The following is a 72,089-nucleotide window of genomic DNA, read 5'->3' as shown; positions in this document are numbered from 1 at the left end:
CAGGATTGTTCCCTTTGATGCATAATTTGCTTTGTTTCTTTGGTTAGCCAAGGGGCAGTTATAGTTTTTATTCTTTTTTTCCTTGGTGGAGCTAAGGAATTTAGAGTGTCTAGGAAAGTAGAATTAAAGCGGTCTATGGCTTTATCGAGTGGAAGAGTTTTTAGAATGTTCCAATTCATTTTTTTGAGATAGTTAGAGAAGGTTTTGGGGTCAAATTTACTAAGGTTGAGGGTCTGAATATACTGATGTTGGTGTGGATGGGAGGTGGTTGCACGGTAAATGAAAGCTGGGAGGTGGTCACTAATGGAGTCAGGGATGGTGCCAGACTTGGTAATTTTATTTGGATTGATGACTAAGATCCAGTCAAGGGTGGATCCTGGGGGATTTGTTTTATTGGGTTTGGTGATGGAGTGGGTTACTTGAGTAAAGTTAACGAGGTTAATGGACAGGCAGAGTATGGGCCTGTTGATTTTATTACAGTCGATGTTTACATCGCCTAGTATGTAAGTTTCAAGGTTAATTTCAGCTGAGGCCCATTGTAGTATCTCTTCAAGGGTTGAGACGTTATTTCCGGGTGGGCTAAAAAGGGCAATGATACAGAGGCTTTTATGATTATTTATTTTTAATAGACCGACTGTTAGTTCTGCATTGCCGAATTTAGGAATGGGTTTGGTAGGGGAATTAAGGTAAGTAGACTGGAACAGATTAATGCAACGCCTCTGCCTTTTTTCTTTGGGTGGTCACATTTACGAGTGTGAAATCCAGAGAGTAGAATTTCAGAGTCAGAGATGTGGGGTTTGAGCCAAGTTTCAGAGATGGCTGCAATGTCAGGTTGGTTATGACGAAGCCATGCTTGAAACTAATGTGCTTTTTTTATACACCCAACTACAGAAAGAAAATATTCTGTTAATTTTTGTGCAGATTGTAAAAACAAGGACTTTGTATATACAGTGTTTTGTAACAACTGTCCCTGTTTTTACATACGCAAAACTAATCAGAGCCTAAATGAGAGAATTCATGAGCACTTAGGTGATACAAGGAAAATGTTGATAATAATGCCTCGAATAAGCATATTAGAGTACATAACAATTGTGCCTTCGAATTTACTACTGCAATTAACTAGTAAAAATTTGAGAGGTGGATATCTAAAAGATAGAACAGAAATGGATGAATTAAAGTGGATTATTACTTTGCAAGCAGACAGAGGCTATGGCCTTAATAATAGTGTTCCTCTTAAACCTGCATTAAAACTACAATGATTATGTCATTATTAGTTGTTACGGTATCTTATTAATTGATTTGTTTAACTGACTTTGTAATTCTGTAATTATTTAAGTGATTTTACTGATTTAATTTAATAAGATCTGAAGAAGTGCTACAAGCACGAAAGTGCTTATTTTTTGTTATTTTAATAAAGACAACATAGTTTTTTTTAGCCTTGGTGGTCAAGCTTCATCTATTTTTTGATTGCCTTCTTTATGTGGCCCTTTGCTCACTACACATTTACCTTCTGAAGACTTTAACAATTCCCTGTAGACTTCTCTATCATAAATACTAGGTGAGCAAATTGGTATACCTAAGGAAATTATTTTTTTGAGCTATGATACAGAATCAGAATTGCCTAGACATATTAAGGCCTTGCTGAGTCTAATTATGGTGGCTGCCAAAAAAAACAATTACTAGAAAATGGAAATCAAAGTCTAAACCAACTGTACTAGAAGTACTGAATACAATAACAGAGATAAAACAGCTGGAAATGGAATCATTAGAAAAGGGCAGGAACAAATTCTATATCAAATGAGAATTATGGAAACAATACATGCAGAATAATGATTTGGAGGAATGAGGTTTAAAAGATGGCAGGATTTGAATGAGCTATTTAATGTTTGATTAACAATGACTGGATATATTATAAGTGATGTATAACGTTTACAAGTAAAAAATTGCCAATATGGTTTGTATTCATTTATATAAATGTATGATAGCTTTTGTCATAAGTGATAATTTAATAAAAATGATTATTGTTAAAAAAATACATTCATTGATTAGGATTTATCTAGATAAGAATTATGGAATACATAATGGCACCAGTCTTCACCACCCAGGAATTATCAGGCCTCTGCATTCCTTAGTTTGGGGATATTTTTATATATATATATATATATATATATATATATATATATATATATATAGGGGGTCTGGTTTCTCATCAGTGTATTTTCTAATATGTGGTTTGGTCAATTATAAAAGCTAATTAAAAATATTCTGTGAAAGTGCGCAAATCATAAGTTGATTTCACATTTAAAAGTTGCTGCACCTACATAGCTCCCTTACACGGTATGCAACTGCTTTCTTGATTGTACAGTAACCTGTAAACTAGTAGGCACAAATTATTGATATCATTGATTGTAATTATTTATATTTATGTAGTCTCCTACTGAAAGCTTGTATGGAAAGTAAAAAATGCATCTACAATTCAAGGGCAGCATAGCTGCAAAAAAAAAAAATAAAAAGCCCAGCTAGCAAAATTTGTTATAATTATATGACCAGGTAACAGCAAAAATGCAGATAAAACAAATTGACTAGGTGTGGTAAAGATGAACCTTTTACAGATCACAGATGCAATGTTAATAACAGCCATTACATAGAAGGTGTAGGGGCTAACTCTTATATGGTTGGTGGAGCTGAAAAACAGGAAGTAGAGAGGTTCTTGTCAGTGAGAAAGCACCAACATTTAGGGCTTCCAAACAGGACTTAAAGGGAAAATCCACCTTAGAACTCAAAAAAACATATATTATTTAATTGTGTCTTTGTTTTTGAACTATTTTAATGCCTCAAAATCACTCCAAGTGCTTCATTTACAATTTTAATGTGTTTCTCTCAAAATGGTGGATGATGGGGCCTGCCTTGGTAATGTGATCTTGTTTTCTTGCTTTCATTCCTTCCTCCCAGAATACATTTCAAGTCCTCTTTATATGACTCATGCCAGACATAAGGAAGTGGTGCTGTTTTATCATGCCATTAAGACTGAATGCCAGGACTGTGAAGCACTGCCATCTAAACACACCTTCTGTAATAGAACTGATTCTATGTTTACCTGACTGAGCCTCATTTATGTGTCTGTCAGAGCTTGTTCTATGCTATAAATAGCTGTTCGCTACTTGCAGCAAAAGAAAGTAAACAAAAACAGGTTTTTGTAAGAGGAGTGTTTTGTAGTCCCAATAGATTTGACAAACCCTCCCCCACAGTCTCATGCTGAGGTGTGAAAACTCTCACTGCAGTAAATGATCCTTGCTGTACGTTTACAAGTGACAAGTAGTAGGACTCTAAACTAAGTTTGTCTGCTACTTCCTAATGCCTTCAGTGGGAGGATTTTTCTCTCTCAAGAATGACGCAGACTTAAAATGTGCTTTACTAGTTCCTCAATTATTTCTGTCATGTTTACCCTCCTTTTTTCTATTTCATATTTATTCATACTTTGATAACCAGGAAAGTGAACTGGTCCCAGGACCCTTTTCAGCCACAACTTAGGCTACATTGGCAAAGATAATAACAATTATTAAATGCACTTAGCAATACAAAGAAAAAAATACTGACATAAAAACAGTGACCAAGACTACATGTGCAACACATACCCAATGTGTCAGTGACCAAGTAAATCATTGAGCAACATTTACTAGAATGTATACATTAATAACTATACTATGTTGTTTATTATAAATAATACATTGCATGCACACATGTTGCACATACACACCCACACACACATATATATATATATATATATATATATATATATATAGATATAGATATAGATATATATATATATATATATATATATATATATATATATATATATATATATATATATATATATGTGTGTATGTATGCATATATGTATATATAGTATGTGTGTGTAACATACATGTGTACAAAAGCATAAGTGTGTGTGTGTGTGGGGGGGGGAACGGGTGTATTTAAACCCAGTTAAGTACTACTGATTTCCTTTTCTTAGTGTTTTTAATGCAAGGGCACATAGTAAATCTATATTAAACTAAATTCAGCAGTATATTATGGTTGAACTCTAACAATGTAAGGACTAACTCAAAGTCAGTGGGAATCTCTTAAAATGGATATGCATGTACCAGTTATGGACTCCTTCCATCTGAAATTATGTCACAAAAAAAGCATAAAAGACCTTTTTATAAACATTATCAGTTCACCTAGTTGATAGGGTTGCCACCTGACTCTTTATGCAGTTCTGTCCTGTGTGTGTGTGTGTGTGTGTGTGTGTGTGTGTGTGTGTGTGTGTGTGTGTGTGTGTGTGTGTGTGTGTGTGGGCGGGGCTTGAAAATGGTAAATGCATTGATGTTCTACAAGAAAAAAATATTTTATGACTTTTCTCTAAATGTCGCAGAAATCTTTGATACTACATTTAAGTTATCTTAACATATAAACTATTATAAACAACATTTCAAGCTTAGCATTTCAATACTGTATTGCTACTTATGTAAATTTGTCAGAAGAGTTAATTGTGTTTAAACCCCTAACTGATCTAATTGCTTTGTTTTGCTACGAAAGGGGAGTGTTAAGTTCTCCTCCCCTCTGCAATAAAAATAGTGGAAAACAGTTCCACAGCTTTCTGTCTTTTTTATATCAGTTGCTGTGTTCCTGCCATTAGCAGGATGAATTGCCATCTAAGACTGACAGCAGTATCGGACAGGGTAAACTACTGATTTAACTGTGTCTATGATATGTCATGCAGGTGGAAACAAATTCCTCTGCAAAATATGTGAGAAGTTGTGTTAAAAAAAGTAGGTGCGCTTTCCCTTCCTTTGACTCCAATGCAAGGAAATAAACGTTTTAAAAAGTACAAGCAGGTTTCTGGTAACTACACAGTGCTGGAACCATATTGTAGGGAGAAAAGAAACCTAACGATTGAGTTAAATTGTATGAGAGTCAAGAAAGCCTGGGATAGGTGGAAACATTAAATGGAGGTGGTAAGAAGAGTAAAAAGCAGATAGCTGCAACTATTCTGCATGCCGAAAGTGCTGAGGTCCTTCTTCATTGGCTTGTTTATAAATGTTACACTAAGCAGCTACCACTACAAAACAAAATAATAGTCTATAATGGCAAATGACATAAAAAGATTGCACTTTCATTTGAACATTATTTATTATAGCTAGTCTACAAGAAACTACATGCTATATAAGATGTACCTGTAGGAGACTAAATGGTCATAGAACATGCTAGTGGTGTGATTTAAAAATCCATAAGGACTCAAATTACAGCTCATTACTTACCTGATATTATGCCTGGAGATTATCAGTTCAGTCTGTAAACTTAACTGACAGTTATATGTCAAAACCTATTGTTTGATGACAACTGTATACCCACATCTCGTGTGCTTTGTTCAGACCACCCCGCAATACCAGTCTTAGATGAGAATGCAGCTGCAAGTTTAATGTACCGTATTGTGAATAACAACTTGTACTAGTAATACACTTGTCAAAAGAAAGTCAAGTCTGCTTCAGGCATTATGTTAATAGAAAATAATTCCGGGCTCTGCACACTTTCTACTAAGCAAATACATAATGTTGATCCGTAACCACCCTGCTAAAAAAACAGGCAACATTTACCTTGTGTGCCTTGCCTGAATAACACCAGGTACAGACAGAAAACAATGCCACAATCTTTCTTGTATCTCACTGCAACTTACCCTAGAAAGACCTATATTCATTACTGCTCCGATGCTATCTTATAATATCATTGTTAGTCAGATGTAAATTTATCTAATAATGTAAAAAGGACCCTAAATGATACTAGTCAAATGCAAAAATTCCTGATCTTTGCATACACCTTCTATTCAAAACCTCATGAAGCCAAATTAAATGTTTGAAAGCCATGCCATTATTTTATACTGTTTAGATCCCTGGCTTCTCAGTCAGTGTAATTTATATGCTAAATAAGAACTAGGAATCCAGAGGGTACTGTATCTTTGCAGTAAATGGCATTTGCAATGGTTAATATTTTCCTTGAAAGCAAATTCCATTATTTCTCATTGGGTAAAGCTAACTGCTGTTCTAAACTGCCAGTATTGCAACTTCCTCAAAACAGGATTACACTCTTTTGAAAAAATAAAATTTCCATCTGCAGCCAGTAACTCCCATCCCAATCATTGGCTCGGTCACTATTTTTCCATACTTAGTGGATGCATCAGGCCCAATTCTGTTTTCCCCAAAATAAGACCGGCAAATTCCCATAGGTTTCTCACTTCTTGAAAAGGACTTGTATGGTCCAATGCCTTCCTAAATATTTCACAGAGATCCCATCTCTTCTTTTTTAATAGAATGCAAACATATCTTGAAAATCTCTTTGTTCAGGTGTTTTGTCTATAATGTCCGCACAAGTTCCCAGTTTACCCAGATAATAACACTCAGGTCTTCATTTTCACTTCTGTTTCTATTAAATACATTTCTGAATGTTGAAAGTCTAAACCTCAAGATGCACACACTCGAAACACTCCTTAGCATGGAGAACATCGATATCTGTACAGTAATAGAAACCTGGTTCAGGGCTCCCGAGAGCACCCCAGCACTACCAGGTTATACCTCATACCATGCTTTTCGGCCCCAAAACTTGGACCGAACTACAAAAGGAGGGGGAGTATCCATATTCATCAAAGATACCCACACCTCCAGGTTGGTGGCACAGCACGAAGCATCAGAGACTATCCATGTGCAACTAACAGTGGGTAAAATTGCCTTCCAGTTTATAGCCTGCTACAGACCACCCTCCCAAACCCAGTAACCCCACTCGGCCTTCCTGAGAACACTGGAAAATATGAAGGTCTCTCCAAATACCATTATATTGGGCAACTTCAACTACCCAAACATAGACTGGGAGCATTACTCTAGCTCCAACACCCTAGCCCAAAGGTTCCTAGAATTCATAAACTCAAATGATGTGGAACAACTTGTTACCACTCCCACAAGAGGGGAAAACATACTGGACCTGATCATCACCAACATGGGGACTCTATGCTCCAGACCAGAAGTGTATCCCTCACTGGTAAGATCAGACCATAAACTAATCTCACTGGATATTCACATCCTGACCCCACCCCCTGCCCAGAAAACCACAGTGAAAAACTTCTCTAAAGCAAATTTCACACTCCACAAAACCGAGGTGGAATCCTTCAAAGCCCCCGGGCCTGTGGAAAATACAGCCCAGACTGCAGAATCCTTTATAAATGCATTCTATGAACACCTTCAGGAATGCATGGATCATGCAATCCCAAATAAAACCAAGACCTAATCCTCCAAAGGCAGACGTCCTGTCTGGTGGACCCCAGCCATAAACAAACTATACAATAGAAAGAGGAAGCTACTACATGATAGAGCAAAATACCAAAAAGGAAAGGCATCACTGATCAGTATTAGCAAAAAACTACAGGCACTCATAAAATCGTCTAAGGCCAGCTTCGAGACAAAAATTGCACAGGACATTACGGATAATCACAAGGCTTTCTTTAGTTATGTTAGGAACCTGGGTGGGAATTCCCAGATATGCTCAGAATTAGTCCAAAATGACAAAAAATACACCGAACCCACAGACATTGCCAGCATCCTAGCTGACAGGTTCAGTGCAAACTCCCCCCCCCCAAAAGGGCAAATATCTATCCTAGCAGAGTGCTGCCCTCCTGACATCTCAGATGCTCAGGTAAGAGCCGCCCTCTCCAAAGCAAACAACACAGCATCAATGGGACCAGACGGTGTCCCAGGCTGCGTCCTACATGAACTCCAAGAAGAGCTAAACCCAAACATAAAACTACTGTTCAATCTCAGCCTTACTACAGGATATGTACCCAAAGAGTGGCGTACAGCAACAGTGGTCCCTCTCCACATAGGTGGTGCCTCAACGGATCCTGGAAACTATCGCCCCATAAGCCTGACTAGCTTGGTCTGCAAAGCTATGGAAAGGATCATCAAGGACCTCATAAATAACGATATTGGGGACCTACAGACACTGGATCCTACCCAGTTCGGCTTTGTTAAGGGCAGATCCTGCCTCTTAAACCTGGTCGACCTCTTTGAAACAGTCACCAAGGCCATTGACGAAGGGAAGGTGGTCCACACAGCCTACCTGGACCTCGCAAAAGCCTTCGATACAATACCCCACTCTGGCATTATAGATAAGCTCACCAGCTTAAATATAAACCCCTATGTCACTAGATGGGTTGCAAACTGGCTGAAGGACAGAACCCACATGGTTAGAATTGCTGGAGCCATGTCAGACTCCAAACCAGTTACAAGTGGCGTCCCACAAAGCTCAGTCCTGGGACCTCTCTTGTTCGGTATATATTTCTCGGAGGTACAGGCCAACACGGAAGGACTGTGGCTGACCAAGTTCGCAGATGACTGCAAACTGGGCACCATAATCGACTCTCCAGCCGACACAAGCATCCTCCAAAAGGTCCTCATAGAAACAGACAACTGGTGTCAGAGCCATGGCCTCAAGCTAAACGCCAAAAAGTATATAGTCATCCCCTTTGGCAAAAACAAAGTGTCCACAAATTACCACATAGGTGGTAATCCATTAAGTACAGAAGAAGTAATTAGGGACCTGGGGACCCAAGTTGATAGCAATCTCTCATTTCACAACCACGTGGCCAAAGTGGTTAGAAAAACATTTTATATAGCCCACCTAATCATGAAGGGATTCACATCTAGATCAGGGGAGGTCATCGTGCCTCTTTACTCATCCCTCATCAGGCCCATAATCAAGTACAATGCCCCTTTTGGGATGTACCTTACCAAACACCTGCAGCAACTGGAAAGACTCCAAAAGTACCTCACCAAGAGGATCAAAGGGCTCAAACAGATGCCATATGCTGCCCGGTTAAAGAAACTCCAGCTCTACTCAGTAGTATACTGCCTGCTCAGAGGCGATCTGTGCCTGACGTAGAAAGCCATGTCCAACCCGGAATTAAGGGACATGCTGCACCTCAAAAAATCCAAATCCCATCGAGCTACGTGCTCGAGAGACTTGAACCTCAGCACTGAAATAAATAGGAAATGCTGGAGGGACAGATTCATAACCCAGAGGCTCCCTTCACTCTGGAATAAAATCCCAGTCCAGGTTAGGCAGAGTCCCTCATTGACTCTCTTCAAGAGGAATCTTGATGAGTGGATGGGAGATCGTAGGTTTACCCCGGGTATCACTTCTGTGTCACTGTTAGAAAGAGGCACAGTATACTAACCTCGAAAAAGGGCATAGCAAAATTAATTTAAAATGGGTGGTGAAAGCCAAGCATACTCTGGCTAGGCTTATAAATGCCCTAGGGCAGATAGCCTAGTATGAACCTATGAACCTATGATAACTCCTGAACTAATCATTCTTCAGTGCAATTACGCAGATTTGGGATGCTTGTCATCCCTACATTCTGAATGATGAAATGGCGTTTTCTGATTATTCAAAACTATTGCAAGCCACCCCATTTTGTCCTTTATCAATCTCATTTCTTGTGGCATGTTTGATATATAGGATTATTGTCTTTGCTAGGCTCCCTTTTTTCCTGTGCCACTATCTGTACTTCACCAATGTCAGCCCATGCAATAACAGAAGCACCTCGATTTTGATAAAATATTTCCATATGACCCATATTATTGCTGCTTCTCCTTGTATTCATATAGTCTTAAGTGCGCCATGAAAGAAAGCAATGAATTTTCCTATACATCAAGTTTTCTTCTTTAAGGGTATGACAGTAATGTCATACCCATGAAAACTGCTGTCGTGCATGTAGATCACACAGAAGCTTTTTTTTCTCTTCAAGGTACAGCTGACAAGGTCAGAGATGCTATAAAGGCATTAGAACTGCTCATCATCCCATTAGTAATTCTATTACCAAGCATATCAGTATTTTATTTGTGAAGCTTTGTTATAATGGCATGCATTTCATTTTCAGAATTAGGGAATCTTTGACAACATACGGATGTGGAAGAATGCTCCCTGGCAATATCAAAAACAATTGACAAGTCCTGCCTATGACAATTTTCAGAGAAGACTCTTCCCCAATGGCATGGTAATGTCTTATCTGATGCTTCGGCAATGATAAGGTTTGATTTCTAGATCAATGTGACTACTGCACCTGCGTTTGTTGTAATGCAGCATGGGTGAGATACTTTAGTCTATCAAAGGCCTGCTGTCTGTGACATCTTGGTAAATCTTTGGCATGTTTAAAACTGAACAGATCTGACCTACATTCACAGTTTACTATATCAAGACCTAATTTCACAGCGCATCCAAGTTACTGTTTCAAACTACACTTGATGACTCTAATGTACTACTAACTTGATGCAATTTTGTTTCATCAACTAGGTGCACATATCTTCAACTGTCATCCCAGCCAACAGATGTTTCACTGCCAGAAGGAATTTTAACAAATCACATTCAGTTTTATTAACAGACTCTCAGCATACCAGGGACTCAGTTTAGTTGATGGAGTTTACTCAAAGGCAAAATGGAAGACTCACTGCTCAAAGATGTCTGCCATCTTTTTTCAAAACTGAATGATTTTCAATATATCATTTCTTACAGACATCACCACATTTTTAAATAATGCAATGCAGGTGACATTCAAGAACAACCAACAGATATGATGAGGCTATCACTAAAAAGGAAATCATTAATTTTCTGATATGATCATAAGTTTATGCCTCCTATTTTCCCATTATAAAAGGCCTAACACTGCTTTGAGTGTGCATTGGATGGTACATTAATTTGTGTTATAATGCATTTTCTTCCAGCCAACACATTTTAACCACTGTTAGGGTTCAACAGGCCCATGACCCCTATCATTTTCTCTCAAAATGTTTTCAAAGAAATGGTTTCTGAAGAAAAATAGCATAAGTTCAAAGGTTTGACAGCTAAGCATATGACTTACTTGCTTCAAGAAACTTGACTCATGTTGAAATTTTCTACTTTATTTACACACATAATGACAAATTATCATTTATTTGCTGAAAAAATGCAAAACAATATTAGTAAAAGAAAAATGTCTACTAAACTGGTAGAACAAAGAGGATGGAGTTACTTCACTTTCATATAAATCAAAATAACACAACCTTTTTGCAGTTGTACACCAGTATGTTTTCTGGCTTGAAATATGTTCACAGTTAGTTCATAAGCAACCATACAAAACCTGTATGGCAGAGGTTAAAGATCTCAAACAAGCTGCTAAGTGCAAGAATGCAAATAGTCTTTGAACTTGCTGTCTGAGGCAACTTTCACAATGTATGATTCATATTTACACCTGGGGTTTTCACTGCAGCACAAAACTCAACAATCCAAACAGACATTCAGCACATTTAATTCCCGTCTTAGGTTAGTGAGGCTTTCTTCCTTCTCCAATGCTTTCTGATAAAAACGCAGAAACTCTTAGATTTCCAGTGAAATTTCTAGATCTTGAACTCTCTCAAAAAATTACAACAGAAAGTCCATTCTTGTGCTTAGATTATTCTTTCTGAATTGAGCTTATACTCCTTGCAAATGTCCATGTGTGTGGGCATCTCACCAAAATTCCAACTAGCTTCTTAGCTTTTCAGAGGCAGATCAACATTCAGCTATCATTAACTCATGATCACAAACAGACTGATAGCTGAAATACCTGTCATTAGCCTTCAGCTCCCTTTTGGTTTATCATGGGTATCCTCCACGTCTGACTAGGAGTTTGAGTGATTATGTGAGACAAAGAATGAATCCCATACCTGGTCAGTGCACCACTGTGGTCTCTGCTGTCATATACTATACCTTGTCCATGTACCCCACTCCTGCCTTGGACCAGTTGTCTATTTTTGCCTCTACAGGGGCTGAATCCCTTCCATTGTATATAGCACCCCCATTTTAAAGAAACACCCTTTATGGGCTCATTGGCTTTTAAGACCTCCAGTCATAATCTATGTCCTGCCTGTGGTAATAGACCATAAAAGTAACCAGCATTGTTACATTCTCTCCATCTCTATAGCACTCTGATTTTATAAGGATGGGACAATGTATGCTTCAGGTATCACTGTGATGTCATAACAAACCTTATTCTGATGGCAGCTATGTGAATGGTATGACCTTGATGTAAAATGGCTCCTTTCCTTTCTTTTCCTTTCCTTCCTTTCCCTTTTTCATCTTTCCACACATTGTATTTCTGAATTTTTCAAGACTGCAATAATTTGCAAACAAATTATACAACAGTAGTAAGCATCTTTGTAAATGGAGATATGCACACTACCTTGTATAGGCTCAAACAACAAAGGACAGTTTTTAGCTAAATGTTTGGGATGACTGGTTATAAAATTAGTTCATTTCATTTGCAAAGATTCTTCCATAGAGACTTTAAATAATTATTCTCCCACAGTTTTGCCTCAAAACAAAGACTTACAATTCTTCCAGGTAGTGGTCAGACAAAACTCGAACTATGGCCCAGCCAACCCAAGTTTGATCAGTGACTTGAGTGCATGAGATTGCAGGCTCACAGGATTAGAGTTCTTATCCTGGGGAGAAGGGCTGTTGGCCCATGGTCAGTTTTGACCACTATTCTATATATTTCTCAGCCTCAGAGATAGTGGTGGAGGTGAATCATGAGTTAAGGGGGCTAGCTGTATAGAGACGCAGGCATAGCTACCAAAGCCAGCAAATACAACCATTGTCAGTGCATGTGGGGAGAACACACATATTCCATGTACAGGCAGTGGTGGCCATTGTAGTAATGCAAGGGGCAACATTACCACCAGGAGTGGTGGGGTTAGGATATAGATGTGGTCCTGGCCAGCTTGCTTTACCAACTATGCCAGTTTTTCTACATAAACCTTTATCCTAGTCCTTAACTCAGCATACAGATGGGCTTGTATATCCTTATAGATCTTGCTCTGAGACTGTGTTCAGGCTCCCGGTTTTGAAACCTAGTTCAACCACCCTGTAGAAAACTCCTCTTTTCTTGCAGCAGATTAACATTGCTTCTACATCTTTAACATATTTTTTCTTCAAAATCATGTATTCATTATTGCCTTTAGTTCAGTTTCTCATATTCCTCTTAATTCTTCATATTCACACTGCAATAGAGCAGGTTCCTTTTCCTGATCAGCCTTCTCATGTGCTTCAGAGAAATGCAAATTACATGCTTATCTTCCCAATTTTAGCTTCCTCTTGTTGTATAATCTGGGACAAAGTATCTTGCTTCTGTTTTACAGAACTGCCTTCTTTAACTACTTCACTGTGATAAGCGATAGGCTTTTTGTAATCCTTAGGTTTGCTCTTTGTCACTGAGTCATACTTCTAAGCACTCATCATCTTCCAAATGGATTCTATTTTTGTGACTCACTTTTAGCTTGCAGGTTATGGTATATAGTTGTCAGTTGAAGAACAGTGTTGCCACTAGTCAGCATGTCCTGCAGCATCTCATCTTTATCAGGCATAAAATGTCAACCTGAGTATCAGTCTGACTTCTCTTCTGTCAGTCAAGTTCAAGGTCCACCTTCTTTGCAATCAAGTTCAAGGTCACCTTCTTTGCTCTTCTAAGTCTTTTCTGTTTTTTTTGGAATAAGCAATTCTCCAGTTTATTTTAGCTTGACTTGGTTTCTTCCCTGTGGCCTCTTCAGAAATGCTCTACTCACTGCTGTAGTTCTTTGGCTTTCGTAAATGCAATTTCTGCCACATTCTCAGTTCCAATTTCTTATTGAAAAAGATAAAAACTACCACAGCCGAACAAGCCCAAACAAATTTCACAAGTGCCTGTTAGTGTAACCTTTGCCACACAAAGTTTACAAGTGCGTGTAAGTTGGCAATCCTTAATTTTCCTCTGGGTATGGGGCACCTCAGCAACAGGTAACAACTGCACATATCATCCACTGTATGTAACAAAATGCCATTTATTTGTCAAAAAGGCCAACTAGAAACTTTCCAGAACAAAGGTAGGACAGAGTTACTTTACTCTTATATCATACAAAATAACATGGCCTCTTTGCAGTCACATAAACACAGAAGTTCAACACCAGTCATTATTCTTGCATGAAATATGCACTATATAAAATGCAGATGTCAGTGTTTAAAGTTCTCAAACATGTTGCTAAAATGTAAGAATATTAGCAGTCTTTGAACATACTGATTGACGCAATTTCAACAAAGGAAAAGCCCTTATCAGTGCATATGGGGAGAACACACATAAGCGGTAGCGTTGTCGCCTCACAGTCAGACGTTGCCCATTCGATTCTGTTAGAGTGTCTTCTGTGTAGCGACATGCGTGAATGGGCGTTCCTTCGTTGAAGGTTGTGCGTTAGGCCCGGCAAGCCAGTACTTAAAAATCTACTGCCAATCATTAGCGGACCGGAGTTCCGCTGTGGCGACCTCTAACCGGGAAAGCCGAAAGACACAAACAAACAAACTAAATTGAAACTGAGGGTTTTCATTGCAGCACAGAACTCAGCAGTCTGAACACACACCCTTTCTTGGGCTGGTAAGAGCTTGCCTCTTTGAAGTTCTCTGGCAAACATACAGAAACTCTCCTATAAACACTAGCTACGCTGGTAAAGCAAGCTGACCAAGAAGCACATTTTCCTAGTTTCAGAGCTGTTGGGGCGGAAACACATTTTCCTTAGGCAGGGCCTTGTTATGCTTATAGTTCAATTCAGTAAACTTTCTAGAACCAGAACTTTCAAACAAATTACAACAGAGAGTCAAACTTCCATCTGCTGCTCAGTTTGTTCTTGCTCTTTTTCTGTCTCCGGAACTGAACTCATATTGTTTGTAAACCTGCATATGTAGGTGAACACATTCTACTCAGCTTCCAACTAGCATCTCAACCTTTCAAAGTCATATCCCTAGGTAACCTTTTAAAGGTAAGGACCAAACTGATAGCTGAAATGCTTGTCCTCTTCCATGCAACCCATTAGTTTATCAAGGTATAGCTCCCCCGATGGTGCATCCTTGGTATAGAATAAACTTTCAAACAGAACCAGATCAGACAATGCTCAAGAGACCAGACATGGATCCCTGCAAAAGAATTAATAGCAGTTTAGTGACAAAAGTCTTTCTTAACAGCTCTAGTTTTCAAACCCTTTCTTTATTAAACAAACACTGCCCATTTTAATGCTGCTTCAGATGGTTTGCCTGAAGGCTACAAAATACAGGACAATATTCAATTATAGGTTTAAATTAGTGAACTATAAAGGCATACAAAGAAATCCCTGTGATCTTCCTTCAGAATTAGATGGAATACAGAATATGGCTTTCTGACTTTGGTAGATACACACTGGTCAAAATGTAATATATTGTATACCACGATTTCATTGCTGTTCCTTTACCTTTAGTGCACCGGGCAGCACCGGTTAGCTAGGGTTAAATTATTCCCGGCTCCACTAAGTCTCCTCTTCAGTTTTTCACTTGAAATTAGTCTTAACTCTCAACCTAAGCACTCAAAAAGCATCCTACAGTCCAGCACTTGCTCAGACCTAACAGCAAGCACTAATATACCCCAACACTTGACTGCCCAGCAGGGCAAGGCTCTTTATCCACCCCTCACCAACCAAGCAACTAAGCAGCGCACCTTACTATTTAGGTATGAACAAAGGGCAACTTCAGGTGTATTCTCCAGTCCAGCTGGTGAATCTGGGTATCATGAGGCAATGTTACAACTGCCTCATGTACACAGACAGCCCTCTCTTCCTACCACAAAACACTAACATATACGAGAGATGCAATTATACAGCCCAACTGGAGGCTAAGGTCTCTCCATCCAAGACTGGAACAGGCAGTCATGAGGAGAAGGTTAACACTTGCACCACACCTCCAGCCTCACATAGACCTACTAAACCAGCACTGGCAAAAAATACACATAAATACATGAAATCATACTCGGAGGCTCTAAATGAAAACCTGCAAAAGCATCAGAGAGCTCCAAAGCAGACACCAACAAAACCTGCACCTCCTGTCACAAACCAGACAACATATAAAACACAAAATCAATGTGCCGCACAATCACAGCCTTTAAGGTGAAATACCATACCTAACACACTAGTAATAGGTCACTCAATAGTCAGGCACACTGATGCTCCACTCACTAAGCTGGACAAGGAGAAGGTTACTGTTAGCTGCTTATCGGGAGCCAGAATCCGCCACATAGCACAAGCACTCAGGTCACTCCAGAACAAGTACAAATATGACTCTGTCATTGTTCATGTTGGTGTGAATGACCTGAGCTGTACCTCCCTGGACTACATGAAAAGAGACATGGAAGAGCTCTCTGATCATATAGCCCAGGCGGGTATGACCTTGACCCTGAGTGGCATCCTGCCCTCACCAAGAATGATACCTCAGTATAAAGAAAAATTATTAATTTCAACAATTGGATAAGCTTCTGGTGTCATTCAAAGGGGATCCAGTGTATGTCAGCCTGGGATGACATGCTCAACAAGCCACATTGCTTCACAAGAGACAGCTTGCACCTGTCACCCCTTGGCTTTCGAATACTGGCCAAGGCTCTTGCTGCCCCCATAGTGCCTTTTTTTAGGGAAGGCTCAAAATTCAAACCCACCACCATAAACAGCACAAGTAAAAAAATGAGGGTTATGCTACTCAACGCCAGGAGTTTAAATCTCAAAATGCATCTGCTCGAAGCACTCTTAAGTGTGGAGAACATCGACATCTGTGCATTAACTGAAACCTGTTTCAAGGCTCCAGAGAGCACTCCAGCACTACTGGGCTACAACTCATACCACACATTTCGGCCACAGAACACAGACCAAAACACAAAAGGAGGGGGTGTATCCATATTCATCAAGGGTACCCACACCTCCAGGTTAGTGGCGCAGTATGATACCTCTGAGATCATCCATGTGCAACTAACATCGGGCAAATCTGCAATGCAAATTGTGGCCTGCTACAGATCACCCTCCATGACCCAGGACCACCACTCCGCCTTTCTGAAGGCACTGGAAAATATGACGGTCCTACCGAACACCCTGATATTGGGAGATTTCAATTACCCTACCATTAACTGGGAAAACTATTTGAGTACAAACTCCCAGGCTCAGCGCTTCCTGGAATTTATCAACTCAAATGCCCTGGATCAGCTGGTAAACTCCCCTACCAGAGGCCACAACATATTGGACCTGGTCATCACCAACATGGGCGACAGGTATTCCGTACCGGAGGTCAACCCGTCACTGGTTAGATCAGACCATAAACTAATCACCTTGGATGTCCACACCCCACCACCACCCCCAACCAGGGAAACCACAGTGAAAAACTTTTCTAAAGCAAACTTCACCTTACTGAAGGCAGAGGTGGTAAGTTTCACAGCCCCCACGCTAAAGGATAACACTGCCCAAGATGCAGAATCCTTTACAATTGCACTCTATGAGCACCTACAAGGATGCATGGATCATGCCATCCCTAGCAAGACCAAGACTCACTCAGCCTTCTTTAGCTATGTCAAGAATCTAAGTGTCAACTTGCAGATATGCTCTGAGCTAGTGCAAAATAGCACAAAATATACTGAACCTACTGATATTGCCAACATCCTGGCAGACAGATTCAGTGCAAACTTCACCTCCCTCTCAACTTCACCTCCCTCTCACCTCTCACCTTCAAAAGGGCCCACAACAATACCGGAAAAGTGTAGTGTCCCGGAAATCACAGAAGCACAGGTGAAAACAGCCCTTTCAAAAGCCAAAAACACAGCATCAATGGGGCAAGATGGTGTCTCAGGCTGCATCTTGCACGAACTACAGAACGAACTAACCCCCCACCTTAACACGTTGTTCAACCTCAGCCTCTCCACAGGCTACGTGCCCATAGAATGGTGCACAGCAACGGTTATTCCATTCCACAAAGGAGGGGCCACAACTGACCCTGGTAACTATCGCCCTATAAGCCTGACTAGCCTGGTCTGCAAGGCTATGGCACATCATCATGAAACTCATTAACAAAGACATTGGGAACCTCCAAACACTTGACCCGACCCAGTTCGGCTTTGTTAAGGGCAGATCATGCCTTCTAAACCTGGTTGACTTCTTCGAGACAGTCACCAAGGCCATAGACAAGGGAAAGGTGATTTTCACAGCCTACCTTGATCTCGCCAAGGCATTCAACACCATTCCTCACTCTGGTATTATAGAAAAACTCACCAGCCTGAACATAAACCCTTACGTCACAAGATGGGTTGCCAACTGGCTTACAGACAGAACTCACACAGTAAGAATAGCGGGGCTCCAGGTCCGACTCTAAACCAGTCACAAGTGGTGTCCCACAAGGCTCAGTTCTGGGACCCCTACTGTTTGGCATATATTTCTCAGAAGTACAGGCAAACACAGGAGGACTGTGGCTAACCAAGTTTGCCGATGGCTGCAAATTGGGAGCCATAATTGACTCTCCGGCTGACACGGACATCCTTCAAAAAGGCCTTACTGAGACAGACACCTGGTGTCAAAGTCATGGCCTCAAGCTAAATGTCAAAAAATGCATAGTCATCCCGTTTGGGAAAAACAAAACACCCATGAATTACCACATAGGTGGCAGCCCCCTTAATACAGAAGAGCTAATAAGAGATCTGAGGACCCAGGTAGATAGTAATCTCTCCTTTGACAATCATATTGCCAAAGTAGTTAGGAAATCCTTCTATGTGGCCCATCTAATTACTAAGGGGTTCGCATCTAGAAATAAAAAGACTATAGTGCCCCTCTACTCATCACTCATCAGACCCATCATAGTGTACAATGCCCCATTTGGGATGTACCTCACAAGACACTTCCAACAGCTGAAAAGACCACAAAAGCACCTCCCCAAGAGGATCACTGGCCTCAAACATATGTCCTATGCAGCCAACTGAAAAAAACTCTGGCTGTACTCAGTGGCATATCGCTTACTCAGAGGTGATCTCTGCCTGACTTACAAAGCCATGTCCAACTCAGAATTGATGGACATGCTCCACCTAAAGAAATCCAAGTCACTGCGAGCCACGCGCTCTAGTGAGCTAAACCTCACCACAACAATAAATAGAACATGCTGGAGGGATAGATTCCTGTCACAGAGACTCCCCATACTTTGGGACAAAATTCCTAACTACATTAGGCAGTGCCCCTCACTAACACTCTTCAAGAGAAGCCTTGACGAGTGGATGGGTAAGAGAAAATACACCCCTGGGATCACTTCATTGTCTATGCTTGACAGAGGCTTAGTTAATTAATCAATGGGGTGTCAAAAGCCGACACACTCTGGCTAGGCTTATAAATGCCCTCGGGCAGATAGCCTAGTACCTACCTATGAACCTGTAATGCTGCTGCTTTTATGATTTAAACAATTATTATTTTAACCTGAATTTATTTCCATTCAAGTCTCATGATGCTACATTTACTAACACTGAAAGCGAGTTCATTTCTACTACACCAAATTGCATTTCTTGGAAAACTTTGTCATTTTCATATTGAAGTAATAACATTACCCAGTTTGCAGGCATCAGCATACATGGATATTCACAGCTAATTTTCCACTTCTAAAAAGGATGGCTGGTATCTCTGTTGCTTAACAATTGTTTATTTTTTTTTTCAATTTTTTTTTTATTTTTCTTCTCTTGTATTGTTTACGTACAGGTACATCTTGTTGCAAAAGTAATTTCAGTGTTGCAACAAAAAACACAACATAGATAACACGCTATATACAATATATACAAGTGCTAGAGAAAATCAACTTCTGATTAAGATTTGTGTCACAGTTTACATAATATTCATATCAGTTTACATAATATTCATATCTGCTACATAAGAGGTTTAGATTAGATAAAAAATATGATCCAGGAGAAGACTCCAGTATTTTAGAAAATAACACTGACTGATTATTCGTTATCAATTTATGTGCTGATAAATACATTATTGCCATACTTCTGAAGTCCTCCCATGACAATTTGGTTCTATCTAACCAGTTCTGAGTAAGGTACAATTTTACTAGAGAAAAGATGGTAATTAGAATATGCAGATTAAGTTTGGGTAACATTTGAGAAGTGATATGCAAAATTACAAATTTCCATGAAATCCCATCTTCTTCAGTCTGACTCTTAGTGAGTACCATAATTTATAAGCACATTTACAGCTCCAGAAGATATGGTATAGGTCAGCTATTTGTGAATAGCAGCATGGACAGTTTGGTGAAACTTCTCAGTTGAAATTGTTGAGTACTTCTGGGGTAAAGTAAGCATTGTTGGTTATCATTAATTGAGTATATGTGAGTTTCTGAAAAAGGATTAATTTACATGTTGTTTCGATAGATTTAGATTTTTGCTTTTCAGTAATGCCTTTGAGCTTTTCAACCCAGTATTTTGAATACAACATAGATGCTTAATATATGAATTTGATAGCATTTTTTTCCTTAAAGTTAGTAAGTTCCATAATGAATAGCACATATTTATGTCTTTATCATTTACTTCAAGATCTCCTACTACTGAAGTGCACAGTTCTCTAATTTGCCTCAGCATTATGTTGTATCCTTTCAGAAGATTTTGGACATTCCTTGTGTGCTCTAAAGAATTTTCCTATGTCTGTAAATATTCCAAACGTTGCATTTCTTAATGAGTGGATATTTGTCCAAGTTTAGTGTCTCATTACTTAATCTGAGGTTTAGATTCAAAAGTACTGATTGTAACAGGATGTAATTATTTGTTAAACTTAGTGTTTCTATCATTTTTTGAAACCTAGTTATTTTATGTTTTAATGAGATATGAAATCTACTATCCTTTAATTTTTTTTGATTTATAAATGGAAGGGCTTTGGGATTGATTTTACTGTTTGTGACATAGTCATACCATAATTTAATCCATAATAGATACCATGATTTACTCTTGGGATTATATTCAGCAAATTGAATGATAATATTTGAACATATTACATCATAATATAAAAAGTCAGGTAGTTCCAGTCCCCCCTTTTCCTTAGAATATATTAACTTCCGATAGCTGATTCTGACAGACTTAGCGTACCAGATAAATTTAGCTAGAGCTACATTTAGTTTTTTTAAAGAAGTTTATTCTGAACTATTAAATTAGTTGCAATGAGCAAATATAATAACCTTGAGTAAATATTCATTTTTATAATTGCTGCTTTTGAGGGTGGCCATGGTGGTGCAGTGGTTAGCATTGCCACCTCACAGCAAGAGGTTCTCCGGTTCGATTCTTGGCTGGGGTGCCTTCTGTATGGAGTCTGCATGTCCTCCCTGTGGTCACGTGGGTTTCCTCCGGGTACTCTGGTTTCCTCCCATATCACAAAGACATGCAGTAGGTGAATTGGACACTCTAAATTGGCCCTAGGTGTGAACGTGTGCATGTGCGTGTGTGTGCCTTCTGTGGAAGGTTGGGCACCGGGCTGGCAACTCGACATGGTAAAACTCCACTGCCAATCATGAGTGGACAGATGATCTGCTGTGGCGACCCCTAACCGGGAAAAGCCGAAAGAAGAAGAAGAAGAAGAAGATAATTGCTGCTTTTGAAAGAAAGGCTAGCTTCATTTTCCACATCTCTGGATATCCTGCTCAATGTCTGCCCATATCTTTAGTAAATTATTCTGCATAAATATTTTTGGGTTATGTTCAAAGAATATCCCTAAGTATTTTAGGGAGTATTTCAATGTTATTTCCAAATCAGAAAAATATGATTCCGTATGACCTAACAGATTTATAGGGAAAATTTGGGATTTTTGTGGGATTAATTTCATAGTTTGAAACTTTTGAGAAGCTAACTGAGTCTAGAATTCTGCTCAAGTCAGTGTTAGGGAGTGTGAAATATGTTTAAATCATCAGCAAAGCCTGTTAGTGCAATTTTATTATTAATTTCTGGAATATGATGATACATTCTTTGGGTTATAAGTAAAAATAGAGATTCTATATATAATTTAAAGAGGTATGGAGATAGCAGGCACACTTGTCTGATCCAGTTTGGAATTTTTATTTGATTTGAGTTTGTTTTATTAATGTATAGAGTTGTGTGCTCTCATATGACATTTTTATTATATTTGTAAATTCATCTGGTATATCAGTATAAGGCAGTATAGAAAATAAAAAGTTTAGGTTACTTTGTCAAAGGCTTTAAATGCATTTGAAGCAAAGGCATAGATAGGATTTTTATTTTGTTTAGATAGCAAGATCATTGTATCTAAGATTACTGTGTTATCGGATGTCTGCCTACCATTCATGAATCCCAACTGTCCAGGTGATATTAAGTTTGATAATACTTTTTTCAGTCCATTTGCAAGTAATGCAGCTAGAATTTTGATGTCTGAATTTATGAGAGAAACTGGCCTGTAGTTTCCTGGGTTTTTATCATCAGATTTTCCTTTATGTATAAAGATTCTCTTTGAGTTAATTAAATATAGATCTGCAATGCCATATTCTCTTATACAGCTATAGATTTTCAGTAGAAGTTTTCATATTTTTTGTCCAAAGCATTTTCAGCAGTATAACCATCAGGTCCAGGAGCCTTACTTGTTTTCAGACTATTTATTACTGAAAGGATTTCCTGTTGCATGAAAGGTGATTTTAGTAGATCTTTCTGTGTTTTATTTATCTTTAGGAAGTTTAAATTTTTTTAGGAAAATATCTCTCTCTAATTCAGTACTTTTTAGCTTTTGTAGTCCATATAGTTTTATATAGAAATCTTCAAAGGTTTTAATAATTTCTTGATTAGTATTGCATGTGTTACCTGGGTATTCAATTTCTGTTGTAGGGGCACTGTTAAAAAGAAGTTATGTACCTACCATAATGTTCCATGTTAGTTGTCTTCTTTTCGCCTTCTTTCTTGCTGGTTGGGTTCGGAGCCGATCCTCGGCTCTGACTCGGCCATCTTCAATAGCTCGAGAGCTGTTTACTGGCTCGAGGCTACCCCATATCCCATGATGCCTGGCACTAGTTACCCAGATCTCGTTTGAAAAAGCTATTCCAGACATAACTAGGGAAGAATTCTGCCCTAGTAGCCCCTTGGGCCTAACTATGAAGCTATCTAAGCATAAAAGGACAACCAGAGAAGGTTCAGCCAATGAAATCTGAAAAAGGGAGCTCCTCTCAATCCACTAGGATAGGGGGATGGAGGGTGGGACGCAAGAAAGAAGGCGAGAAGAAGACAGCTAACATGGAACGTTATGGTAGGTACATAACTTCTTTATGTTAAGTTGTCTATCTCGCCTTCATTCTTTCTGGTTGGGACAGCATCCCTAGCATCTACTATCCTGGGTGGCTCAATGGAACAGACTCTTCAGAACAGTGGAACCAAAATCAGCTCTGTTTCTGGAAGCAATGTCTAGTTTGTAATGAGAAATGAAGGTACGTGGGTTAGCCCACATAGCAGCTGCACAAATAGATTCCATGGGCAACCTAGATTGGAAGGCCACCGAGGTAGCCAAAGCCCTAGTAGAGTGGCCTTTAGGTTTGATAGATAATTTTTTTTCTCAGCTGGTAAATTAATGAAATAATGTGAGACAACCACCTAGATAATGTTACCTTTGAGACTGGAAGGCCCTGTCTGCCCTCAGCATAGGAAAGGAAGAGTTGGTCCGACTTCCTGAAGTCCTTTGTCCTATCCAAATAAAAACACAGCTGTCTGTGAACATCCAACTGGTGCAATGTATATTCTGTCTTATTGGTGTGATTAGGAAAGAACACAGGAAGGTCTATGGACTGATTCAAATTATTTTGTGAACAGACCTTAGGAAGGAAGGAAGGACTGGTCCTTAGAGCAACCCCATCGTTATGAAAAACTAAGTATGGAGGACGAATACATAGAGCCTGAAGCTCCGAAACACGTCTGGCAGAAGTAATGGCTACCAGAAAGAGAGTCTTCCAGGATAAAAACTTAATGGAGCAAGATGCTGCAGGTTCAAAAGGTGGCAAGATTAGGGAAGCTAACACCAAATTTAGATCCCACGGAGGTGGGGGATCCCTCACTGGGGGCCTAAGCAGAGTGGCTCCTTTGAGGAAGGCTTTACACAGCTTATGAGACATGATGTTATTAGAAGACAACCCAATGTGAAAATTCAAAATGGCAGCTAACTGAACCTTGATTGTAACAGAAATGGAAGCAGAATGAAAGAGTTCCGCTAAAAATTCCAAAATCTCGTGGACAGGGGCTGAAAAGGGATCTATATTCTTAGCCTCTGCCCAGCAAGAAAAACGTTTCCACTTGCTAGCATAAGTTTTCCTAGTTGTGGATTTGTGCGATGAGATAATAATTTCCCGCACAGAGGAGGAAATATTAGGAAGCCTGGCTAAGGTTGGAAGTGGAGCAACCAAGCTGTGAGCTGGAGTGTTTGAATGTATCAATGCAGTCTGCCCGATTGATGAATCAGTAGATCTGGAATAGGATCCAGAATCCAAGGCTGCTTGAGAAGGTAATGATGCAGGAATGGGAACCATATCTGTCTAGGCCTGTAAGGGGCAATGAGGATCATGTTGCAACCCAATGCTCTTGCTCTTTGTATGAGTTTGGGTATTAGGGAAAATGGAGGGAAAGCGTAAAGAAGTCCCTGAGGCCAATCGTGGACTAGAGCGTCTCTGGGGGAATGGCCAGGAAGCGGAAGAAGGGAGAAGAAATTGCTGCACTTGCTGTTGAAAGGTGTGGCGAATGGGTCGCAGCAAGGCTGCCCCATTTGCGAAAGATTTGTTCCGCAATTACCTGATTCAGAGACCACTCGTGAGGCATGAGAATTGCTCTGCTGAGCCTGTATGTGATGACGTTGAAACTCCCAGTGATGTGCGTTGCGATCAGAGAACATTGGGAAGAGATCGCCCACTGCCAGAGTCTGAGTGCTTCTTGACAAAGAGGATAGGACCTGGTTCCGCCCTGCTTGTTGATGTACCACACCACTGACATATTGTCCGTTTGAATTGCAATGGTCCTGGGAGGAAGAGAGTCCTGAAGGGCTTGCAATGCTAAAAGCACGGCTCTCATCTCCAAGACATTTATATGCAAATGGTACTCGTGAGGCTGCCAGGTGCCTTGGACTGTCCTGCCCTTATAATGCCCCCCCACCCTATCAGGGAGGCATCCGTGGTCACTGTGGCGACTGGAGGGGATAGCACAAATGGTCTGCCCCGGGACACTGATGGGGAGACCATCCACTAAGCGAGGTGCTTCTTGCATGCTTCTGTGATCATAATCTTGTGAGACATGGGAAGCTGTTGGAAGGACCACAGTGTGAATAGAAGCCACTGGAGGATTCTCATGTGAAAGCGGGCCAGGGGAACAAGAAGAATTGCTGATGCCATGGAACCCAGTGTTCGGAGGATGAACCTGACTTGAATCATTTTGCATGTCAATAAAATCTGTACTTGTTGGCGAATTAGTGATACCCTGTCTGGTGGAAGGTTCGCAAACATGTTCCTGGTATTTAGATTTGCGCCTATATAAGTGATATGCTGACAGGGCAACAATGCAGATTTTTCAAAATTTATTGTGATACCTAGCCTGGAGCAAGTTTTGATAGTGTAGTCCCTGGCTTGCAGGAGGTGATGCCTGGTGGAAGCAGTGAGGAGCTAGTCATCTAGATATGGAAACACCTGGAATCCCTGACGTCTCAGGTGAGCCATAACCACTGCCATGCATTTGGTGAACACCCTGGGGGCTGTGGTGAGACCAAAGGGCAGAGCTCTGAACTGATAATGACTGCCCCCCAGCCGGAAGCGAAGGAATCTTCTGGAGCGCCTGTGCATTTTGATGTGGTAGTACGCATCCTGAAGATCTACAGAGCACATCTAATTGTCCTGACCCAGGAAGGGTAGAATGGACTGTAGGGTGACCATCCGAAACTTTGTTCTTTGTACAGACCTGTTTAGTCTGCTGAGATCCAGAATGGGTCTACAGTCCCCTGTCTTTTTTGGTACCAAAAAGATCTGATCTGGTCTGCTGGGACTTCCTGGATGACTCTTTTGTGTAGCAGCTTTGAAATTTCTTTGGCTGCTTGGTCCCTTAGATTGGGTGGAACATCTGGAAGGGACTTGTTTGATGGTAACAGGGGTTGAGCAAAGGGAATTCTGTAACCTCCAGATATGATTGACTGTACCCACTTGTTTTGAGTTAGATTCTGCCAGGCTTTGGGGTACAGTGAAAGTCTTCTCCTGACTGCCTCCAGAGGTGGGCAGCCGGGCAACCCTTCAGGGATGCTGAAAAGGCTTCTCAGAGAAGGATTCTCTGCTGCCCTGGTTCTGCGGACCCCCCCTGCCATGAGGGCGGCATCTGTTATTGTTCCCTCCTCTGCCCCTGGAGGGGAACTCCCCACGTGTGTCAGGCAAGGCTCCCTGGGATTTACGGAACCACATTTTTCCACTCTTCTGACCCTTGGGGAATGGTCTGGAATGAGTGGAAAAACGGACTCCCACGGCAGAGAGAGTCTTGCCTTCCTGTTCACACTTGGTTAGTGTGTCCTTCACCTGTGGTCCAAAGAGACCGGAGCCATCAAAGTGGGTATTGGTGAAAGACACTCTGAAGGGTTCTGCAAAATTACATAACCACATCCATGCGTGCCTTCTAAGGGCAACGACTGTGCCTGCGGCTCTATTCACACCATCGGCTGCATAAGAGATGAGCCTCATGGAGGAGTTAACAACTGAATTCAGAGTTGCCAGCTGGGAGGCCACCTTAGCTTGAGCCCCCTCAGCTGATAGATCTTGGAGGGTATCTCAAAGCTCTTTAAGGAGATCCCTCTGAAGGTGGGTGAAATGGCACAAATAATTCAGAGACTTCATAGAGAAGGTCGCTGAAGCAAACATTCGCTTCCCATATCTGTCCATAGTCCTAGACTCCTTGTTAGGAGGATGGACAGATGACAAAGTTTCTGCCAACTCCTTCTTTGTGGCTGCTGCTACCACCATGGCATCAACAGGTACGCCCTTAGTTAAAAACTGTTTGTCCTGAGGTGCAGTTATAAATTTAGCAGGTCTCCTGGGGTTTGGCTCCACTGTGTCTGGAGCGGACCATGCCTTCCGAGCCACCACAGACATAAGTGGGTCGAAAGGCGGAGACACCCAGGAGGTGGAGGGTCGGGAACCAAACGCATCCAGAAATACCGACTCATCCTCAGAAGGGGCTAGGGTATTCCAGTTCCCCCTCTGCTTAAGGATTTCAAGGATGTCTGAAAAGGAGACATCTTCAGAGGGGGATCTCGGGGACCCTTCTGAATCCTCTAAGTTGGTATCTGATGTGACAGACTCAGGGGAGTCAACGTGCTTCCACTTGCACTTCCTCTTACAAGGTGGCTCCTATGAGTGATCAGGAGAGGCCTTGGAAGAGGAAGAAACACCCAAAGGGGTGCCCTGGAGCACTGGTTCCCCACACTTGGGGTCAAGAGGAGGGGCAGAGGCAGATGCAGGCACCATAGGGGGAGGAGCAGATGGGGTTGATGATGGGACTGGCTCAGGGGCCAGTACACTCCTCATGACCTTGAAGGCGTCCCTGCCCAGACGCAAAGAAGACTCTGGTTCCAAAGAAATCGGAATCCCTCTCCGCACAGAGGGGATGGCTCCGAAGCCGATGTAGGAGCTGAGCTCACCTGCGCTGAAGTTCCGAGGGGGAGAGAGGGGTCAGACAAGGGTCCGATGCCAAAACAAAATTAATCCAAAAAGCTAATAGCGGAATCACAAAGACGCTGGAAACGTGAATAAATTCCATACTTTTAATGAAGGTTTAGCGCTTTCATCTAGTACAACTAGACTTCATCAGAATAATTTCTGTATTTGTGTAAGGGATGCTGTTGACAAACCAGGTAGAATAGAACACAAACGAAACCAAATACCAAGAGTGGATGCGCTCCGAAACCAGCAAAACACTCGTGAATGACCAAAGTTCACAACGTGGTAAAATCCAGTAATATACTTTACATTTAAGTTCCAAAATGCCAAATACAAGCTTTTCGTCAGTATAAACAACTGAAGAAGCAAGTTGTTTATACTGACGAAAAGCTTGTATTTGGCATTTTGGAGCTTAAATGTAAAGTATATTACTGGATTTTACCGCGTTGTGAACTTTGGTCATTCACGAGTGTTTTGCTGTTCGAGCATCCACCTTTGATTTGGTTTAGTTTGTGTTCTCTACCTGGTTTGTCAACAGCATCCACAAATACAGAAATTATTCTGATGAAGTCTAGTTGTACTAGATGAAAGTGCTAAACCTTCATTAAAAGTATGGAATGTATTCACGTTTCCAGCGTCTTTGTGATTCCGCTAGTAGCCTTTTGGATTCATTTCATTTTGGTTGAAGTGGCTACTTGGACTTTTTTTCTATTAAGGGTCCGATGCAACTCGCCCCCTCGGAGCTGACAAGGGAGTCCCGGTGCCCAGATCCCTCCAAGGATGGGACCAAGGATGGGATCGGAGCCGACGACGGAACCGAAGGAGAAGGTATTGGAGCCGATGGTTCCATGATTCGAACCCCAATGAACACCGGCTCCGAACTCTAGGGAGGAGTCGGAGGAGGAATATCTGCAGAAGTGGATGGAGCTGACACCTGATGAGGGGGCTGGACAACATTTTTTCTAGGGCCTGCAATTTCAGCAACCTGTTGACCACTCTCTCCAAATCATGATCTGAAAGTCTGGAGGACCGAGAGGAGTGAGAGGACTTATGACTGCGCTCCAACTGGAGCAGAGGTGACCATGGAGCCGAGCGTATCGACTCCAAGGAGGGAGACCTAGATCTCTTTCGACTCATGGATGGCTCCGAAGTTCGTGTTGGAGCTGACTGTGAAGGAGGCACATCGGCTCCAGCCGGAGCCGAGGTGGATGGTGGTGCTTCACCCAACGATAGCTCAGAACTAGAAGCCAAAGACTTGGGTGGCTTGGAGGATTTCGCAGGTTGAGCCTTAGCCAGTGAATCCTGTGGCTTAAACAAACCCCGAAGGATTAACCTATTTTTGCACTCCTGCAGGACCCTTGGGCTGAAAGCATGACAGACTGAACAAGAGCCCTGCAGGTGCACTGCACCCAGACAGTAGACACAAGAAGTGTGACCATCTGTCAGAGACATCTTCTGACAGCATGAGTCACACTTCTTGAATCCGGACACTTTAGTATCCTTGGACATGTTACCACACACACACCAAGGTTAAACACGCACACACACACACACACACACACAAGCAAAAAACAAATTAGCATGCATAACTAACTAAACACTATAAACTATACAGCTAACACACACTAAAAACTAAGTAAAGTCTACTACTACAGACACTACCTAAAAAATGTTCTATATTATTATTATTATTATTATTTTTTTTTTTTAAACTAGAAAAAGACAAAAAGAAAGGGTTAGCCTCTAATTTAAATGGCTACCGCAAAAGGGAAGGGAGGGGGAGGGGTGGGGAAAACTCTCTAAGTAAAATGAGTTTTCAAGAAAAAAACAGGGATAGATACTATTTAAAGAATCTAGCTAGGAGAATAGTACAATTAAGGAATTAGGTACACTATTAAAGGATAAATTCTAGTAAAAAAAAGCAATATATAAAAAAGTATATGAACCTGAGCCAGTAAGACAACCTCGCAGTCTGAAGCGGCAAACGAGATCTGGGTAACTAGTGCAAGGCATCATAGGTTATAGGGTAGCCTCGAGCCAGTAAACAGCTCTTGAGCTATTGAAGATGGCCAATTCGGAGCCGAGGATCGGCTCCGAACCCAACCAGCAAGAATGAAGGCGAGATAGACAACTTAACATCATTTATTATCATTGCTAGTAATTTTGAGGGAGTTTGTGCCCAATCTGAGTACTTGCTAAGATTTTCATTTCTGTGAAACAGAATTGTCTATATGCATTGTATAGAATTATTTTAGTAAGTTATTCATCTGTTCTTCCAGTACTGAGTTTCAATTTTTTGGATTGATTCTTCTATTTCCATTATTTTTTCTTTTAGTTTTTGTCTCTTTCTATATTTTTTTATAGTATGACACTTTTTAAATCAAAATTCCCCTAATCCTTGCTTTACTTGCTACCCACTGAATATCATACAGAATATCTGTCAGCATTAAGCCGTGATCGTGCTTGTCTAATATGTTAATTTCCTGCATTATATCCTTTTTTTGTAGTAAGTTCGGGTTTAGGGACCAGTTTATACCCCTCATTTCAGGCTTAGATCACTAGGCCATCTTATATTAATTGTAATCTTTGAATGGTCTGAAAAAAAATAGTTTTTATAGTTTATCTCTGCCTTTAAGAATATTTCCGATATAAGAAAGAAGTCTAATCTAGACCACATTTTATAACATTGGAAGTAATATGTGAATTTTATTGCAGATGGGTTGTTACTCTGACAGCAATGTGTATTAAATAAGTTAAAATTTGTTTTTAGTTCATTTATTACTATGGAGGACTGGGTGTTATAAGTTTTGCTTTTACTTGTTCTATACATGGTCAATTATTGCACGTCAGTCACCTCCTATTATATAGTAGTAGTTTGGAAATCGAGTTAGAATGTTATGAATTTCCATGATAAAATCTTGTTTTTTCGCACATGGACTATACAGGCTCAAGGAAAGCTGTTTCAGTAGACTAGAGCTTTTAATTGAAAAATAGAGCCATCTTCCATTTATAGAGCATTTACTTTATCCATATTTAAAAATCTCTTGTGATAAAAATTATATTGCTTGCTTCTCAGACAAAGGTCATTGGTACACCAGTTTTTACAATTTTTTCTTTCTATATGACTGTTATTTATACCACGTTAATGCTTCTCAGATATTTGGCAAGAGGATACATTTGCCAACTACAAGAAACTTGAATGATTCAGCTCTTACCTTGTTATTCTCTTCTACGTGACAAAATATGTTTCTTTACGGCTCCTTTATTAAATTGGAGCTTTGTACCTCATAGAGCAATGCACATTTTTACCTTCCAAGAGTTTACTATATATTTATTTTTACCATCTGAGTGATTTTACCAACAGCATAAAAGCACCTAAATTGTTTAGCAGTTTAAAGCAGTAGTCTGTACAGGGTCAAAAGTCTGTAATTAATCCATAATTGTTATGTTTTCATGAACAAGGAAAGTTTCTCATTTGCCAAAGTCATACTTTATACTTCTTATCCAATAATTCTTTTGGAAACTCTGGTTTCTGATCTTAACCAAAGTCTGTTGAAAACAAGAGACATTAATTATCCTTTTGCCATCAGGTTGTTAAACCATGAATTTGACCTCTTATAGCTATGAATAGTCCAAAGGAGAAGTAAGAGATTGAAGTGTTACTTATCAAAATGTGCATGTAGGCAACATAGCACACAGTAAAACCCATTTTTTGGTTCCCTCTTATTCCAAGGGGACACAATGTCCCATCTGTATTTTCCTTTTCTTGTTTATTTTAAATCTGTCCCTTTGCACCATTTCTTACCCAATCTTCCGATTAAGGTTTTTTTTTTTTTTTTTAAGGTTATAACATCTGGTAGCTCGTTGAAGATTTTCATAAACAGTCCTTTTGCTTCTTTGGCCGATTCAATCATGTGGTTAATATTCTTATGTTGGAAGATTAATGTATTCATCTAGAACTTGTTTTTTTTTTTGTTTTTTTTTGCTATTAAATAAGCACAGAATGGAGATAATTGTTGTCTTTGCTGTTGTATATAGAAGGGTAAGTCCTGCGCAAATTATATTTTGTTTCCATTCCATGGAACAAGATTTTTTTTCTTTGCTGCCATTAGAATTTTATAAATATCTTGATGGTTAAAAAATTTTGCATAAATTTATTTTGGTTTGTTCAAGTTTTGTGAAGAGCTCAGTGTGCTCTATTGATCACCATCTCACCAGCTTCTGAATCGTTCTCAAAAAGGTGGCCTACAACTTGTTTTACTGTTTCTATTAGTTGTACTTCTTCATATTTTGCTGGGATACCTTGAATTAGTATATTGTTCCTCCTACTTTTTGCCTCCAAGTCAATGATTTTGTGTTGCATCTCATGTATCTTCTTGGTATTTGTTTCATTTCTTTTCGAGTATGGTCTATTTTTATTTTGATGTCAGATACTTTGGCTTTGTTTTACTTCTAGTCAGGAAGCTATTTGAATTAATGTATTTCCAAATCCTAAAAGTTGGTTCAAAAAGATTTTAATGGCTGTTTGGAGGTAGTAATGCAGATTTTAGGTTATCCCGGTTGGTTGTTTGCTCCGCTTTAGATTTTGTACAGAGTTTCAGGTTCTCCTGTGGTTTTGTGGTTCTTTGCCTTTTAATTGTAGTTTCTTTTTCAGGCACAATCACTTGTATTTAGTTTTAACCATTTGCACTTCCATTATTTCAGTTTCACTCTCCTTTTGGTCTGTTCAGCCTCTGCTTTTTTTTTTCTTTACCTTCTATTCGACTGTATCAGGCTATTATCATGCTGGTATGGTTTGCTCAGAAGAAAAGTTAGTTTAATATTACTCAGGATACTTGATTTACCTGTTCACTGGAGACATTGTTTTGGTCACGGATATATTTACCAAAGAGAATATTTTTGAACCTTATTTTTTATGGCTATCTGCAGTTTTATTTGTTGTTTTTGCACAGCAACATTGTTAAGGTGCTCACCGGAATGCCACCATCTTAGAACCCACACTTAATTGATTTACTCACTGAATTGTATGGATTATCATTTAATGCAACTAAGTTGTCTATTATCCCTTTGTGTAAATTAGTATTGAATGCCTTAGCCAGGTCATTATAAGAAGCATGTTCTGTTATCCCTTCATCAGGTGCTGCTGTTGCCATGAGAGTTACTTTTACAGGTTCTAGCAAAATTCAGTCATAAAACTGAACCAGACCAGACTGGTATGACATCTTTTCCACAAATCCATTAAGTGTTTAACTTGTAGTTTATTATCCAGAAGAAAAAGAAAAAAAACAGCTAGCCTTTCTTTCAGTCCCTGGGATTCAGAAAGGGTTATTGTGTATGTGAGTAGTAAGCCCTAGCAGGAACTGCCAAGTCATCACTGTGATTCTACATGGTTGGTAGAATCATCCCTGTGGGCTATCATGACAGCCATGATAAACAGTAATGAGGCTTTCTGGGTGAGTGGTTAGTGCTAATTAGTCATGTGCTCTCCTCTGGAAATGTCTGTGGGAGGGTATATATGCTGCTAAGCAATTTAAAAAAATTGAAATTGCTCAGCTGTCTAAATTTGCATGGGCAGTCATGATAATTAAGATCTCCAAAATGCCGTGGTTCCCATTATTGTCAATGGGAGATATTGCATTGTAGGTGAGTTTACGAAAGTTCAGTACAGAAGTAGTAGTGCCTTTTTTTTGTTTTTTTTTTAAGTGTGTGTGTAGGCATGGCTGCAAAGGTATGACTGGTATTAGGTGTGTATGGGTGTGTATCTGGCTGGGTGGTCATAGTGGGGGTTATTTAGGGGATCAGGTGTGTAGGTGTGTGTGGATGAGTGAGTGAATGTGTTCTTAATTCTTGACTGAGGGGGTGTGTCATGTTGAGTAAATGTATGTGCACATGTGAATATTTGCAGGTATATGGGAGAGTAACTTCAAGGGTGCCTGTATCAATGTGACACATGAGCCACCACTGGGAATTACTGCTGAAAAGTTCTCTTTCAGCACTATTGGTAATCACTGGTGATTAGGAAACATGCAAAGTAGCTGATAATGAGGTCTTTCTCCCTGTAACTAAACATGACTCTCAATCACATTTTATGACTGTAGAAAGTACAGCTTCTTGCAGTAGGCGGTTATGTAGCCAAAGCCCTTTTCTCTGAACTCAAGAGAGTATCTTTTCCACTACTTTCTATACTACTACTGACAGTCTTAAAGATTTGCAGCTTTCTAGGTCAGTTCTAGCTCTCCCTTTATGAAGTGGCACAACCACAGCCATCTTTCATTTTTCTGAAAATTTATCTTTGCTGAAGCACCAGCTCAATAGTTCTGTCAAGGGATCCGTAAATACACCAGGTAGATTCTTAGAGTCCTAGGGTATGCTGTCAGAACATAGCACAATGCCTTCTTTTGTCTTGTCAAGTTATGTCTGGTAGTCAGTGCGGATGATTAAGGAGCTGTTACTGAGCTGTTTCCTGTGGTCCAGGGTTTATTCCCTCATCAGGTTTGGACTAACTGAGTGATTCTGACCAGTCAATTAGCCATACAGTGCTCAGGAGCTGAGTCTGACAAAATGTCTAGGGGGATCAGTGTTCTACCCTGGTTAACAAAAATAAACAACTTTCGGTGGGATGTGACTGCAGCTATCCTCTTTACCCCATCAAAGATGGCACATCTCTTTTTGAAAACTAGATCATATCTATTTAAGAATTATTCCTTCTCAGTCTTCACTCTACTTCTTCCCCCTTCGATCAATCACTGCAGCTCTGTCTTAAACCTTTATCTTTCCCCATTTAAAAAAAATATATGCTTTCTCCTTTTTTAATTTCTGCTACATAGGTTTGTAGTTTTTTCTTTGTCTTTCTTACTTTCTTTTCCTCACAACTTTTGTTTATATACCTCATCTCTTCTTTAACTACTGAAATTTGTTTACCAGGATAGTCCAACTGGACAACACTGTTCATTTTCAATGGAGGCCTGAGGAGCAAAGCTCCAGCACAGTACATTTTTACTAATACAGGTCATGTAAAAAGAAAAACTATATGGATTATTAGTGTCAACTTATATTTTAGCAGAGAACAAAAAAGCAATTTATATACATGAGAGATGCGATAAAAACATATCATAGCATGTCTTAGAATTTCTTAAGGTTCTGCAGTACAATTAATATGTCATCAAACAGAATACCGTTTACAACTGTGTGGAAGACCTAAGGATATTGATAAAGGAGAAGGAGGTTACAGGAGTTATAGAGTGGCTAGAAGTATAATTTGAGGTTCTATCTGGGTGAAGGAAATTATCCAGGGTTAGTACATGAGCAGACCAAGTGGGGGAAATAGGTGATCTTTTAGTAATTTCTTAAAGTTGATGGTGCTGGAGGTGGATCTAATATCTATGGGTAAGGAGTTCCAGATTTTGGCTATACTATTTGAGTACTGATAGTCACCAGCATTATTGTTGTTACTTTTAGTGATGTTTAATAGATTTTTGTTAATGGAGTGCAGGGTCCAGTTATTGGAGTAGTGTGTAAGTAGACTTTTGAGAGCAGGTGTTTTTCAGGTTGGTTGAGTATTTGGTAGGCCATAGAGAGCTAGTTAAAAGGTAGTAGGTTGGGGAATTCTAGCCATGAGAATTATTTGACAGCATGACAGTGATGGGATCAGTAGCTGGTAGCTGTAGCAAACTTTATTATTTTGTATTAGCAGCCATCTAAGTTTATGTATGCAATTTCTTTTGAGCTTGGTAAGGATGGAAGATGCATATTGAAGTGTAGAGAGAGATGGTGGGTTGCTTGTGAGGAAAAGTTTGCTCCTGGACAGGCTACCTATTTTTTGTGGACTTTGATCTCTAAAATCAAACAGTTAAAAGTTCATGCTTTGGTCTATTACTACTCCCAGGAGTTTGGTGTGAGAGACTGGGGTAATGATGGTACTGTCTGATGAGGTGATTTTGAATAGAGGAGTCTGGGGATCTTGTATGGTGAAACAAGATGAACTAGGCATTGTTTATCCAGGTTTCTACTTTACAGAAGGCTTGCTGTGTTATTTACTGTAGGCAGTAGAGTGTTAGGTCTGCACATATTAAGGTAGAGTCATCGGCATATTGTATTAACATGTCTTCATTGGTGGCAGTATGTAGGTTATTAGTAAATAATGTAAAGAGAAGAGGGCCAAGAATGGATCATTGTGGGAAATCCTTCCTTAAAGTCCCTGCTTAAACTTTCTCTTTCTCCCTAGCTCCCTGCCACAACTTTATGTATATTCCTACTTATCTTCATCCAAAGGCTGTTTTGTTTTCTATACTTGCCACCTGTCTTCCCATTTTTGTATCAAAACATTCACCCTAGCTTAATGTAGTTTGCCTTTCTGTAGTCCCACTTTTAGCCACAATTTCAGAAAATACAGTGAGTTTAAGTAATATGTAACTAAGTGATAAACTTGCTGTACTGAAACTCTGTAGAGTTTTGTAGTTGCTTTATTTTGGGTATGTTAGCCAACTTTTGATTTCCTTAGCTTTAATAGGCAGTTGAGCTTTTGAGCATTTTCTGAGTCAGTAAAAGGGATATATATGTTTAATTTAAGCTCTACAAGGCACCACACTCCAACTTAGCATATATATGCATCAACAATCCTTGGCAAAGAAAGTGAAATGTTTATGTGGATTTCATCTTCACTATGGGACAAATACATTTATTTCCATGTACACCACTTAACCTCTTCAAAATACCTCTCATACTGCATCCAGACAAAGCCATTATGGTACTCAAACGCCTTTCTGGTCCAAAGTGCTTTAACCTCCATTTTTTTCAGCGTTTGTTTATGTGGGATCCCATATTTTTTTACTGTAGAAGACAGTGTAACAGTTGCTCAATTATGAAGCTAAAAACTTGGGTTTGGCTCGCACTTACACAATATACTGCCTTATAGTGGTTGATGAAGGAAAAAAAAGTATTTTGCAATCACTTTTGTTGATAAGGATAGCACCTTGAAATTTTTCATGAAGCTGAACACCTGATATAACATCAAAGACTGAACCCTTAATGCCTCACCAGCTACAGTAGTGTATATAAGCTACATGCAGCAATAGGAGAGTCATATCCTAGTAAGGCAGTTTGTCAGCTATATGTTATAGATGGAACCCCTTACATTGAAAATTAACACCTATGATGATTTATTAATGAAATCATAATGTATGAAGTAGCCTGTTCCTGCAAGAAGTATGGTGCTTTTAATTACACTTAATGCTTTGCTTGTATATGTAAATTACTGCAAATACCTAAGCTGACATTTTTCTGACTGCGATAATAAAAAATGAGCCGACAAACTAAACCATCAAAAATATGTTAAAATCTTTGTTTTGCTTTCAAACATCTTGCAAAATTATCAGGAATATACCAAGAAATGAAACACAGCTGGTGAGGTTAAGAGTTGTCATAATGGTTAAGGTGTTTACCTCACAGACAAAAAAGTACAAGGTTGGATTCTCATCAAGGGAGATTAACTACACTTGAAATGGTCCACAAGGACAGCTAGCCCAGTACTTACCGATGACCCTATCCATGACAAGTTTGACAATACACTAAAAGTATTTATGCTACACAGTCCTCTAACACCATATGATCCATTAAAAAGTTCATTTCTACTAAAATGAAACTGCCTAAGCAGGTACATGTCAAATTGAAATCTCAGTCTCCTTGGACAGTACACTGGCAGTTGAATTTCTTATATAATTTAACAAAAAAGAAATGCTAACATATATGTTTAAGCTACCTAGGAATCCTCTTCTAGATCCTCAGGGTATGCACAATGACTCCTCAAAATTGACAGAGAATCAACATTATAGTATTTATATTTATAATTTAAAGCACTACAGTTTCACAAGTTCATACAAACACCCTTTATAGGAATGTATTTAGAATCAAAACCTGTATGGTACATCTCATGGCATTTTTTCTTTTTCTCATACTTTTGAAAAAAAAGGAAAATATACTTTTAAGTTGGAAATGGGGAAACCAGATGGGAAAGGTAATCCTTCTTTTGAAACAACTTTTAGGAGAACTGAGCTGACTCCACACAAAGGAGAGAAAGCCTTGGCTACCACCCAGATGACTAGAGTTCAAACACAGGCTTCAGCACTACATCAGCTGATCATGGAAAAATCGAAGTGAAATGCATAGGTTACCTTGTTCATCATGGGGAGGGAGCAGTCTGGTCTCAAGTGTTGACCTTTCCTATAATAGAGTGTACAGCATGCAGCGATATAGACTGTCAATGAGCACTCAGCACTAACCAAGTCACAGAAGCAAGCTAGACTGATATACTCATTCAGACACACGAGCATGTGCACTGGTAAGGCAGCAATGTACTGCCAGTGGTGGGGTGAGGCTCATAAGCAGAACAGTCAGCCTCCTGAGAAAGATATCCTGCCAGTGATAGGCTGTTACATGTGATCCGGAAAAGAGGAGGGTTTCAAAAGGTATTCCCCTCTCTGGAAGGGGGCACCTCCCATGTGGGATGCAAAATACAAGCGAGCACTGGAAAGGCTGATAGTAAGGAAAGTCCACAAGAAAAAGGGATAATCAAAGCTTAAGAGACCCTGTTGCTGCATGAGATCTGCATTTTATGTTTCAGAAATGGACATATTTCAAATCCAGAAACAGTGGCCAACATGTGACAGGTTCCATGGGAAATGTTTTAACTGGGGTAGACAGCCATAGATGCAAAGATTTGTTGCATAGATAGCTAGAAATAACTTCCCATAGCCCAAGGTCATTATACTGGGAACTTATTCTTCAGCTCAAGTGACACAAAAAAGTTAGCATTAAATCTGTTTTCTTATGCCAGTAGGACAGTGCTCATCATTGTTGCCTCACAGCACTGGGCTCTCAAGTATGGTGTCTTCTGCATCTTGTTTGCATGTCCTTCCAATATTTGTATGTTTTTTTTTTTTCAGCGGCTCCATTTCCTTCTGCATCCTAAAGACATGCAGATGGGTAAGCCAGTAATGCTCAAATTGCCTTTGTGAATGTTGGAGTCTTCATGTAAGACTTGTATAATGGACTGTTTCTTACCTTAAACCTGCAACTTACCAGGATGGCTGCCAGCTCTAGCCCCCTATGACCCTGAACTGGATAAAAGTGGGTAAGACAGATGGAAGCACTTGAAGAAAAAAAAATGAGCAAGACGACTATTTTTCCCCCTTCCAGAATTAGGTTTGGCTGAAGATATTTCCTGTTTTTATAACATCATTCAATATAATTTTTTTTTTAGTCAAACAAGATTACTGCAACTGAAATTCCCTCGGAATTGTCAGGTAAGCAAATACTGTGGCTAATACGGTCTCTGTCTAAATGCTGGGTACTTTGCTCCCTACGTCACACATGACGATTCAGACTCTACTTTGACTCTATATTCACAACTGTAATATGGAGTCAGTGTGCCAATGTCAAAGCACTACATGTTCATTTGACTTATCAAAATTAATTAGTTTTTCAAAATGTTACAATGCACACTTTTCCACTACATAATTTACAAGAAGAAAGTTTTTTTAGCTGTCTTTAGAGTACAATTGTACAACTTGTTGGGCACTTGAATGCACTTTTTGTATTTCTTAACTTGTTTAGTATGATTGCTTCAAAACTTACAAAGTTTGCTCTCATTCTGAATCTACTTTCCCCAACTCTTGTCTAAGAAAGTGTGACAAGTAAGAGGGCTATGGATGTGAAAGGGGCAAAAATATTTAATATTCTTTATAGGTGGCTTGTAGGGCTAATGTGCTCTAATTCCGAGCTACACGCTCTAGGGACCTTAACCTTGTCACCACAATAAACAGAACATGCTGGAGGGATAGATTCCTGTCCCAGAGACTTCCCATACTCTGGAACAGACTACCTATCTATGTCAAACAGAGCTCCTCATTAGCACTCTTCAAGAAAAATCTTGATGATTGGATGGGAAATGGGAAGTTCACCCCGGGGATCACTTCTGTGGCTCTGCTCGACAGGGGCACAGGAAAATAATTTTCTTGGGTGGCGAAAGCCAGGGTACATTTTTTGGCTAGGCTTGTATGGGCCCTAGGGCCGATAGCCTAGTACCTACCTATGAACCTATGAATAAGCATAGGGCAACATGCAGGTTTTTTTTTTACTTTTCTGTCTTTAACTCGGTCTACTGCTGTATGTAATGACACTGCTCTGTTTCTGAACAGTGTCAATGTCTAGACCTGTTCCACAGCATGCTGTACCCTGTGCCATCCATCAATTATATTCAAAACCAACTGTTGTGACAGTGAAGACTGCAAACCACATGCCCCATGATACGATGCTGAACATAGCAAAAATGCAAAAAAAATTCTCCTTAAGAAAATTCAGAGTAATTAACAGCCAGCAGTACACAAAACAAAGGCTCTTACCAATTTTTTTAATGTGATCAAGAGAAGGTGTGACAAGCAAATAGGATGGGGGTGTGCTGGAGAACACAAATATTTATATTAATCTTTGTAGGCTGAGAACACAAACAAAACAACAATAAGCTGAATACATAAAATAAGAAAGAGCAATACGGCTCACAGACAGAAGCCTTTATTTAGCGCTTTCGTCAGCTGTCAGCATTGACTTCTTCAGAATACAAAAAAAGCACACTGAACCACTTGTTAAATATTTACTTTTGTCACATGACTTACACTAATTAAGCAATTAATTAATTTTAAAAGGTGTATGTTCATATTATTTAAAAAACTGAAATTAATGATAAATTCTCTATAATACTAGCATCAGGAAAAACATCATTTTCTATACATAACATTGAAAGCAGCTTTTGAAACAGACAGAGCTGTGTTACGCAAACGGGGATGATAAAACATATAAAAACCTGTACAAAGCTAATAATCAAATTCTCAGAAATAAATAATAAATAACATCTTAATTCTTTCACAATCTATTAGCTTAAAATGTCCTTAATAAAATCACATTTTTATTTACATATGAAATTCAGCTTTTAACTTGAGATAGCTAGAAATGGAAACAGTTTCATTAAGCCCAGGGTGGTATGTTGCATTGTACTTAAGCTGCCACATTAATTCTCGATACTCTAAAAAATGTCAGAAGGACCCCCCGTCGCTGTTTCTTATCTGTTCAAGGGCACTGAATTTAAACTGATGACCAGGGTGTTCTTTTATGTGTTTGTATAACGCATTCTTGAGATTGTTCTTTTTAATATCATATAAATGTTGGTAAACTCACTTATTGAGGCTCTTAATAGTCTTCCCTATGTAGAAACTATAGCACTGTTGGCAAATAGCTACCTATATCAGACATCTACTTTGAGAATTAAGCCTTTGCTTCAGGACTACCTTACCAAAACAGCTAACATACAGAGACTCATTCTCCAAAATGTATGGGCATTGATTAGTGTCCACATTTCACCATCTTGCCTTTGTTCACATTGGTTACATTAGCTTCAAGCAAGGTTTTATTGACTTGTCTTTCTTATATACTACTACTACCGGATAGTCACCTAATTTATTTTTAAAACTGTTGTTCCATGTCATAAAGTACCCAGTTGTGATTTAAATTTCTTTGATTTTACCAAAAGGTGGACTAAAAGTAAGAACCATAGAGTGTTGAAAAGAATTCTTGGTAATATGTGGTAGGTCTACACTACCACTTCTATTGTTGTTGTGTACCACCCCTAATATGGGTAAAATGGCCTTGCTTTCTCTTTGGGATGACTTCCTGAAGTATGAGTTCTAGAAAGTGTATGGGATATCCTCTTCCTAGTAGCATATTCTCCAAAATTCCTGTTTCCTTTAGAAAGAATTCCTCTTCACTGACCATCCTTGCCAACCTAACTCCCTGCCCCTTCACCAAAGATCTCTTTTGGTGCATTGGGTGAGCACAGGAAAAGTGCAACAATGTATTGGAGTAGGTTGGCTTCCTGTATAACGTGGAGGTAAACCTGTGATTAACTTTATCCTTCCTGATAGTGATGTCCAAGAAGTGTAAACTGGTGTCATTAATGTCCATTGTGAACTGTAGAAACTATGTACTTTTAAAGAATTTGAAGAATTCATGCAATAACTCCTGAGTCCCTCCCCATAAAATAAGGATGTCATCCAAATAACATCCATAGAATTTACAGTATTTAAATAGTTCAGATGTGAACACCTTGGAAATTTCCCATTCAGCTAGTACAATATTAGCAAATAGGGGCGTACATGATACCCCCATGGCCACCCCTATCTTTTGTTTAAAATATTGTCCCTCAAAGAGAATGAAGTTATTGTTAAGTATCATATCCATAACTGTTTGGAACATCAATATTCTGGAATGTGTAAAACCAGAATGCTTGCAAAGAAAATCATAAAACATACTGATACCCTCCTCATGTGGAATTACTGTAAATAAGTCACGGACATCAGTTGTGGCAAATATAAGATGTTCATTCTACATATCCTGTTGAATTTTCTTAAGATAGTCCCATGAGTCCTGTAAAATATGTGGGAATTTACGTTAGCCATAGAAAATGTCTTCGATGGCTTGGCATCCACTATGGGCCTTAAGGGGGAATCAGTGGTAGACCTATGGATCTTAAATATACTGAAGATCATAAGGGTAAGTGGGCTTTCTGGTTGCATATAATTTAACTCAGCAAGTGTTATTTGATTATCATGTAGTAGTTCTATGAGTGTTATGTCTATATGTCTATATGCTATATTAAGTTGATTAATAGAAGTTTCTTCGTAGGTATCACTATATAGATGTAAAAGTATTTTTTGGGTATAGACCTCTTGATCCATAGCTACCAAACCTCCCCACTTGTCAGGTTTCATTAACCTGATATTTTTGTTACCCACAATGTTAGACAATAGACATTGTTCATCATCAGTGAAATTATTAATAAATGTGGTATATTTCAAAAAAGTCTCCCTAATCTGTGATGTACAAAACTCTCATAAATCTGCAATATGGGTTGCAGGGGTGGGTTGAATATGCTTATTTTCTTGCATAATTCAACTGGTCCAAACTGTATGTTATTATCAAAGTAAAGCCTGAGATTAAGTTTCCTTACAAAAAGCTTAAATTCAAGAATGCAATTTTCAACTTTTGGTCTCCTCACAGGGACAAAATTCAAACCTCTTTGAAAAAGTTCTGCCCATTCCTGTGTAATGGTAGCTGAACTCAAGTTGTATATTTTAAAATCTCTTCTTACATTACTAATGATGCTGTTAACATTGTGATTTACTTCATTGTCCCTATCTATCTCCTCATGGAACCCCTCGTCTCCCCGTCCCATTGGGCTCTCTCTCTTTCTGTGGGTGAAAATCCTGGTGATTCATGGAGTCCATTCTCTGTGTATTGTAATTGTGGTAATACTGCCTCCCCCCCATTCCATTTGCTGCCTCTGATTGAGAAGGCGCTCGGACCTTCTCAGAGGTTCTCATAAAGGGGGCTCCTGTTCATTGTTAAAAATTCCAGCAGATTCATCATTAACCTCTTCAACATCAGGTATAACATTTTCATACACATTTTGGTTAGTGCCCCCATTAAAATTACTAGGTAAAGGATACGCAGTACCTCTATCACAGTCAACACTGTCTATTAAGTTTTTTTACTTTCTTATTCTTAATAGATAAAATAACCTTGTCTATGTTGACAAAAACAGCCCTGTGCTCATTAATTTTTGAATTAAAACATAAATCAGCTGTTATTTTACTATTCAAAGCATCAACATGATTTTTAAGTACATTCATTTTCCTATCATTGTCCCTTACCAGTAATTCAAGTAGTTCGCAGCCATGTCTGTTAAACATGGTAACCAAGTCCTTATAAAGTTCAGATCCATGGTCCCTGTAGGGAACTTACATGTTCGAAGGCCCTTAGGTACTTGTTCTCTCCATAGACATTCTCTTAGGTAGCTGTTTTCAACCTGCAATTTGCATAGCTTCAGTACTCCTTGCTCAAAGTTATAAATCTGCTGGTCTAATGTTCCATAATTAACTCGACTGTTACTTCCTTCAAGAACATCTGCTCCATTGCCCTGAATCCATTCAGTGTAAGAAAATGGCATTTGCATGTGTCCTTGCTGGCCGTCAGGTTGACTGACAGTCCTAGAACTGCTTCCTGCTGCTCCCGAGCAATAGTAAGCCCGGATTGCGAGTTCACTTTGGTTACTGGGCTGCCCTGCCCAGGAGGTAAAGAAAATGCTTGTGAGCTGTGATTTTCAGTGAAACCTGATGAATTTATGGTATCTGTAAGCCCAAACATTGTTGCACCTGGATTAGGTCCTTTTCCATTCACAGATTGCTGTTTGATCAGCACCTCAATCAGTGCTGTGAGGCTCACAATAGAATTATTCAATTCAAGTAAAGAACCTCCACTAGTTTCCGCCTCGCCACTTGCTCTTCCTGCTCCACTTCCATGACTAAGAACACAAACAAAACAACAATAAACTGAATAAATAAAATAAGAGCAATACGGCTCACAGACAGAAATCAGAAATCTTTGTAGGCTGATTGTAAGGTTAATGTGCTCTTATTTGTGAATGAGCAATTTTTTTGAACAATCGTGCCACTTGTTCATATGAGAAGCTTATCGAACATATTTTCAAAAACTTGTTAATTAATTTGGAAATGAGCTGACAACAAAAACATCTACTTCCACTCATGCTCTTGGATATATTTTTTGGCCTTAGATAAACATTATAGACTGCACCAGTCATTTATAGCTTAACATTTGTTGTGGTATATGAACTTTTACTAATTACTACTGGGACTCAATTAACCTGCTTCTATGGCATAGAAGAAGCCCTGATTATCACCCACTTGATTTCACTTACGGGCTCAGCCACTGTAACAGTAGGGTAGTAGATGGGAATGAGATCCTTAACTGGCACACCCATTCTGGGGGATGTAGAGGGTGTTCCTGGTCAGCTCACTGCTTAGGTGTAATATGAAGCAAGGGACATTGACTTACTGATATGAGATTGTGACAGGAGCCCTCATGAAGCAAGTGTTTGAGCACACAGACTTGTAGAGGGATATCACAGAATGCTACTACAGTGATGCAGGTATTCTTGCCAGCCATCAGCTGGCAGGGTTTTGATCATATCAAGTATGCAATCATTGTTAAGATGCCAGCCAAGGCACAATCCAGCACCATGGCTGCCTGCATGATAGCTCCCTCACTAACTCTTGCCCTTACTTGGAAGTATCCAGTATGGGGCTTACAAGTGGGCTGTGCTCATGGGAGAGGCATGGTAAGCATCAGGCATGGTGGGGAAAAGCACGCAAGAACAAATAATGGATCAGAATCAGGGCTATAAAATCAGAACAGTTACTGTAACATAGCTTATTATTTTGAAGGCTGTGGCAGCCCTGATCTCATTTAGTGAAGCTCTGCATGCTATAAGTCGGTGCAGGCAGCTTCAAACAGGTGAGTCTCTGACTTTTTACTGGACTTTTAATTTTCATAGCCCAAGATAATGGTGGCATACTCTAGATGGAAAAAGAGCTGGAAGATTAGTATGCCCCCTACAGTGGCAGGATAAAGAATGAAGGACATTCTGAAGTTTAGCAAGAAATCTCTAAAATGTTCCAGTCTTTCCTCTCAGACTATATGTTATTGCAATGGAAAAGTACAGTTGTGTAAAATCTTAACATAACAGTAAAGTGTCCCACTGATGTTATGAGGTAGTGCCATCTATGTCAGGGAGAGTAGGGCAGTACATATGCCAGCATAGCTATCTGGAGTTTTGTAAATAATTTTATGTTATTTGACTATCACACTGATTTGTACAAATATCTGAGTTAAAAATATATTTGTAAAGTTACTTGTGTAAAAATGCATCAACAGTAGATCTTACATTCACCTCTGCAGTATTCCTTACAAATGGAATTCCCTGCTGTGAAGCCCACCGTCCAGCAAGTTTACCAAATTCTACCATAGCTGTAAGGTACACTGAATGTTACCTGCACACTCCTTGCATACGGTAGGGCATAAAGGTGACAATCAGGCATACCATCCTCAGAACTTCTTTGCCTCCAGTCTGAACACTGTTTTAACTGTTAGTCTGTTACCTCGGTTAGTTTCTTTTTACTGTTTTTCTGTTTGTTGGTATTCCTTTGCTTACTCGTGTTTGCTGGAGTCCTCACAGTTGAGGATAAGTACCCAGTCAGGTTGCCAGGATGGGAGACTGATTCCCCACAAATATCACCACGATAAGTATCTTTTTTGCCTAGGTGCTGAACAAGATATATGGTCATAAGCAATTTGTCAGGTGTTTGTCCCCAGAACTTTTCATAGTAGGCTTTCTTCCCTTTCCTTGTATCTTGAGAACCAGCATCTTAAGCTTTTTGCTGCAGATACTATGGATGGAACTTCCTGCCCCGAGGGTCAGCCATCGGGGAAGAAGGTGTATAAGGTAAGACTGGAATCTTACGCTGTCCAGCCTCTGCCAGGAGTTTCTCCTGGGGTTATTATGAACCTGGAGGCTCGCCCATATTTGTCAGACTCTTCTGCCGCATCTGGGTTGGAGGCCAGTGAGGATCTGGTGGGCAGCATGTCCAACAAGGTTTCACAGGCATCAGTTTCGGGCGTTCAGAGGGAACCACAGTTGACTCTTTCCGAGAGGTCTAGAGGGATTCTGCAGTTTCTCTTTAAGGAAGAGGTTCCTACTGCAGTTGTGGAATGCCATCCTGAGTCTGGGCCTTCTCAGGTTTCTAGGATGGATGTCCCCTTAAAAAAGGGGACAAAACTAATAATGTTTCTTCTGCTCCTAGGGTTCCATAAAGAGAGTAGCAGGCCTTTACTCAGGGGTTATTTAATGCTTTACTGTCATTGAGGCCTCCTCCAGGGTTTCAGTTTGTGCTCCTCCTTGGTCCTCTTCTTCCTCTAAAAGGCCCTGAGAACTGCATTCTTTTGAGGTGGATTCTGATGAAGACTCCCTTGCTTATTATACCCAGATTCTTTCTCCTTTAGACTACAGGTCGGAGGAGGAGGATTCTCATACTCTAGATAATCCTTCTGAGGAAACGTTTTGGGGGCGGACAATTTCTAGGATGATGAATTTTTTTTTTTTTAAGTGGGATTGTGCCAATGTTTCAGATATCCATAAAAAGTACTATGAGTTACTGCATATGGAATCTCCTAAACCTGCTGCCATTTCTGCTGTCTTACCTGCTTTATTGGATGTTTTTTTCCAATGCCTCTAAAGCACCAGATTCTCTGCCCCCTGCTCTCAAGAAGTCTGATAGGTTTTATACGGTGCCTGAGGATTGCTTCTTTTTCTTTAAATGTCCTGCTGCTGACCCCTCTGTGGTGTCTGTACCCTCTGATAAGCAGTCTCAATTGTTTCCTTCGTCCAAGTTACTGCCTTCTGACAAGGACAGTAGAACCATGGATAGGCTGAGTAAGAAGGTTTATACTTTGGCTACCCAAGCTTTTAGGGCTATTAATTATCAGACCCACACCTCTAGATATATCTTGGCTCTTCTTTCTCAGGCTTGTCAGATTCTTTCTGACCTTCCAGACTCAGAGTAAATCTTTAGCTATTTCCTTGCTTGGGACTTCCTCTCAGGTAGTTTGTCATTCTGTCAAATGTAGTTATGATTCAGCAGATGACTCTTCTAGGGCTACTGCTTCTGGTTCAGTTCTGAGGAAATATTCATGGCTTTGGCTTCAACCTTTGCCTGATGATATTAAGGCTAAGTTGATGGATGCTACTCTGGATAATATTCTTTTGTTTGGTGAAGCAGCTGCTGGTTTATTTAAGTCACTTCAGGAGCTTAAGCAGGTCTTTGTTTCTCCTGTGCCTAAATTTCAGCAAAACTACCCTTCTAAGTTTGTAGGCAATCTCACCCTCTTTCTAAAGGTAAAAAGGGCAGTAAATGGACTCCTCCTGCTAAGGTCACTCAGACTGCAGGGATTATTTAGCCTTTCTTTCCTGACAAATCAGGTGCTGTCTATCCACCCTCTCCCTGACACACTCCTCTTTCTCTTCACCTTTCTCTTCCTGTTTGGCTCTGAATCACCCAGGATTCTTGGATTCTGTCAATCATTCGGGAAGGGTACTTCATGGTCTGGTTTTCCTGCCCTCCTTTTATGGGCATTCCTCAGCCTCCTCAGCAACAACTTCCTTTTTTCCCCAGAGGTTCTTTGAGACCTCTTGTCTCAAGGTACTATTCAAGAGATGCCCGTGTCCCAAATGAGGAAGGGTTTTATTCAAGAATGTTTCTAGTGTCCAAAGAAGTTATTTGGAGACCTATTCTAGACCTCTAACATCTAAACACATTTTTGAAGGTGCCTTCTTTTTGGATGTTGTCCCTTCAGTCCTTTTTTCCTCTCTTGCTCCCTCAGGCCTTTCCGGTGTCTCTGGACCTCAAGGATGCTTATCTCCATATTCCAATCCATCCTCTTTTCAGGGGATTTTTGCCTTTTGCTATTGCTTCCTGGCATTTTCAGTTCTGTGCTTTGTCCTTTATACTGCCCCAAGGGTTTTCACCAAATGCCTCACTTCTGTGATTGCCTTATGCAGACTAGAAGGGATCCCAATCTTTCCTTATGTGGATAATCTGATTCAGGCTTCTCCAGAGGTCCTTTTGCAAAATCTTCATTTTACTATTTCTGTTCTTCAGAGCCTCTGGTTCACAATAAACCAAGTCTTCCCTGACTCCTTCTCAGGATCATGTCTTTCTGGGTTGCAAGATTCAAATGGTGCCGATGCTGGGATCCCTGCCTCCTCCAAAGGCATTTACTCTCATTTCCTTCTTTCAAACTTCTTCCTCCCTGGCCTCTATTACAGCCAGGGAGTTTCCGAGAGCTCTGAGGTTCATTGCTTCCACCTTTCTGATGCTCCCTCTGCCTAAACTCCACATGAGGAAGTTCCACTGGTTTCTGAAGTTAGTTTGGCTTCAGCATGCGCAGCCTCTAGATTTTCCTGTTCCTCTTCTCCTGTGGCTGAAGAAAGAATTTCAGTGGTGGATTCAGCAGTTGTCTCTGAATCTAGGGCTCCCTTTTCAGCCTTCTCTTCCCTCTCAGGATCTGGTCAGGACGCTTCAGATGTGGGATGGGGGGCAGCATTTGACTCCCTGAGGATTCAGGGAGTGTGGTCACGTCATCAGCAGAAGGAGCACATCAATATCAAAGAGATGAGGGCTCATATGCTGGCTCTTCAGGCCTTTCATACTCTCTTCGCTCCAGGGCCTCTCAAGGTATTCACAGACAATACCACAATCGTGTGGTATATCAACAAACAGGGAGGTGCAAGCTCTTACCATCTTTGCCAGCTGGCACTTCTGGTATGGGATCTGGCTATCTAATATTAAGTGGCTCTTCAGGCAGTTTACATTCATTCAGGTCAGAATATTGTGGTAGACAATCTGAACAGGTCCTTCACTCAATCCCACGAATGGATGCTTCACAGGGATGTGTTTCTAGACATTATTCACTAGTGGGCTACTCCTCAAGTAGATCTCTTTGCCTTCCCTCTAAACAGACAACTTCCTCTGTTTTCTGTCAGAGTCCCAGGTCCTCTGGTATGGAAGGAGGACGGGCTCTTGTTTTCTTGGAAGGGGATGTTTCTTTATACATTCCCCTCCCCTTCCTCTCATTCCAAGAGTCCTGTTCAAGATTCAACAGGATGCACCCAAAATCTTATTGGTAACTCCCTTCTGGCCGAGACAGCACTGGCTCCCTCTACTTCTGCAACTAGCCAAGGGCAATCATCACAAGTTACCTCACACAGTGGATCTCCTCACACAAGACAAGGGGTCTCTCATCCATCCTCACCTGTCCACGCTTCAGCGGATAGTGTGGGTGATAGGTTTTTCATCTCTTATAGACATCTTTTTTCTGAGAACATGCTGCAGGTCCTGCAGGAGGCCAGGAAACCTACTCCTAGGAAATTATCCTTTGTCTAAATGGAAGAGGTTTTCCATTTTGGTGTCTTTCTCGTGACCTGGACCCACTTTCTATAGATGTTCCTTTGATTCTTGCTTATTTGTGTGAGTTGCTCAATGCTGGTTTGGCCTATTCTTCTATTGAGGCCCACTTATCAGCTCTTTCTGCTTGTCTGCCTTCAACTCCTCCATTAGCTTCTAGATTTGAGGCAAAGCAATTTCTTAAAGATGTCCTTAATTAGACCTCCCAGGAAGCCTGTTCCTCCTCCTGGGATCTTAATTTTGTTCTGGAAAAATTGACTCTGGCTCCTTTTGAGCCTACTGTTTCAGCTTCCTTGCAACATTATTCTTGGAAGATAGTTCTTTTGTTGACTCTTACTTCTGCCCAGACAGGTATCTGAGTTGCAAGCCCTTATGGCTTTTTTATTTCACGAGGACAGGGTGTCCTTGTATACTAATCCTTCTTTCATGCCCAAGGTGGTTAATGAGTTGTCACTTAAGTCTATTTGCCTACTTTTTTCCCCTCACCTCAATCTGACAGTGAGAGGGTGCTACATACCTTAGATGTGCATAGACAGCTCAAATTTTAGTTAGATAAAACTAAAGCTATCAGAAAAATCTGACCAGTTACTTGTTTATTTTCATCCTAGGTCTTTAGGTTTGACCGTTTCCAAGCAAACCATTTCCACTTGGATTTCAAAGACTATTTCCATTTGTTACACTTTTCATGGCAAGAGGCTTCCGTCTTCTGTAAAGGCTCATTCCAATAGAGCTATGGCTTTTTCTGGTGTTTTTCAAAGGCTTAGACACTAATTATATTCCTGAAGCTGCTACCTGGACTTCTGTGCATATTTTTATCAAACATTACCAGCTGGATGGTATCTCCAGAGCTACAGCTGGCTTTGCTGCTGCCATTCTTCATGGCTTCTTGGAGGGCTCTGCTGCTTCCTTCTCCCAAGTTTCTTCTTGAGCTTTGGCACTCTCCCACTTGTAAGGAATACTGGAGCAGTGAATGTAAGGGCATAGTACAGTTGTGTAAAAATCTTACCATAATGGTAGATGTCCTTGCCTTCACTGCTGTAGTATTCACTCCCTCCCTCCAGCCCCCTGGTCTTTTTTCCTTCCTGGATGTGCAGGTTTTCCTTGGACTGCTGTTCCTACTGGGGCAATCAGTTCTGAGGATGGTACTCCTGAATGTCACCTTTATGCCCTACCCAGATCTCTCAACCATACAGAATTACTCGGTTTTTACTGAGTTTTGGGGTCCAAATGAAGGTGTGTCATGATCCCCGAGTTGCACTCCTTTTCCGATTTTTTTTTTTTTTTTTTTAAATACTGTGCTGTTGGAGCTGATGTCAGCTCCATCAGGGCTACCAACCAGTCGGAATTGAACTCAAGGAGCTCACATTGTCATTTCCAGCTCTCCATTCACAGATTTAACAGCAGGCCACGTTTGATTTGGACAGCGTGCTCATTTGGAATTAACAGCAGCACTCCAGCAGATTTGGATGCTCGTTTCAGATTTACAATGCATGAACAGCCATTTAGTTGGGCCAGCAGCCAGGTTTGGATTAACCAAAGATGTGTATGTGTGTGTGTGTGTGTGTGTGTGTGTGTGTGTGTGTGTGTGTGTGTGTGTGTGTGTGTGTGTGTCTGTGAAAATGCCCTCATGTAGTACACCTGGTGGCTAGAGGTATTTCAGACTCAAACCCTGTACCTTTGGTGCAGAGTAAAAAGAGCCTAAAGTCCCTAGCCACCACCATTTCTGAGCTTTGTCCAGATTTGTTGTGCTAAGAGTTGAGAAGAGCTATGGTGGAAAGTGAGAACAGAATTTGTATTCCCCCATTATTAGTTATGTTGTTTGTCCAGGTTTATTGTGCTAAGAGTTGAGGGCTATGGTGAGTGAGAAGTGAGAACTGAATTTGTATTCCCCCATATTGGTTTTGTCCAGTTTTTTTGTGTTAAGAGATTGAGAACTATGGTGAGAAGTGAGAACTGAATTTACTAAACGATAGCCATTAAGTTTCAGTCTTCCTATTTTTTAGGAAACTGCTGATTTGGCATAGTGATATGTTGCTCTGACTGTAGTGCATAGGGTCCTGGGTTCAAGACTTGCTAGTGACATGCATGGTGGTAACAACATTTTATTCCAGCAGCTTTCCAAAATTATACAAGCAATGTTTAAAATGTGCCCCTGGTTTTTGACCTTTTGCCCCCCCCCCCAAAAAAAAAACTGAACTTGAAAATAAGTGTAAGAAGCTATGCAGGATCACTTTGGCTTACACCACTGTTATTCTATTTATAGTGTGGATGTCGGAGTAGACTTTTATGATGGAAATGCTCTGAATTGGGCAGTTTTGTCATTATTGGTTCATGTATTTTATTTCATTGCCTACAGTACAGCCTACTGGAAAAATGTTCAAACAAATTTAAAATGTGCTGTAACAAGTGTGTTGTATTATACAAGGAATCTAACTTAATAAAGTCAGGAAGGTGTATCAAAGAAAAGAACACATATATGTTTCTTGTTTTGTGTGCAAGGGGCCAATGATTTGAAAACGGCCCAAAGGTAATCTTTATCCACCACTGGCCAGATGCATTTTCTTTGGATGTGGTGTGGGTTTTAAAGCTATTTCAATGAATGTGAGTTTCAAGGGCAGAGAAATTTTAATGTCAAGTCTATTTTTATTGAGACAGTATTGCTTTGTTTATCAGATGTCAAAATAAAATCCAAATAATCATTGTAGAAGTAAAGCAGTATGCACACATTAGTGTTTATGGTAAATGGGGCAAAATTGACAGGTAATGGGACATTGGAATGGCTGCAGGGGGTCAGTGGTGCCATATTTTGGTTGTCTGTTCTTCAGTTTGCATTTGAAAGCTGATATCCCACAATTACATTGGAGTGGGTAGGGTTATGTAATTATATATGTAAATTAGATGTTAATCAGCATACAGATTTGTACCTATTGTTCATGGGCCTTGTCCAGATTTTTGATGTTTCCAGGTTGAGAGGTATGGCCCTACCCTATGCAAAGAGTGCGCATATGACATTCAGAATACCTTAAAGCTATGGTGGACTGGTAAACTGGCTGGATGGTGGGCTTCATGGCAGGGAATCCCATTTGTAAGGAATACTGCAGCAGTGAAGGCAAGGACATCTACCATTATGGTAAGATTTTACACAACTGCACTGTCCTGCTGGACAGAAAAAAAATGTATGCATGCAAATTAAGTTGTATTGTTGTAACTGATCAAATGTGTATGTTTATCAGAGAACCCTGAAAGGGTGGAAAGTCTGAAATTGTGTCATAGCTTTCAGATGCTGCCACAGATCTTAGCAAAGCTGTGTGTGTACTGTACCAGAGTCAGGTGACCAGAGATGATGTTATCCTCTTACCAGCATCTGGTTTCTTTGGCAGCAGCACTTTGGAACCTGACAACAAAGACGTCTTACAAGATAAGTCTCTCACACATCCACACAGAGAGAGAAAGAGACATTTGCTTTTTGCTGGGGTAAGCCTTGTAAGTAGTCAAGGAACTGTAATTTTCAGTTAGTCAGGGACATTTAGTGTGAATAGTTTAGTATTGTTTTCTGCAACTGTAAGAAACAATCCAACTGTATTTTTATGTCTCTGTGGATGAAACTCTATTGTATTCAGAATTTTCCTGTTTTCTGTTTCATTAATCATCAAATATTTTAATACCTTTCAGTGACTGGTCCTTTAGAGAATACTTTTAACATCTTGAGAGTACTTATGCTTGTTTTAGTGACACTGTGACCACTCCTGAAAGCCTTGCTGTGTTGGTCACACCCAACCATTTATATTAGTATTAATTTTACACAGTATAATTGGGCACCCTTTATAAGAGCCTTAGGGTAGCTGGCAGGTAGAAAAGTGATTACCTCAGAGTCTGGGCAGGAAGGGGCACAAATAGTAAATCTGTTCCAGCTTTTCCCAGGTGTGTGTGTGTGCGTGAAACTCAAGTATCCAAGTGTGTGTGCCATCTACTGGGAACAGGGACACAGACCTCCAAAGTGGTCAGTGTGGAGTTTGTGTGGGCCTGGACAGAGAGAGTCCAGCTCTAGCTCTAGAGCATGCTGACTGTGTGCTTTTAAGGGAAATTGTGCTTGATGCAGGGAGTTGCATCTGAAAATACTGTGTGAATCCTTCTTTGCTTTTAGTGACTACCCCTCCTGGAAGCAGTAGTGAAGACAGTCTCCTTGATAGCTGGCCTGGAGGAGGGATCCATCACGGTCCTCTTTATTGTTGCAGTATTCAACCATCCAGGGCAGCTGAACGTTCTGCCAGTAAACAAAACCCTAATGATTTTGTATGCGCAATACATCACACTTATGCTTTCCTCAAACAGTGTAGGACATAAAAGGGATGTACAGAAGCAACTAACCACAACTGAATTGCCCCAGAAGAGAACAGTCTCTGTAGGACAAAGAAGTCAATGCACATACAGTAGGAAAAAATGCAGAAGAAAAGGGGGACACACACAGCCAGAATGGAGTCTTAAAAAAAAGATAGAACAAGAGGGGATTGGAGGGAGGGAGCAAATGCTGCAATAGTAAAGAGAAGGATATTTACGGTTATGGTAAGATTTTACACAACTCCACTGTGTCCTTCTATATCACTCAGAAGGGAAAGTAAAAAAGCTTAAGAAACAGAATGGGAGGTGGAAGGCTGAGAACAGCCTTCAACAAACCTATATAAAAGGTTTCAGCAAAACCTGCTCAAGCTCTAGAACCCATATCCAACGTATAAATGCTTAGTAAAGGTATGGACTGAAGACTAAGTAGCAGCTTCAAGGATGGAATTGGTGCCAAACCCTTGAAGGAGGCACCACAAAGGGCAACAGCCCTAGTGGAACAAGCTCTAACAGAACTAGACAGACTTGCCGTGAAAAGTAAAACAAAAGGAAATGGCCTTAGATATCCAGGAGATTATGGTTTGCTTAGAAAAAGCAAAACCTAGTGTCCTGGGATGAAATGAAACAAAACACTGATCAGATATACAAATGACCTTAATTTTATCCAGGCAGTACCTAAGCTGTCTGTATAAAGCCAAAGTATGCAGCACTCTCTCACTAGCAGACAGCAGTGAAGAGAAAAAGGAAAGGAGTTGTACCAATTGATTCAAGGACAACTTATTTACTATCTTGGGAATATAAAGGATTAGTATGAAGGGGCACCCTGTCCCTGTGAAAAACCAAAAAAGGAGGAATGGCCATAAGGTCCTGGAGCTCAGAAACCCTCCAAGTAGAAGAGTGAGACAGCAACAAAAGTTTTCCAGGTACAATGTTACAAAGAAGCAGAATCTTCAGGCTCAAAAGGAGCCCAATTCAGTTTTTTCAAAACAAAATTAAGGTTCCAAGGAAGAGGACTAGGTTTCCTTGAAGACTAATATGCAGGACACCTTTAAGAAATAGACCTCAAAGTAACAAGCCAAAGGAGGATTCATGAGCACAGAAGAAATGGTTGACAAATGGGCCTTCACAGAAGAACAGGCCAGGCCATCCTGCAGCAACTCACACAAAGAGGATCAGAAGGAACCCCCTGAAAAAGTGTCCTGGTTAAGAGCATGGCACCAGACAGAAAATCTTTTCCATTTGGACATAGAATTTCTAGCTGAAGACCTAGCTCTTAATTTGTACCTTGAAAATCATCAGCTTAAACGTCTGGCTACAGACATTATGGAGAGTGCTGGGGGGTCCTTCGGCTGAACCAAGTTTGAAGAGAAAGGTGAGTAAACAGAAGCCCGAATCCTATTCTGCTGTGCCTTTTACCTCAGACGTATTCCTTGAAGTCAGTGAAGACCTGGTGGTAGGGTTGGAGGTTGGGTCCACTTCTTCAGCAGGCCCCTCTGTGGAACCTGCTAAGGGAGTGGATCCCAGCACATCAGAGGCTATGCAAATGTGCATTTCAAGCAACATGGGGGAACCGTGGCTTGTTCTGCTAGAGGACTCCAGCAACATCCTTGCTGCTGCTGCTACTACTACTAGGGATTCTTCTTTGACTACAATCGGCTAGGCCTATGTCTGGTTCTTCTTCCTTGTCCCCTCTCACAGAAAGACACTTAAAGAAGAAAGACAAAACACCCAAACATTCCTTCTTCTACTCAGATGGATTGGGATGATTTTTCCCAGGGTCAGATTATGGCCTTGAAGCCTTCTTCCCCTTTTCCTCTGCCTTCTTTCAACTCTTCCCCTGTTCAGGCTGCAGGGCCTCAGATGCTTGACTCTGATTCAGAGGATTCATCCTCGGATGACAACGCCGTGGCATACTCCACCTCTGGAATATGCACCCCCTGAGGAGGAATCCAATGGGGGGGGGTTTCCCTCATGAATAGCCACACTTGCAAGGCCATGGAGTGCATTATCATGGACAACATTAACAAGGTCATTGGCAACCTCCAATCACTTGATCCCACACAGTTTGGTTTTGTTAAGGGGGGATCTTGCCTGTTAAATTTGGTAGACTTCTAGTCAGTCAACAAAGCCATGGATGAGGGGAAAATGGTACACACCACCTACCTTGACCTGGCCAAGGCCTTCAACACTCTTCCCCAAACAAACATATTATTTTATTATTGATTTATTTACATTTGTTGACCAGGAATGTCCGATTGAACGCAGGTCCATTTTCAGCGGAGGCCCGGGGAGAAAAATCTCCACAAATTAAAATGTTACAGACATAGTTACAGATGAAGAATCCTAGCAATTAAAATATTACAAACATAGTTACAGATGAAGAACACAGTACATTCAGTAGATAACTAGCATCTGTTCTATCCAGGAAGTCATAGCAGATATTAGATAAGGATTTATGCCAAACTGGGATAGCTTATGTGACCAGATGTGTAGCTAACTGGCTCACTGGTAGAAATCACTCAGTCAAAATAGGGGAAGCTATTTCATTTAGTAGACCCATAACGAGTGGCATACCCCAGGGATTGGTCTCGGGGCCCCTGCTGTTTGGGATATACTTCTGAGGTGCAAGCCAATACCAGAGGTGTATGGCTGACCCATTTTGCAGATGACTGTAAGCTGGGCATTGTCATCAACTCCCCTAGTGATGTAGACATATTACATGAGGGTATCACCCAGACAAATGACTGGTGTCAGAAACACAGCCTCAAACTAAATGCCAAAAAAATGCATCATTATTCCCTTTGGGGAGAGTGAGGTCTCCACAAATTATCACATTAGTAACAACGTGCTAAGCACGCAAGCAGTTGTGAGGGACCTGGGCATCCAAGTTGATAGCAATCTAACTTTTGACCACCATGTTGCCTCCATTGTACACACAGCTTTATACATGGCTCACCTCATTAGTAAGGGTATATCTTCCAGGAACAAGGAAATCGTAACTTCCCTGTATTCCTCCTGTATCAGGCCTATCATAAAGTATAACGCCCCTTTCAGCATGTACCTTGCAAAGCACATGCAACAACTGGAGAGACAGGTACCTGACCAGGAGAATCCAGGGCTTCAAAAATCTATCCTACACACACAGGCTAAAAGCCCTGTCCCTTTACACCATCTCATACAAACTCCTCAGAGGTGATCTATGTCTGGCATACAGAGCAATCTCTGACCCCACCTTGATGAAACTGATGCATATCCGCAAGCCAAACTCCACTTGCATGACCCAAATGCAAAACCTCAACTTGGTCTGCGACATCAATAAATCTTACTGGCAGGACAGCTTTGTCTCACAGACATTCCCCTATCTGTAGAATACACGCCCTCTCCACATCAAGCAGAATACTTCATTATCCCTTTAAGAGGAGCCTAGATGACTGGATGGGAAATAGAAAATACACCCCTGGGATTCCATCCTGCTGGACAGGGGCATCGGGTACAGACTTGTGGGAACATGGGCTAATTTACTTGCTGGGCTTGTAAGGGCCTCAGGGCCAGTAGCCTAGTAACTTGCTATGATCGTATGAAGAAAATTCTTTTGGAGAGAGAATTAATAAAATGAGGGAGTTCAGAAATTTGGGAACAATCCCATCTGAAGAACAGAAAATGTATTATGATCTCTGTGAGGCTGCCAGCCCAGCTATCTGGAATTTTGTAAATAATCAAAATGTCATTTGTGAATATTAGTATGATCCATAGGCTTGTCTTACAAATGTAAGAGAACTATATGTTATGTGGATATTAAACGACTGGTGCAGAGTTGTGTGCTGAATTGTATGTTATGTACTGAGCTTCAAGAATGTAACCACAGTGTATCTTACTGGAAAAGAACAGAAATGTAAGTAAACTATATTAACAGCAGAAGTTGGAACATACAGAGCTAACCTGCAAAACTTCAGGAAGATAAGTTAAGTGTTTTACAATGTGCTATAAAAAAGTTACTTTCAGTGCAGGAAGCAGACACTGTCCCCTGGATTTACTATTCTTCCGTGCAGGCCTAGCTTAGTCCTGCACGGAAGCGGCCGTTTAGGAGCAGGACGGCAGCGCGCCATGCATATCAATGAAGGCGCGCTGCCTGAGCTCCTAATCTTACATGGGCATGTAGGAGTGCAGGGGGCATGTCTGAGAGCAGAGCTCTCAGAATATACATGCCCCTGCAATGAAGAAGAGCAGAAAGGCCAAAGGAATAAGCGAGACTGCTCATAGGTGTCCGCATATTCCCAGCAACATTCTCCTACATGTACAGCAGCAATAGTAAATACAAATCAAATAAACAACCCCTTTTTTTTATTATGAATTCGATTAAAGCTAACCATAGGTACGAGGGTGTGCCCATCCCTTAGCTACGGTTAATACAGCTTAAATCACGAAAAAGACCACAGTGGAAGCCAGGAACAAGCCGCTCGAACTGAAGTAATATAAATAAAATTTATTTAAAAAAATTGTCACACAAGGTTAAACGCTTTCATCTATGATACTAGACTTCATCAGAACACCAAACACGCTGTTTCAAAAGTTTAAATAGCATATTTCGTCCAATGGCAAGTGCCAATTTATATTCAAATACTCCTCCCAATATATCATTTTCCCTTCTTGAAAAATAATGCAAGTGTTTAAATGCTTACCTATATCACATCTTAGCTTCTATTATTGGTTTTATAGATATATTCTCATTTATACCCGGTGTAGTGGCAGCATTTAACAAAATCTGCCATCTCACTTCCTTCTCACTCAATCATCATCATCATTCACTTTCGGCTTTTCCCGTTAGGGGTCGCCACAGCGGATCATCTCTTTCCATTTCTTCCTATCCTCTGCATATTCCCTCCTCTATGATGTGGAAATACCACTTCCAGTATAGCAAACTTAAACGTGTTACAGGCAGATAACACTATCTACTTTGAAGGAGAATACTATAGGCAAAACAAAGGGGTGGCGATGGGAGCTGCCAGCACCCCTATTTATGCCAATCTAGTCCTTTTGGATTGGGAAGAGCAAACAATATTTAACAGTAGGTGGATGAAGTATATTAAATGCTATATTCGATTTTTAGACAATGTTTTTATCATGTGGGATGGAAAAGAAAAGTACAGTTTTGTACCTACCATAAATGTAGATGTCCGAGAGGTATGCATCTGCAGTCCTAACATATGGGTTGTCCTGCCTCAGGCAGCCCTTCGGTCGGCCGGATTCCAAAGTCTGGGTCCGGCCTCGGCTGATGTCGCACTTCACCCGACGTCATAGCTGCTGTGAATTGGGTATAAAGGCATCAGCCGACGCCATTTTCCTCAGTGTTTCTTGCCCTAGATGCCAGGTGCCCTCTAGGAAGGCTAAATTTGGATAAATGCAAATGGTTCCAAACAGTAGAGAGCAAATAATATAAGCATGTATATACATATATACAAACAAATACACCATAATAGATTCCCCCAGCAAGCTACAAGATGGGCAAATACCCTAGGAGTACCACAGAGGGGAAGGAGGGTGGGTAATCCTGACTGCAGATGCATACCTCTCGGACATCTACATTTATGGTAGGTACAAAACTGTACTATGTCCTTCAAGGATGCATCTGCAGTCCTAACATATGGGTAGAATACCATAGCCAAACTGGGGGTGGAGGCACTAAGATGATTATGGTGTAGTTAAGATCCCTTGCAAAACAGCAGTTGCAAAACCTGCTCGGGATCTGGAGTATAAAGGTAGATTATAATGCTTGAAAAATGTATGCACGGAGCTCCAAGTAGCAGCTTCTAAAATGTCTTTGGTAGCCACTCCTCGTAGGAAAGCTGATCAAAGAAATGAGATCCTCAGCCAAGCTGAGCATTTGGGAACTGGAGGTAGGCCTGTGTGAGGGGGTTTTAGCAGGCAAGGCCTTAGAAGATTTAGCTGCTTTAGCCCTAGAAAAAGCCTTGATAGACATAGATGCAGGGGGCCTAGCAGCTCCACGTGCAGGAGTAGATATGTCTAAAGGAATAGTATCTGATAAATCCTGGGAGCCTGCTACAGCAGGGGTAAGTTCAGTAGCGGATTCAGCCATGCTGTGTGAGGCCTCGGCTATAGGAGGCAAGTTTTTGGCCGTAGGAAGAACCGAGGACTCGGTTTCGGCCGAAACCGAGACACTCGCGGTTGGCTTAACCGTGGTTTCGGCCGAAACCGCGGACCGCGAGTGTCGGTCCTTTTCCTTACGCTTTTTAGCTAATTGTGAAGTCGGGGTCTCCGACGGCATTTTGTAAGCAAAAGCGAGACCAAAAAACTCCTCCGCAAACTCCGACCGACGTCTAAGTGTCCATCGGTTGAAGGAAGCACAGGCTAGACAAGCTGATACGTCGTGGTCAGGGCCTAAGCAAGGAAGGCAGTAAGAGTGGAAATCCTTATGAGGTATTTGTTTCCCACAAGTTAAACAATTATTTACTTTTTCTGACATCGGCTGAGGCAAGAAAGAGTCCCCAACGGGGTACTTAGCTTTTTAGAAGTCTTCGGTAGTAGAAATCTCTGGATCTGACCGACCGGCACTTGCAAGCAGCTTCTGCTTCGGGCACCGCGCGGCAAGAAAGACTGAGGAAAATGGCGTCGGCTGATGCCTTTATACCCAATTCACAGCAGCTATGACGTCGGGTGAAGTGCGACATCAGCCGAGGCCGGACCCAGACTTTGGAATCCGGCCGACCGAAGGGCTGCCTGAGGCAGGACAACCCATATGTTAGGACTGCAGATGCATCCTTGAAGGACATCCGCAGTGAAAGAATTTGTTGAATATCTACATACCTCTAGTTCTTTCCTTAAGTTTACATACCAAGTTAGTAATGAAGGCATTCCATACTTGGACACATTTATTTCTCATAACAGCACTGGGTTCAAGTCCAGAATTTTTAGAAAAGAAACCTTTAGTAATTCCTATTTGGAATACAACAGCTGCCATCCCAATATTCAAAAGAAAAACATAGTAAAAGGGCAATGTATAAGAGCAGCTCGGATGACTTCAGATTATAATGAAAGTTGGTTTATATAGGCAAATTGTTCAAGGAACGCAGCTATCCCCCCTAGTGGTTGATGATGTTGTGTCATATGTAAGTAGTAAATGGGGGAGTGGAGGCTTGTGTTGGTATTGCAAAGGATAGAGAAGCTAGCACTTATGAGTTTAATAAAGCCTGTATTTTACCATATGGGAAAAACACGATAGATGTAAAGAATATTATTCATAATAACTGGAGTATCCTGAAATGTGATTCAGAAATATTTGAACTGGTGGGGGAATATCCCACATTTGTCCATAAAATAGGATATAATATGAAAAAGAAGTTATATAAAGGTCATATATACAGTAATTCCCACAAGTCCTGTACTACAAAATGTGGCAGATGTAATCAGTGCACAGCCATATTAGAAGAACATACTAAGTGTTTGGGAAATAGGAGCCAAAACCTAATAACTTTTGCTAAAGGCAATTGTCAAACAAGGAATGTCATTTATCTTGCCATGTGTACAACATGTACCGGATTTTATGTGGGTAAAACAGTGACGTTTGAGGGATAGAATTTATGATCATTCATATGCCATCAAAAAAGGTGATGTCAATAATGCCTTATAAAGACATACTAGAGATAACCGTGCCTGTAACATGTTTAAGTTTGCTATACTGGAAGTGGTATTTCCACATCATACAGGAGGGAATATAAAGGCTATATTGAGTGAGAAGGATGTGAGAAGGCAGATTTTGTTAAATGCTACCACTACACCAGGTATAAATGAGAATATATCTATAAAACCAATAATAGAAGCTAAGATGTGATACAGGTAAGCATTTAAACACTTGCATTATTTTTCAAGAAGGGGAAATGATGTATTGGGAGGAGTATCTGAATACAAATTGGTACTTGCCATTGGTCAAAATATGCTATTTAAACTTTTGAAACAGTGTGTTTGGTGTTCTGATGAAGTCTAGTATCATAGATGAAAGCGCTTAACCTTGTGTAACAGTTTTTTTAAATAAATTTTATTTATATTACTTCAGTTCGAACGGCTTGTTCCTGGCTTCCACTGTGGTCTTTTTCGTGATTTATAAGTGGTTGTGACTACGTGGTTTTGTTTTTTTTTTTGTAATACAGCTTAAATGGCTGAAGAGGATAACAAGGAAGATGTATGCAAATGAACCAGTATAGCAATAGTGTAGTGGGCAGAGCATTTGCCTTACGAGTAGGCATTCACGGTTCGAGTCCCACTGCAGCACATACCTTTTTCCATGGTAAATCACATTATGACCAGTATTTTAGTTGCATAACCTACTACATAACATATTTGTGAACTGGAGTACTGCATTAAAAGCAGATGTGAGGTGTCAGTGTCATAATGTTGCAAAGTCCACAGATAAGCACATGTGCCCCATACAGTATATGTACACAGGAATCACGGATACAAATGGAAGGTAAAATGTGTAATGAATGACAACTGCATACAGTTTCCAAATCCCCCACCTTCCCAAGAACCATTAGTATAACTGTCTAAATCAATGCAATTGTAAGCAGGAGTAAGCACTAGTAAGCAAGTTTAAGCACCAATAAGCAGTGGTAAGCATATTTAAGCACTAGTAAGCGGGTATAAGCCTGTTTGCATGGGAGTAAGCAATGCACACTCAGGTTAAGCTATTTTGAAGCTAACTCTCTCTAAGCATATTTAACCGGAGATTAGCATTGCTTACCCTCGTGCAAACCCACTTACAACTGCTCAAAAGTGCCTTAATCATTGTATCCAATGGCCCTTGTTCTGCCCATCAACAAAATAAGCAGCCATGCAGGTCCTGAACCCAGGAAACTATACACTACAGTCACAGTAGTTAACCACCAAGCCATCACAGCAGTACAGAAGAATGAGGTATCACCAAACAAGTCCTCACTACAGTAAAATCAAACTGAACCTGTGAAAGGAATCAGTATAAAGTAATATGTTCTATAACATAAATATGTGAACTGGAGTACAGCAGTAAGCCCAGAAGTGAGGTGTAATTGTAATAGAGTGTTGAAGTCCCCAGTAAAACACAAGGACCCCATACAGTGTACATACACATGAATTATGGATACCAGGCATATATATAAAATGTAATAAATAATAAATCAATGCCAAAAAGAAAATATAATACAGTCTAATGTAAGCAACGCTAAGCATTCCACAGGCCAGCTTAGGAGGTGTAAGCAATGTGTAGGCCAGCTAACTCAATGTGCCCAGTGTTATACCTCTTTAAACAATGCCAGCCTTAGGTAAGCATGTTTGCCCACAGCCTAGCCATTTCAAAACCGGCCAATCATGGAAACATGCAGGAAATCAGCCCTACTTAAACCCAACAGGCAGGAATACGTCTCACAACTGGTTGTAGCTTCCCATTGCAAGCACAATGGCAGTAAGGGGAGAAGGTGTGCACTTCCGGGCGCAGCGCAGCGCTGGTGCATCCAAGAGTCCAGAGTCATGGCAGGACTCCTTATCAAAGACCATGAACAGAGACTGCTGTAGGGCCAGTACCAGGGTTCCTAATATGAGGCGGAAGCCTGGAACCATCTCGCCCGTGACCTCACCAGTGCCACTGGCATACCCCGAGCTAGTGAGCAGGTCAGGCATCACTATGCCGACCTGAAGCGGCATAAGGGGGACCTCTTGAAGCAGTGGATCCAAGAGGCTAGAATGGCAGGGGCTGTCCCAGCTATAAATATCACTCCACTATGTGTGTAATAATTGCCAGCTCATGTATATCATGGATAGGTATGGATAAATATTCCTCTTATGTCCTCCACAGCTGCAGGTGAGTGGGCCCCAAACCAGGAGGCCCATGACAGTCACCTGGACAGGTTGCAATGCGAGGCAGGTCAGTATTACTCTTGCATGTACTGTCATAGGAAATAAATCTAAAAGTATTAGTAAATTAATTGCCTGTATAAAACCTGTATTGTTTAAGGCAATTACTGCATACACCGGAGAATATGGCAGGAAGAGTCTCATATAGTTTGTATGTAAATAAAAGCATAATAGCCTGACAATAAAGGTCTAACTGCTGGACTGCATGTGTATACTCTGGTATCATATGGTAATGTAGATTTGCAATCATGTAATAGTACTATTGTATTAAGCACAGTTACCCACACCATGCACCATAAATAGAATTTGCAGGAATGCCTGTATATGACTAGTGTAATCCCCAAAGGCCATTTAGTACAACTGAGAGACAGAGACAGAGACAGAGACAGAAAACAGGAAAAAGGCATACAAAACCGGAATAGCACATGCAACTGAAATGTGAACTGTTGTATTTTTAGCACACACAGCCATGGTTCGAATCCTGGCAGTGGTAGTAGTCTGCATACAGAATCATACCCCACAACTGTACAGATATGTCCAGAATGTCCAGTAAAGTGGCCCATATCTGTTGCCTGTCAACCTGTCCCCCTGGGAAATCAGTGGGATGATCTTAGATGTATAGGCAGCAAACAGGAAATACAATTGAATGACACACAACTATGAGAACAAAGCTGGCACACTAGCAACTCCTCAAAACATTATGAGAGCAACAAGCCACGTATGTCCCATTTACACCCCCATGTTGTCAAGCTGTGGCCAGAGTGTGTACAGTAACATAGTGACATGTATGTACATAATAGTAATGTGGAATCTGGTACTGTGTGGCAACATTCAGGTAGTGCTAACAAACATTTCTCCCACAAGTCTGTCAGATACCAACACTGTGCCCAGAAATACAATAATGATACCCTGTACTGGTATTGTTTACTTTGGTATTGTATGTCATTGTGACTGATAAAGTTGCTGTGAATAATGATGTATTACACCTCACTGTCGCCCACACTGTCCTACAAAATATAACTGTACTAGGAAATCTGTATAAGACTGTTGTAATACAAGGTCAGAATGCAAAACCACAGGAGAATTATAAGACAGAAAGCCGATAGGAGATATGCAGCAATATCTACATAGCACACACAACTCTGATGGGCAGTGTTTAAGTTGTAGCAGACACAGCCATGGTCTGAATCCTGGGAGTGGAAGTAGGCTGCATACACAATCATACTCCACAACTGTACAGATAAGACCATAATGTCCAGTATATGGGCCCATATCAGCTGCCTGTCACCCTGTCCCCTGGGAAGTCTGTAGGATACTCCCAGACGTACAGGCAACAAACAGGGAATACAAGTGATTGTCACAAATCTATGAGAACAAACCTGTCACTGTAGCAACTCATGAAACTGTTATGAGAGTAATAAGCCAAGTATGTCCTATCTACACCTCCATGTTGTCAAGCTGTGACCAGAGTGTGTACAGTAAGAGTGAGCTGTATGTGCATAATACTAATCTGTAATCTGGAACTATATATGGCAACATTCAGGTAGTGCTAACAAACATTGCTCCCACAGGTACGTCAGATATGAACACTGTGCCGAGAAATAAAAACCTTGATACCCTGTACTGGTACTGTTTATTCGGGTGTTGTAGGGAATTGAGAGTGTTGCAGTTTCTCTGAATAATAAAGTATCACTGTCACCCACACTCTGCTACATAATATAACTGTGTAGGAAAGCAAGTATATGTATGTGTTAAGTCACTAAAGGTTGAAGAGGGCAATAGTCTAGATATGTCCCGGTACACCTGCATGTGGTCCAAGACATGGCCAGAGTCTGTGCAGAAAGAATTGGATAGCTATGTGCACAACATCTATCCAGAATCTGGGAGTATGTGTAGAAACAGTGTTAAACATTTCCTCCACAGGTATACCAGGTAAGAGGTGTATTCTGCAGGTAAAACCAGTTAATGTACAACGATGATGACAGCCATATCACTCTCGAAACTAAGGTTATAGGGTAGTGTAGTAATACTTGTAAGGTACAGCACTGACTAGGAAAGTAATGTGGACTACAGTAATATACTAGTTGTTAATTGACATCTTTCTCCCTGCCCACCATATCTCCAGCAATAAACTACATACCCACCTCAACCAGTAAGTAATGACTCCACTGTTCTGATTATGTCCTATTGGTTGATAAATATTTAAATTTGTTTCCATGCATGTGATATATTGAATTATTCCAACATTGGTGGCATGGTGCCATCAAAGTACCTGCATGCTGTTGTTATTACCACTGTGGTCCCATATATGCATGTGTTCCGTTTGCTATGCAACTGTTCCGTATCTAGTGTCTGGGTTAATGGGAATATCTATGAATGCTGTTATACCGAACCCTGGAATGTGTTGACTATTACTAACCCACATATGATGATAAAATCTAAACACTATTGCACGTTTGGGAAGGCTGGTCCCAGCGGACCCACCTGTCCCACTTCAGCTGGCCGTGGCACTGGGCACCAGCATGTCTGGGGCCCAACCCAGGACCTCCTCATCCGTATATACATACATATATATACATACACACACATATATATATATATATATATATCATATATATACATATATACATATATATATATATATATATATATATATATATATATACATATATACATATACATATCTATATATATATATATATATATATATATATCTATACATATATATATATATATATATATATATACACACACACACACACACACACACACACACACACATATATATATATATATATATATATATATATATATATATATATATATATACATATATATATATATATATATACACACACACACACACACACACACATATATATATATATATATATATATACACATTCAGTAAATAACCAATGGCTAACAAGAATACTTAATGTTATGCATAAGTAGGTAATCAGAGCTAGGAAGCTGACTAAGTTAAGTGCAAATAACATGAATATTCATAAACTAACAATGATACTATATAAAAGGTTATTGCATCCATCTTAGGGCGCACTTCATGTTGGTAGATTCATTTAAACCAGGGGGACAATCTGCTTTCAAATACAACTGCCATTTCAACCCCAAAACTTGCAGGAGATTGTCAGAGTCCTCAAACAAATCCGGAACTTGCTCCAGCACCAAAAACCTAAACTTGACAAAATTAGTACAAACAATACTGTTTGTCCTGTCCCCCCTTAAATAACTACACTACACACAAAAAGACATTTGACGACCTTTATTAAAATGTATTATACAATGAACTATGTACACAAAAGCCAACATTAATTAACTTCTTCAACAACAATGATCTCCGGGCAGCGTCACCACTCACCCTGGATGAACTTTACCTCAAGGCAGCGTACTAACTCACCTTGATACCTTCTCCACCGGGGCAGCGTACCTACTCACCCACATAAAGAGGTAGCATACCTACTCACCTCACACCATACCAAAACCATAAACCAATACACCCTCTTTAGGGGAGGGAACAGAAGAGAACAATCCTGTCCTTCTTCTCCGTCTCAAATTGCCCACCTCCACCATCCCTATATAAAAGAGGAGGGTGGGAGGGCCACCAACTCACGCCAAATGTGCCTACTTCCTCTAATCCCAAACCCTTAGTAACGTCAGAAGTCCCACCTACTCCTACCTCACTTCCTTTTACATCTCCCTCTCTCCTTAACCCTTTCACCACCACAAACCCACTATCCTAACTAACTGCAATCCTTACCTTCCTTACTATCACTATACCCTCCCCATACCCCTTTACTCCCTTACTCGTGGGACCGGGACAACTTAGTTTGTCCCAAACTGCATTTGTCCCATCCCCCCTTAAATAACTACACTACACACAAAAAGACATTTGACGACCTTTATTAAAATGCATTATACAATGAACTATGTACACAAAAACCAGCATTAATTAACTTCAACAACAATGATGATCTCCGGGCAGCATCACCACTCACCCTGGACGAACATTACCTCAAGGCAGCATACCAACTCACCTTGATACCTTCTCCACCGGGGCAGCATACCTACTCACCCACATAAAGAGGCAGCGTACCTACTCACCTCACATCATACCAAAACCATAAAGCAATACACCTTTTTTAGAGGGGGAACAGAAGAGGACAATCCTGTCCCTCTTCTCCACCACCAGCCTGATCCCAGGCTGTTCCCCTTCCTAAACCTTAGCCGCAATCATATCCTCTAAAAAGAATTTCAGATGCAAATTAAAAAGATCCAGGCCCACATCATTAAGGTGTACTCCATCCGTCCGATACCTAGACTCCTCTCCATCCCCAAAATCTCTATGGTCAATAGTATGCATCCCCAAAATCCTTAACTGCCTAGCCAACCTTTGATTCACACATCTTCTAACCCTTTCAATTGCCTTATGACTATATGCAGCCCTCCAACACAAACGCGGAACCAACTCTGATCACACAATTTCCATACCCGGATACAATGCCTGTAACCTCATCAAATCTCGTAACATAATGTCCACCAATTGTTTTTTAGGAACAATACCCAAGTCATTACCTCCTAAATGAATGACCAATATAAATGGACAACCCGCCTTCAGTTTAGTCTTCTCAAATTCATGTAACAACCCATCCCACCTAAGCCCCACAACACCATGCCAAGACACTGACCACCCTAAATGTGCTAAACCCAAATTTACCCCATCAGCCCTAACTAAAGCACGCTTCTCTGCCCAGTGGATGAACGAATGCCCCAAGATGATAATGTGCTTCCCTAAAAGAAAAGAAGAAAAATTAATCATCAGACCACAACTTATCTAATATAAGTCAAAAATGCATTTGAAGACCACCTCCCCACCCTTTTAATCAATTCAATAGAACTACCCTCTCTAGCTAAATCTGAAGCCGTACCTATCCTAAATGAATGAGCTGCAAACCTCTCCGCTGGAAATCCCATACAACGTAAAACCTTCCTTACCAAAAGTATGACTCTACTACTCGACACCATCTTCCCATCCACTGAACAAAAAATTAACTGATTCACACTCCCCTTTCACCTCCTCACAAATTCTTTTGCCCACATTACTGGACAAATGCAATGATTCCTGTCCGATTTAAGCACCACCACACATCCCCTACCCAACTGATCTGTCTTACTCCTCCTTAATGCAATAGTAACCTCGCCTTCACCTATAATGACATCCTTCCAATATAATGAGCCTAACAACTCAGAAATATGAAAAGCGCCAAAATATAACCATGTACATAATGTACCCCACATAAAATAATCCATAGACCCCTTTTGCAACAAACCTAACTCTTTCAACAAAACTTTCAATATAACCCTCGTAATTGGCCATCTAGTATCCTTACGTTCCACCACCATTCTACCCCATCCCCTTAACATACACCCTAATGTCCAAGACTTAGTGAAATCCTGCAATCTCGCTACCTTAGTGAAAATACTAATCGCCGCCAAATCCACCTTAACCATCTGCAAAGCCCTGCCTAACCTCCAAGCACGAGCTACATAGCACAGTATTAATTCCTCTGACCATACCCCTTCCTCCTCTGGCAGCTGCAAAATAAACTGATTAAAATCAGAAAGAGCCCTACCATACGCCTTCCTTGTAGAAGGGGCCCAGGAATGCTGTACCAACCACCTGGCTACATCGACCCAAGATTCCACACCTCTTCTGGTAGGATTTCTGGCACCTCCTCCACCCATGGAACCAACCCTCGAAACCTGTGAAACTGAAATCGGGACAAACTATCAGCAATCTCATTCCTTACACCAGGCACATGCACTTCTGTAAAACAAAAATTTATTAGAAGGCTCTGCAAAACCAATTTACATAATACCAACAATAACAAGGCTGACTTAGCTGTCTTCTTTTGCAATACCCTCACTACAGCCATATTGTCTGAGTGAAAAACTACTCGTTTGCCCCTCAATTGCTCCTTCCACACCACTGAAGCTGCCCATATAGGCATCAATTTCAGAAAGGCCACATCCCGCTTCCATACCTCCTCCCAATCCCGAGGCCATTCAGCCGCAAACCACCGACCTTTAAAATAGGCCCCCATGCCAGCACCCCCAACTGCATCCATAAACAACTGAAGTTCCCACCCAGTCTGACTGCCAAAAAGATATCCCATTAAATTGTTGCAAAAACCCGTTCCACAACCCCAAGTCCTCCCGCATCAATTGGGTTACTCTAACCCAATGGTGTTTGCTCTTACCCCCTTTCAGCAAGTACGCTAGTGACCTACAAAAAGCTCACCCTGGGTGTACCGCTCAGCAGGCAAAATTCAAAAGCCCCAGCAACTCCATAAATGAACGAATCCAAATCTTATGCTTACCCAACACCGAATGTATCACTGACCTAAGCCTCTCTATTTTATTTTCTGGTAAACAAAACAATCCTCGCTCCACATCAACTGTCAAACCAAGAAATTCTAATGCCCTTGTCAGACCCTCCATCTTATGCTGGGCCGATGGTACCCCTAACTCCTCACACATGACCATAAACTCCCGCAAACCCTCCTGTGCTCCTACCTTTCCTTTGCCCACCAACAGAAAATCATCTAAATAATGCACTACCTTTTGCGTCCCTGCTTTTTGCTGCCAAATCCAATGCAATACTGTACTGAACTTCTCAAAAGTCGCACATGCCACTGAACAACCCATGGGCATAGCTTTATCAAAGTAGTACTTATCTCCTACCCGCATCCCCAATAGTGGCCAATCCTCCCTCCTAATAGGCAACAATCGAAAAGCCGACTCAATGTCGACCTTAACCAACCATGGCTCCCTAAATTCCCTAATCACTTTTACTGCATCATCTAAGGAAGCGTAATGCACCCTAACCTCCTCTTCTGCAATAAAATCATTTACTGAATTCCCTTCCGGATAAGACAAGTGATGTATCACTCTGAATTCCCCTTCTCGCTTCTTCAGCACCAACCCCAAAGGCAACACCCTGTAAGTACTAAAAGGCGGACTATCAAAAGGACCCACTCTCTTTCTCCAATAAAGCTTCCAAGATGTCCTCTTTCCCTTGAATAGATCGTAAATTCTTGCAACCGCCCCACCCCTTCCCACTGTGGACTTAATAGGAAACCCCTTTTGAAAACCCTGTATTATCTCATCTTTGATGGCCAAGCCCGGAAACTGATGAAGCTTATCCCGGAGAATCTCCACCTTAATAGGGAATGGTGCCCCTCCCTCTATTGCCTCTAAAGAACCTGAGTCCAAATCCCCAGGATCCACGAAAATTACCCCTCCCCAGGGCCGGCTGAAAGCCTTGCCCACCAAAACCACCTTCATGACCCATCACATTGGAGTTCCAGGCAAATCCTGCCGACCACAGCTTGTGGCTGAATGACTCCCTGCACATCTTGAACAAACATGGGCAAATTTGCACCCCACCCATGAACAGGACCGACTATTAAATGACTAACACACACCCGCTGTTTCCGGTCCACTCAACCTTCTGTTAGAGCCCACATAACTATCCATCATCGTAGCCAACCATAGATCTGGGTGACGCACCTCCCAACGAAGTGACTGGTGCACAGCCTTCAGTTTGCGGAAATGCTGATCATACCAGAGCCACGCATTACCCAGCCTTAACAGCTGAGCCTCATGAATGGTAAGAAAATAACCTAACAGCGGCAGAGCCAAGGGCCTGTCCTTCTCCAGCTACACTGCCATAAAATAAATAAAGCCAACCACCCAATTATCCCATGTCCTAGGGCGAAGCTTGCCTACCCTCTGCCTTCCCAATGCTGCTAAAGCCGCTAACAAGTCCTTACTGTTAGAGGACTCTGCTTCCACTAGCCATTGGACCCCTTCTACATCAATCAGCTCAAACAAATCCACATACTCCCCTTTCCAAATTTTTTCTTTAACTGAACCCGAAATATGAGGTGTCAGAATAACTGCTCCTGTCCCCTGCCCCACGGACTGGGTAGCTAACCAATCCCCAGGCTGCAGCCAAAAATCAGAGCCTACCTACAAGCCCAAGTCTAAACTGTCCCCGGAACCCCCCCCCCGTCGCATCTCTAACCGGGTACCTGGCACCCTGTGCTAGCTGCCTCTGCGCCTCCTCTATCCCTTGCACACTGCCCCCAAGATCCCCAACTGCCAAGTCGTCATCCCTCCCCACCCCATCATCCTCAAAACCTAACTTCCCCGACAATGCTGTTGTAATAAAACCATTACCTGCACCTTCGTCCTGCGATGTGCTGGGAACCGGAGTCTGCACTGCCATCCCCTGCTGCGATGCCTGCTGCTTTTTCCCCCCAGCTG

The sequence above is a fragment of the Protopterus annectens genome, chromosome 11.part0, assembly GCF_019279795.1.
Source record: "Protopterus annectens isolate FY-2018-M chromosome 11.part0, PAN1.0, whole genome shotgun sequence".
Lineage (NCBI taxonomy): Eukaryota > Metazoa > Chordata > Ceratodontiformes > Protopteridae > Protopterus > Protopterus annectens.
This window is presented reverse-complemented; position numbering follows the sequence as displayed.